General features: G+C 33.3%; 10 protein-coding genes and 1 pseudogene across 18 annotated transcripts; 5 read left to right on the top strand and 6 right to left on the bottom strand.

The window, feature by feature from the left end:
- Positions 1-363: 363 nt before the first annotated feature.
- On the bottom strand, positions 364-3441 carry LOC111291208 (uncharacterized). Its single transcript, XM_022882840.2, has 7 exons — positions 3033-3441; positions 2585-2731; positions 2315-2413; positions 1714-1905; positions 1431-1550; positions 1036-1107; positions 364-826 (listed from the first exon to the last, which is right to left on the bottom strand). The coding sequence occupies exons 1-7, from the start codon at positions 3312-3314 to the stop codon at positions 602-604; spliced, it is 1137 nt and encodes a 378-aa protein (XP_022738575.2). The 5' UTR covers positions 3315-3441; the 3' UTR covers positions 364-601.
- A 1519-nt stretch (positions 3442-4960) lies between these two features.
- Positions 4961-8661, top strand: LOC111291114 (homer protein). Of its 5 annotated transcripts, XM_022882704.2 has the most exons (5): positions 4961-5661; positions 6577-6805; positions 6884-6949; positions 7120-7318; positions 8196-8661. In XM_022882704.2, exons 1-5 carry the CDS (start codon positions 5272-5274, stop codon positions 8332-8334), a joined length of 1023 nt encoding a protein of 340 aa, XP_022738439.1. In that variant the 5' UTR covers positions 4961-5271; the 3' UTR covers positions 8335-8661. The 5 variants fall into 5 exon arrangements, with proteins under 5 accessions (XP_022738439.1, XP_022738437.1, XP_022738438.1 ...); XM_022882702.2 differs by having other exon boundaries at positions 4968-5661; positions 6577-6949; XM_022882703.2 differs by having other exon boundaries at positions 4970-5661; positions 6577-6949; positions 8199-8661.
- On the bottom strand, positions 8561-10937 carry LOC111291115 (uncharacterized). Its single transcript, XM_022882707.2, has 5 exons — positions 10618-10937; positions 10198-10498; positions 9946-10104; positions 9131-9426; positions 8561-8951 (listed from the first exon to the last, which is right to left on the bottom strand). Exons 1-5 carry the CDS (start codon positions 10819-10821, stop codon positions 8835-8837), a joined length of 1077 nt encoding a protein of 358 aa, XP_022738442.2. The 5' UTR covers positions 10822-10937; the 3' UTR covers positions 8561-8834.
- A 1613-nt stretch (positions 10938-12550) lies between these two features.
- LOC111291344 (uncharacterized) lies at positions 12551-15373 on the bottom strand. Its single transcript, XM_022883020.2, has 6 exons — positions 15000-15373; positions 14712-14918; positions 14531-14610; positions 13545-13620; positions 13153-13275; positions 12551-13066 (listed from the first exon to the last, which is right to left on the bottom strand). Exons 1-6 carry the CDS (start codon positions 15123-15125, stop codon positions 12920-12922), a joined length of 759 nt encoding a protein of 252 aa, XP_022738755.2. The 5' UTR covers positions 15126-15373; the 3' UTR covers positions 12551-12919.
- A 3280-nt stretch (positions 15374-18653) lies between these two features.
- On the bottom strand, positions 18654-27229 carry LOC111289345 (uncharacterized). Of its 3 annotated transcripts, none has more exons than XM_022880316.2 (21): positions 26918-27229; positions 25411-25665; positions 25199-25323; positions 25019-25063; positions 24137-24218; positions 23945-24013; positions 23629-23799; positions 23474-23539; positions 23248-23316; positions 23044-23115; positions 22549-22886; positions 21684-21817; positions 21459-21553; positions 21352-21390; positions 21201-21260; positions 20614-20715; positions 19947-19998; positions 19792-19847; positions 19643-19707; positions 19490-19541; positions 18654-19192 (listed from the first exon to the last, which is right to left on the bottom strand). In XM_022880316.2, the coding sequence occupies exons 1-21, from the start codon at positions 27077-27079 to the stop codon at positions 19124-19126; spliced, it is 2178 nt and encodes a 725-aa protein (XP_022736051.1). In that variant the 5' UTR covers positions 27080-27229; the 3' UTR covers positions 18654-19123. The 3 variants fall into 3 exon arrangements, with proteins under 3 accessions (XP_022736051.1, XP_022736052.1, XP_022736053.1); XM_022880317.2 differs by having other exon boundaries at positions 18654-19379; XM_022880318.2 differs by lacking the exon at positions 19947-19998.
- Positions 27230-28138: 909 nt separating this feature from the next.
- LOC111291493 (uncharacterized) lies at positions 28139-29238 on the top strand. The gene is made up of 2 exons (XM_089767848.1): positions 28139-28309; positions 28733-29238. The coding sequence occupies exons 1-2, from the start codon at positions 28289-28291 to the stop codon at positions 29117-29119; spliced, it is 408 nt and encodes a 135-aa protein (XP_089623974.1). The 5' UTR covers positions 28139-28288; the 3' UTR covers positions 29120-29238.
- An 8534-nt stretch (positions 29239-37772) lies between these two features.
- On the top strand, positions 37773-41334 carry YSL1 (YELLOW STRIPE like 1). Its single transcript, XM_022883315.2, has 8 exons — positions 37773-38026; positions 38202-38576; positions 38683-38855; positions 39224-39318; positions 39407-39541; positions 39672-39861; positions 39986-40100; positions 40221-41334. Exons 2-8 carry the CDS (start codon positions 38219-38221, stop codon positions 41147-41149), a joined length of 1995 nt encoding a protein of 664 aa, XP_022739050.2. The 5' UTR covers positions 37773-38026; positions 38202-38218; the 3' UTR covers positions 41150-41334.
- Positions 41335-41838: 504 nt separating this feature from the next.
- LOC111291492 (protein HLB1-like) lies at positions 41839-49592 on the bottom strand. Of its 2 annotated transcripts, none has more exons than XM_022883318.2 (14): positions 49061-49592; positions 48301-48423; positions 48116-48185; positions 47821-47934; positions 47334-47417; positions 46904-46954; positions 46758-46787; positions 46551-46613; positions 46343-46408; positions 46039-46164; positions 45749-45784; positions 43026-43145; positions 42356-42544; positions 41839-42162 (listed from the first exon to the last, which is right to left on the bottom strand). In XM_022883318.2, the coding sequence occupies exons 1-14, from the start codon at positions 49426-49428 to the stop codon at positions 42052-42054; spliced, it is 1551 nt and encodes a 516-aa protein (XP_022739053.2). In that variant the 5' UTR covers positions 49429-49592; the 3' UTR covers positions 41839-42051. The 2 variants fall into 2 exon arrangements, with proteins under 2 accessions (XP_022739053.2, XP_022739052.2); XM_022883317.2 differs by having other exon boundaries at positions 47821-47973; positions 49061-49561.
- A 596-nt stretch (positions 49593-50188) lies between these two features.
- Positions 50189-54474, bottom strand: LOC111290367 (rab GTPase-activating protein 22). The gene is made up of 5 exons (XM_022881649.2): positions 53981-54474; positions 52648-52783; positions 52462-52511; positions 51882-51935; positions 50189-51738 (listed from the first exon to the last, which is right to left on the bottom strand). Exons 1-5 carry the CDS (start codon positions 54319-54321, stop codon positions 50493-50495), a joined length of 1827 nt encoding a protein of 608 aa, XP_022737384.2. The 5' UTR covers positions 54322-54474; the 3' UTR covers positions 50189-50492.
- Positions 54475-62165: 7691 nt separating this feature from the next.
- Positions 62166-63022, top strand: LOC149516015 (DUF538 family protein (Protein of unknown function, DUF538)). The gene has a single exon (XM_089767849.1). The coding sequence runs from the start codon at positions 62297-62299 to the stop codon at positions 62762-62764; it is 468 nt and encodes a 155-aa protein (XP_089623975.1). The 5' UTR covers positions 62166-62296; the 3' UTR covers positions 62765-63022.
- A 906-nt stretch (positions 63023-63928) lies between these two features.
- Positions 63929-68283, top strand: LOC149516016 (embryogenesis-associated protein EMB8-like; annotated as a pseudogene). The gene is made up of 8 exons (XR_016346265.1): positions 63929-64518; positions 64621-64749; positions 64919-65050; positions 65243-65385; positions 65475-65572; positions 65679-65773; positions 66523-66576; positions 67817-68283. The product of XR_016346265.1 is annotated as an embryogenesis-associated protein EMB8-like (transcript).
- Positions 68284-68563: the final 280 nt, after the last annotated feature.

The following is a 68563-nucleotide window of genomic DNA, read 5'->3' on the forward strand; positions in this document are numbered from 1 at the left end:
AAGTTTTAAAATATTCTAATTAAGGAAGTAAGGTTATAAAATGCCTTAGAGATAAAACTCAGCCAAGCTAATCTTAATAAGTGCATGGTCCGAGAATGAAATTAGAAAAAATTGTAACAGTAAATCATTCTTGTTGGCCATCCATTTTAAAATTCCAAGAATCTGCACTCTTTTAATACGTAAAGAAACAGAAGCATGAGCAACCGTTAAAATTTTTTTTTTTTTTTCTTTTGGTGGTAAAGGGTGGGTTTGAATGGTGGTTAAAGGATGTAAAAAAGTACTGCATATACCGCTTATATGATAAACTCCAATCTCATGGCATTCAATCCAATGCAACATAAACCATATTTCTCAAGGTCCATGGACTCAAAAGTCAAAACGTTCTCACTGTGATAAAAGCAAGAAAAGAAAAAGTCTTTACATTTTATGTCCTTAATTTTTAACTTGTTTCTACAGATCAACTAAAAATGACTTGATAACATGAATCAGACAGCACTAAATAAAGCCACACAAATTTGGTAACTAATTCAGATCCTGTTATAGAATGACATAATATAACATGTCGAGTGAAACACACACAAGTAAAATCAATCTCCCAAGATTATATCTTCAGAGCAGTTCTTGCCATGGCTAGAGCACCCTCATAAGTTTGATTTCCACCAATGAACCCGCTCATATGGACAAAGACACAGCCGGGAATTCCTGCCTCCTTTGAGAGTTCATCATCCCTCAGACCTCGCCACTGAGCCGGTAGGGGCTTCCGGCTCTCAAATCTATCAGGAGATACTGCTACTGCCTGAACTCGCCATTGTTGGCCCCTCTCATCCTGCACAATACATTGTCATAACAACAAGGAGAATCTATCTCAAATTCTGGAAAGAGCAACACTGACAGCAACGAGCATGATCAAGAAACGACAGTGAACAACATAAGCTACAGGAGCAGAATACATAACCCTTTATCTGTCACTAGTGTTTAATCTAGACCTACACATTGTAGAACATATTTGATGGGATGATAAGTCTAAATACATACCTCATAAACAACATATTTAATAGAAGGCTCAACCTTCATCTCCTCCTCAAGCTCAAATATATGAAGCTGCCACTGTTGGATGCAAAATGAAATCAGACTTAGTTACAAATAAATAATGTACAGTGGTAAGTCAAGAATAAAAAACAGTCACTTGTCAGCTGTCACTTATAGATTCATCTCACATCCTACAGGAACATGCAGTCCAATTCAAGGACCAAAATAACTAGATTTATGTACAAGCAATTTGCTAATCCAAGATAGGCCACTTTCCTCTCAAGAAGAGATGCATAAATAGACAAAAAAAAAATGAAGTACCTAGAATATACACTTGTGGAGGAATAGTGGATGAAGAAAATTACAAAAAGAAGAAACAAAAACTAGAAACATCTACTTACAGGGCAAAACCTTTTCAAAACCATGATTTCACCACTAGGGTCTATATCATATCTCTCTGCAATGCACTCCATCACAATTGACCTTGCTGGTAACCATGATTTTGCATGAAACCGAACACTCTGAAAATTGAAGGTCATCAAACTATTTAAATATGAAGAACACAACACATATCTTTATCCATTCTGAAGAGAAGCAAAAATCTCATATCCAGGACTTTAGAAGTGTCGACCAATTTGAAAAAATGTAAACTTAGACATGTTTTTAATTTTGACAGAACCTTACATCTAAGAACTCACTGCCAGCTAGAGCCATTGCTTGTTGGAAAGCTTCATTCTCCTTCTCAGGTGATTGATTAGGATCTGTCCAGTCTAAATTTAATCTTCCAACTCTAGAGGATAAGTGTGTATTGTTCACATATCTTGGAGGTTTGTCTGTATCAAACTGGTTGATTCCATTGTCAATCGCATCAATTGCCTGGTAAAAGCAAAAAAAAAAAAAAAAAATCCCAAATGAAAATCTAAACCCATAATCACTTAACTGAAATAATATCCCAAATAAACATCTAAACCCTTAATCACTTAGCTGATGCAGAGGAAAATGAAACTCAAGGAAAGAGCAGAAAGCCTATGGTGTTAAACTTAATCCTATAACCACAAAGCCATACCAGCCAGAACAAAAAAAAAGCTAGAGAATTACATTGCTAATAAAACAAAGAAAGCAGAAAATTTAGTCGGTAAAAACTCATTTGAACCAGTTTCAGAAGGTTAAAGCTCTTGATGGTAATATTTGTTCAACCATAGGATCCTAATCTATTTCCACTCAAGGAAGCCAGAACTTATGGAATTCAAACCCTTTAAAACTTAAGAATCAAAGATGTAACTACCTCCATGAAGCTTTTGTAAATGGCCAGAAATAATCTATGCACATCCGGGTGGTCTTCACCAAGACAAAGCTCTTTAGCTATTATCTCCTTGCCAAAATGCTAAATACAGAGTAAATTAGACTTATAATCAAGAAACAGCATAAACTACCAAAAAACATCATTGTTCAGATTATACTCTACCAAATTGTACGAGAGTCGCAATACATAGAAACCAAAAAGAAGAGACCTACCGGAAGGAATCTTTAATTGTCTCATGTAACTAATGAATACCTTATAAACAAGTCCGGCACTGCTAAGCTTTGTATTAAATCCATGTCCAAAAACCTCCTCAAATCCTTTTTGGTGATGATCATACCGGTCATGACTGGGATCATACACGCCTCCCACATCAAGCACAGCATCAAGCCCCTCCAATACCTGCAAATTCAGATAACCTTATAATGAAACTTCAAAGAGGAAGCATAAAAAACCAACGAGAACAAAATAAACCACAAGAATCCCATAATAAGCCACTCAATTCTACATTGCTATGAAAGTCAAAATTGACTCTGCATTTCAAGTTTTGTAATTTATAGGCGCAACTTGTATAAAATTAGCAAACAAGTAAACGAGAAAACTAACTTTATGGAAAGGCAAAATAAGCACATATTTCAGACCCCAAAAGAAAACCCATTTTACAAGTTCCATTTCTTCTTAATCGAACGGGAAAAAAAATAACCTTGTGGTCTCGTGTACGGACAATCTCGGAGTTGGAAAACTTGTCAGTAAGGCGAATCATGAAGCAACCAAGGGCCTCGTCGCAATGGAAGCTGCCGTTGTGAGTGCCAACGCGCTTAGAAGGAGCGTGGTTGGGAGAACCAGTCGAGTAAGCAGGGGAAGAAACCCTGATGAGGTTGGAGGCAGCCATGAGAGGGCTCGAGAGGGTTTTGGGCAAGTTGAAAAGCTTCTGATTGAACCCTCCTCTTGTAATTGCCCACATGCCTTTAACAATACTATTCATCCCCGCCCCACCCCCAGTCAAAACCCTTTACTTTATACGCTAAACAGAACGGCAGGGTGTTATATTTTCTTTTCTATTAGGGTTAATATTCCATTTCCCCATGACCTATTACATTTTTTTAATGTATTATTTAAATAAAAAAATTTTATTCAAACACTTAAATTACAATTGCATGTGTTAATTTATCCTTATCATTATCAAGATATAAATATTTAATAAAATATTAATATGTATAAAAAATAAATTTTAATAAAATATTAATATATGTAAAAAAAAAATTCAATCATTTATACGTGACGTTAATATTAAAAAAATTTCAAAAAAATTTAAAACAATTTTAAATTTTTTAAATTATAAAAATTCAAAAATATTTTAAAAATTCAAAATATTTGAAGAACACCAAACCAAAAAATGAACAAGCCCAGAAACAACTGAAGATCACTGCCAGAATCTGGTGCTAGTTCACCCACCGTCTGCCTTCTTCTTCCTCCTCCCTTTTGTTCTTCTCTCTATCCGAAGAACAAAACTCTCCCCTTCAATCCTAAATTAAAATCTAGTTATAACCCAGAGAATGAAGAGCCCAGATTGCCACCAGAATCCGGCACCGTTCACCGTTCACTATCTTCATCAGAAACCTAACTTCATATGGTTCCTAATTCTATCTTCAAAACCTGAGAACTCCAAAAAATACCCAAACAGAATTCACAACCTCAATCGAAATATTAAGCTGTCGATTGCTTCTTGTTACTCTAAGCTGTGAATTACTAAACTTATTGCTATAAGTGCTCTTTTGTAAGCTCGATTGTTGTTGTTTGCATTTGGTGCAGGATTCCGGTGATTATTTCTGGGTTGAGTGTGTTAGTTGGGTACAAAGTTGGGCTTTCTGGCTATGGGTTTTTGGGTTTCTCATTAGGTAATAGCTTTTCGGTTTTCTGGGATGGATTCTTGTTTCTGACTTGTTTTTTATTTTCACAATTGTTTGCTGTTTGTGCTGTTTGTTGAGACTGTGGGTTTTGCTGACTACTCTGTTTTTGCTTCTATGGCCGAGAATTCCTTGCTTTGCTTCTTCCTTGATTGCTTGATTTGCTTCTGTGTTTGCCGAATTCCTCTGTTCTGTTTGATTTTCTCTTTTTTGGTCGGTTCTTGTTTGGCTGCTTTTGGAGTTGGTGTAGCTTGAACTCTGGCTTTGATTCGTTGATGTCTTTGCTGCTAATTCCCCTAGTTTGCACTGCTGAAATTGCTGTGAGGAATTGTTCACTGCCTCTGTTGCTTCTTGTTGAATTGTTTGAATGCTTCTTGATTCTGTGTGTTGTGTATGCTTGTTCTCTTCGTGATTGCAGGTTAAAAGTTCTGCCTTTCTTTTTTTTTTTTTTTTGTCTAAAAACTAAAATTAAATCCAAAAGTTAAATTAAATTAAAGTTAAAATTCAAATCAAATTAAATTTTTTTTTGAAATTTTTAATTTTTTATAATTTTTAAAAAACTTTTAGAATTTTTTTAATTTTTAAAAATTTTTACAGTTTCTTAAAATTTTTTTAAAAATTTTTAGAATTTTTTTATATTTAAAAAATTTTTAATACAGATGTAGTATTAATCATGTAAAATTGATTGAATTTTTTTAATACGTATCGATATTTTGTTAAATATTTATATCATGATAATGTTTAAGGTTAATGATATTGATAATTGAAATAAATTAATACATAAAAATATAATTTAAATGTTTGATTAGAATTTTTTTTATTTAAATACCACGTTAAAAATAAATAAATAGTTTAGAGCCGAACGGAACATTATTCTTTTCTATTATATTTTCTAATTTCCATTATAAAATTTGGATAAAAGATAAATATCCCAGCCACCCTGGGCTTGAGGCCTATAGGCCATTTCAATTCTAGCAGGTTAGAGGGAAGGATAACTCGGTTACATAGAACAAAAGTCCTGCAATCTCCGCTTCAATGCTCTCTGCAATCACTTCCACTTTGCTTCTCTCTTCAAAACCTCGATTCCTCTCCAAACAAAGCTTTTGCGTTGCCCCTTCAACATGCCCAAAAAGCTTCCTCAGCCCCACTTCTCCGCCTCTGAAGCCTCTTCTCTTGAAATGCAGCAATAACTCGGAGGAGAAAGAAAGAAGCAACGATTTGAAGGATGCCCTTTCTGGTATTGTTGGCAAGCAGGTTGAGGAGCTCTTGAACAGAGAAGAGAATAAAGATTTGCTTGATGGCTTGGAGAAGGCCTCACAGAGAGTAGAGAGGGCTAAGAGAGAACTTGCGGAAATTGAAAGACAAGAACTTGAAGCTCAATTGTTGAGAAATTACATTAACCAACTAGAATCCAGGGCGTCTGAGGTCAGTTTCTTCTCTGATTCTGCTTTTTTAAAACCTTTTAATTTTGTTAGATTAGTTGAAATGATTTTATTGCATATATTTTGAAACTGAGGCAGTTTTGGTATACCAACTAGAATCCAGGGCGTCTGAGATCAGTTTCTTCTCTGATTCTGCTTTTTTAAAACCTTTTAATTTTGTTAGATTAGTTGAAATGGTTTTATTGCATATATTTTGAAACTGAGGCAGTTTCAAAATATAAATAAATAATATATATATATATATATTAAGATTGGAATTGTTATTGCATAGTATATATTCTATACTGAAAAACGGTAGGACTTAAAATCAGAACCAAAATTTTGTGTTGTTCTCTTAAAATTGTAACTTTGTCAATGTGGGTTTGTTTTGATTATCTATGAAAGTAAATATGCATCTTGGATCATTGATGGGCCTCTTTAATATAAAATGGGAATTTGACTTGAATCTCAAATTATCTGTCAAAATTATTGCATGTGCCTACAAATAACCAATATGATGCTACTGTTCTTAAATGGGTGGTTAGTATCTTTTACTTTCTTTCTGAATTTAGTTGTCATGTTCTGTTTATTTCTAGTTTTTTCAATCTGTAATTGCAAAAGCCTGGTGGAACATATAGTAAAGAAAAATAGATGGATAGAAGAAACGGTATACTCTCAGGCTTAGCCCCTTTGTTTGGGGATGATTGCTATCCAAAGGGTTTATGTTTTCCCAAATTTGATCTTTCATCTTCATGATGAATGGGAGAATGTCCCAGATTATGTATTGAAAATTGTAATTGATCTTTTTTTAAACCAACCATCTTATTCTGGGAACACTGTTCATATGTTATCTGTTAACTCACTGAGGTATTTCCATGAGAATATGACTATTGATGCATAAATTTTGTGAAAATTCAAGATTGCAGAGTGTCAGCAGGAGATCTCACAAGCACGAGCCATGGTTGAAGAAGCAGAACAATCTCTTTCACTTAATGAAGATAATGTTGTAGATGGAGACGCTTTCAGCAGTGAAGATGGTGAAGGAATTGCTATTGATAAAGAGAGATTAGAGTCCATAAAAGCAGCTTTGATATCTGCACTTGTTGGCACCCTTGCTGGGCTCCCCATCTCCTTCACGCAAGTTTCCGGTAGTACTCAGCTTCTGCTCCCTTTGTCAGTCACTTTTATCAGCTGTGCATTGTTTGGGGTAACCTTTCGCTATGCAGTTAGGAGAGACTTGGACAATTTTCAGTTAAAGACGGGCACATCTGCAGCTTTTGGTTTTGTTAAAGGTATAATTACAATCAAGTGCCAGTAGATAAAACTCTCTATTGCATTCCCATATAGTCGGTTGAATAGAATATATGGGACATTAATCATTTCAGAAGCTTAGCAAAAGGGAAATGTTAGCAATAAAACACATCATCCAAATTGATATGCAACATTATGATGACAAATGCAGGTCTTGGTACATTGGGTGGAGGTCCACCTCTGGAACTGGACCCTGAGAGCTTCTTGTCGCATGCTGTTGATGGTGCAGTCTATGTATCCCAGAATCTTATCATTTTTTTATTTGCTGCAATTGGCCTGGATTTTTGCATTAAAATGAGGCTTCTAAGTCCTTTTCCCATTAAAAGATCAGCTCCAAAGACGAATACAAGGTGATCAGAAGCCTTAAAATGGATTTAGAATCTGTATACGTTGTGCATTTTTTCTGCAATCTGTATCATACTTGGATCACATTTTTGTTTCCTTGTAAACATGATTAGCTGGTATCTGTAACATAACATTAGATTTTACTGGTGAAGAACAAGATATTCTATGTAAACAAGAGTCGAGATCCTGTCTTGCATATTAGGGTTTGATGCAATTTTAGTTCATTTATATTGGACAAATTGCAACCAGAATACACATTTAAAGATCATTATCTTTTCTCTTCTTCGTCTTCCCTTTTTTTTTTTTTTGGTGATAGGCTTAAAGATCATTATTAGATAGACTTTTATTAAACTGCTTACCATAGTCCATAGTGGGTGTTGGAGCGTTTAGAAAACCTGATCGATAGTTATGTAATTGGGCTTAAAATTTTGCCACTCAGTTTCCTTTCCTCAGGTGAAAGCACATTGCATCTTGCACATAAACAAGCAGGTAGTAGAGGAATTATTAACATAGAGGAGAAAAAGGGGATGAGCTTAGATATGGATTGGTAGGCTTACATAGAGTGATTGTACCTTGTAGAGACTGAAAATCAACTACCTGAATCAAGTATCAAGAGGCAGAACTTAAGTAAAACTCCTCAGTCCTTATGCCTTTATGTATTAGTTTTAAGATTTTCCAATAAAAATAGGTGATAATTTTTTTTTTTTGAGAAAAAATAGGTGATAAATTTAATTCATTAACTTGGCAAAGTTGTCATATCTTACTCAAAACTTTACCTTATTATTATTATTATAATATATATATATATATATTTTTTTTTGGAGAATACCATAGCAACTCTAATCTTGGTTTAGCTGTGAAAATATTTTCCTCTGAGACCAGCAGATACATGGAAGGAAACAGTTCACAGATTTCGGGATTTCTCACCTTGGATTCTCTTGCACCATCAGGCCATTGGATTGCGTGTGAGAGAGTGCCTTCACTGGTGGAGTTAATTCGGCCGCCGCTTTGTACCATGTGATCCATACACCAAAATCGGAAATTTAAGATTCTCTTTCGATTATAACACTGTGGGCTTTGATGAATGTCCAGGAGGTTTTCAATGGGCGTTTATGCTTTATGCCAACTATTAAAGAATCCGATAGCGGGTTTGTCAACTCGTAGACTACGAACAGAGGCAAATGGTGCTTGAAGCACGATGTTCCTTTGAATGAACTTAAGTCAGAAGTAACGCAACTTGTTGAATATGCAAAGCACTCCAAATGCACTGAATTTCATACATTATAAGCTCCTTTATATTTCTGAATAATGATTCCAAGTCAAGCAAAAAATATTACAAGCCCTTTTATATTTCTGAATTCTCGAATATATTTTTCACTAAATATCATGAGTTCAGATGCACGGACTCAAACAGCAAGGTTTACAGAGGCTTAGTTATCCAACTCAAAGTATGTAATCAAGATCAAAATTTCATGTGCTCCATCGCAAGTTGATCCTATAACCATCTTGATTGTATTCAACTCATGCTGATGAACAAGTGCTATACCCATTGTGCTCGTTAATACCACTAGCTGTTTTACTTGAAGTAGCTAAAGCTTTCTCCAAGTCCAACTGTGACAATGGTCTTGGCGCCTGTAACTACACATCAAAAACACAAGGCAGTTTAGAAAGATGCATTAGTACATTGCCATTGCATTCAGTAATATCTCTCACACATTCCAAGAAACAGAACGTGGAAGAGCATACAGGCAAGCTTCTAAAGGAGAAACATTCTCAATATGTATAAAGAGTAAAACAAGTGAAATATATGCACTCACTTGATGTATCTTCCCAGCCCTCTCTTCGTTTAAGAGATCCCTGAGAGGAATATATGCTGCTTGTTTGCAGAGCTCAAGCAAATCTGAACCAGTGTAATCTTCACAAAGTCTAGCTATGTGGCCAAAATCAATAGTGTCCTCCACTCTCTCGTTCTTCAATATCACCTTCAATATCTTTTTTCTATCATTACAGTCAGGTCTTCCAATTTCAAAAACCTGAGAAAAACGCCTAAGTATTGCTTCATCGAGCTGTGCTGGGCGATTAGTTGCACCAAGTACCATAACTCGAGCATTCTCTGAATGCAAAATTAGAAGAAAAATTAACTTATATACAAAAGTTAACATGCCCAATATTGGCAAAAAGTACCATTTATTTTTAACTATAGCACTACATGCCCATCTTTTGTTAAAACTGAACCACTTTTAACACAACAAACAAAAGAAACATCACTATCCAACAGTTCCAAAACAAATATTCAAACTTCACCAAACAAACCACTCTGTCAGCAGTACATACTTTTCCAACAACTAAGAAATGTTCGTAAGAAATTGACTTAGAAGTCGTAATAAACCCTAAACCTCAGGGCATGTAGCCAAGGATAAAAATTTTGAATTTAAAACCCATTCTGCTAATGTGTATGATTCTAATAGTACAATGTCTATTAGGTGTTCCCCACAAATGATCAAGTAAAATAAAATTTTGAGGGTGCAAATGTGTTTGATGCTGACAATGTAAGTCAGTAAATGGCATTTAACTTGTACACTCACAGATCAACAATTAGTTTACAAACGAGGTAACAACTAAGAACACTCACGATCAGTGGTAAAACCATCCCACAAGGCCATGAACTCGGTTTTCATAATAGCCATCGCCTCATGGTCCGTGGCTCGTCGACGGCCCAGAAAACTGTCCACTTCATCAATGAATATAATAGCCGGCTGCAGCTTATAAGCCAAACTAAAGATAGCAATCACTGCAACAATATAACATAATACTATTAATAATATTAGAAACCTTAAAATGTATAACAAGAAAATGATTTTGAAAGAAATCCCCTTTTGTTTACCTAGTTTTTGGGCGTCACCAAACCATTTACTCATTAAATTAGAAATTCTAACATTGATAAAGACAGCCCCAGATTCTTTTGCAATGGCTTTGGCAAGCATGGTTTTTCCTGTTCCTGGTGGTCCGTACAAAAGCACCCCTTTTTGGGGACCCAAAAGTTTGCCATAAGCAAAGAGATCGGGCCTTTTAAGAGGAAGAATAACCAACTCGTACAATGCTTCTTTGATCCTATCAAACCCGCCAACAGACTCGAATTCAACGTCTATGTGGTCCGGGTTCACAACATCACCCATTATCACATCCTGTATTTTAGAAAAAAAAAAAAAAAAAAAGAACAAAACAAAATTTCATTTTGACAATGCAAATGGGTTTTGCCAAAAAATATAAATATAGAAAAAAAGCAAAAAAAATTTTGAAGTACCTCGTAGGGGTCAGTGTGGATGAGGGGGCGGCCGAGGCGTTTGGAGATGGCTTTTTTTCTTTCAATGGATGTCTTGGAGGATTCACGGTTTGGGTCTAGTTGTTTGAGGCCGGCGAATAGGACCAGGCAACTGAAAGCGGCGCTGGCCGCATAGAAGAGTAGTTCATGAAAGAAGGTTTTCTCGGCGCGAGGGCCCCGGGCCATGGTTGTCTTGTGCCCCCCTCTGCAGCTGGAAACGTTGGAAGTAGGAAAGGAAAGTGCGGGGAGGGAAGGGGCTTTTGATGTTATTGGTTCATGAATAATTAAAAAATTTTACATCACTACAGAATTTGAGTAAAATGTCATATATATATATATATATATATATATATATAAATATATATATATACACACACATACACACACGCACGAAAGACTCAAAAATTTAATAACTTGATTTTTAAGCTTAAGTAATATCTAATATATATGTAAATACTTTTTAGTATATTTTTATTGACTTCAAATATGATGTGTCTCATTAATAACTTATATCAAAATCGAAGTTTAAATTGAATTCAGCTCATAGTCGAAAATTCAATTTGAACATAGTGAGTATGATAATATATGGAAGCGAAACAGACTTAAGAAGCGATGTATTGAGGTAATCCAAGATTAAGGCTGTGATTGATTACAAACTTGAAGGAGTATTAAGAAAACTTAGACCTACAAAGAAGCAAGATTGAATACTGGACCTAAGATGCACTAAGACCATTTAAGACGTGAGGTTGTCTGACTCAAAGGAAATATTAATAAAATTTACTCACACAGAAAAGTCAATGTGAGATTTGAGTTTAGTGCCCTAGGTTCAACTTGATTGCAAGCTTGAGGGAGTGTTGAGATAATCGAAATGACAAGGTTATGTGCTGTGATTAAGTACTCAGAATCAAAAGTTCAACTTGGACACAATACTCAGAGTCAAAGGTTCGACTTGGACACAACGAAAATAATAATATACGAACACAAAACACATCTAAAAAGCAATGTACTAATTTAATGCAAGATTAAGGGTATGATTGATTATAAGCTTGAGGGAGCATTAAGATAACTTAAACCTACATAGAGGCAATGTTGAATATTGGGCTTAAGGTACTCTGAGATCATCCAAAAAGTAAAGTTGTATGGCCATTTGAAAATGTTGATGAGACTTACTCACACGAAGAATTGAGATGAGATTTGATCAAAATTCATAAGTGAACAAAGAAAATTATTGCGATAGGTTCATATATAAATAAAAAATCACACATCATTAAAAAAATGTAAGTGAAATATCTTTTATATATATATATATATATATAATAAAGAATCTAAAATTTTAATAGTTTAAGTTTTTAAATTTAAATAATATCTAATATATATGTGTAAATTTTTTGATATACTCTTATGAATTCCAAATGTGATGGCTTTACCGTCGTGCCTATTGATAGGGCACAAAGGAGTGTGATGTTATGAATATGAACCGTTGGGCGTGCTACAATAAGGCACAGGTACGAATTCCCTCATTGGGCTGAGACCCACGAGTCTGGGGAGTTAACCTACAAAACTGCCTTTAAGGTTTGGTTTCTGATATGTGGTAACACTTCATTAAAATAAATTAACTTTTTTTTTTCTTTTTGGTACATGAGTGGAAGAACCCTTTTTTAATTGTTCATCATTTGAGAGAAATGAAGGTAAAAAGACCTGGAACATTACAAAAATGTTGTGTTTGGGTTTTGGAACTAAAATCTCTAGGTGAGAAGAGAAATAATACAACTAATTGGGTCAAAATGTTTGATGTGGGTTTGGAACTGATAAATGAGCTCCGAAGGTAGAATACTCCAAGGCCCGTATGTTGCCTTCATCTGTCCAAATTCCACAAGGTAATTCATTCATTTGATTAAGAGAAATCAACAACGGATGAAATTAATCAACAGTTTAGCATTCATAATTAAACAGCTTACATTGACCTGTTGTTTCCTTCATATCTTTTGAAGATTAGAATGAGCAATATGGTTCAGGCACTAGTTGCCTGAAAAGACCATAAGTAAATTACATAAAAAGTTGTTAAAAAGAAATATTAAAGACAGTAATGAGCTTCTTTGAGTTTCCACAACTAAAGATATCAACCATGGAAAACCTCCTTCCTCCTTTCTGACTGTACCAATCTGTGCCTCTTTTCTTATACTCATATTTTGTATGTTTTTGATATCATCAACATTAAAAACACTAGCATTCATGCGGATCCAAATATTACAATTAACCAAGCTGAGTTATGATGCCTGTCATTCTAGTGTTCACTTCTTCCATCGTCATCCCAATCTCCATTTGACTGTTCATGATGTTGTGAGGGCTTTCTAGGAATTCTCCAACGCCGGATCTCATTTCCTGATTGTTCTTCAGCATCAGGCAAATTCCTATATTCTCCTTTTCTCACCTGACAATAAGTACAAAACTTCTATTAGATATAATAGCAGATATTCAAACATGACAAAAATTTCTCAAGGGTTTGAAGACCGATACCTCAGGTTCTTTATGCCCTTTGAAAAGTTTATCTTCCTCTCTACTCCTTGATGAAAGATGCTTAGCAGCCTCGCTAAATATTTGAAATCCTTGAAGATCACCATTTTTTATACTTGCTTCCAGCTGCAATGGCAAGCAATGGAAAGTCACAATGCTATACATTTGTGCAAAAATTCTAGTATATATTCACAAGCCACATCTTAAGCCACAACTCAGAACCAATCAACCATAAACTAAAATAACAATGATGTTCAGAGGGTCCATATTACCTAAAGGGAGAATAAACATTGATAAATAAAGCACCATCATCAGAGAAGATTTTAATGCAGAAGCATGGGATACCATGACATATTTACAACATAACTATGTAACAATCTTGATAAATTTTGTACCTGGACATGGACAATGCAAAATATTATGCTAGCAATAGGAAGCCAGCTATCTTCTGGGGAAAGAGACAAATTTGACCTGTGAAATCAGAGGAAAACTGCGTAATTAAATTCACACGCCCCGTTAAGTTACATTTTAACCAAAAGAATCTAAAGTTTATGAAAATATAAATGTGTAGTCCGTCAAATTGAGGAAAGCGCAAAAATACCTATCATTTCAATTTATGCTCTCATCGTTCCCCACAAATACAGCATTAGAAGCACAACCAGTTGAGATAGATTAATGGTGCAAAGGGAGAGATCACATTATAATCAAGAGATGGTTGTATTTACAAATATAATTAAGCCAGAACTTGACAGCGAGAAAGCAAGTACCTAAATATACACATTAGGAGGAGGAATGCACTGATTAACAAAGCAATAAAATTTACCTCATTGAAGCTTGAAAAAGGTTACAAGATATTATGAAAAGACAAAAAGAAATTGATACTTGATAGCCCTATTTGGGTTCAAATGTGTCATAGGCCCTGATTTTTAGTAATTTAGTTCCTATAGTATTATTTAAAGAAATTTAGTTCTTATAATATTACTTTTAAAAATTTTAGTCCCTATAGTATTATTTTTTAAGTAATTTAGTCCCTATGCATTATTAAGGATTAAACTGAAATCCTCTTTAAATAATATTCCTAAAAGTCAAAGAATACAGGGACCTATGACACATTTTGACCTCCTATTTGAGTTTCGAAACTTCAACAAAAATAGACAATACAAAGCTTTAAAACTTGAAACCCCATAGAAAGAGGCATAACAAATCAACCAAATACTAGCATTCTTTGTTCATTGTCCTTTGCGGAGGTAGACAAAAGACTGAGGAACATAATCACCATAAGATCCGAATTATACTTTGTCAAAAACATGATAAAACAGTCATCGTCGCCCAGATAAGTTTTAGAATACACCGGGTAAACTTGATAAAACCGTAGTGATACCTTAGGTAAGGAGCCAAGTATACAATAGAATACACGGCGTAGCGCCGCTTCCCAGTATCAAGCCAAGCAAAAACCCAGCTCTATCAAATCAAGGACAACCAAAAAAAGCGAGTAACAAATTAGATATTTAACAGGAAGCCCCTATCCCCTTCCAAGAAAAGTCAGAATTTCAATGTCTAACCAGCCAATTGAAGTAAGGGATAAGGCTGATAATTCCCATAGCCGCAAACCTCGTATCCCCTGCATCAATAATCGAATTACCACCATCTTCATCATCCGTATCGGTGGCAGGAAGAAGCAGTGAACTAAGCATGCACGCGCCGATTGCGGCAGCGAGGGGCGCGTCCGGCGAAAACTCCGCCCTGCATATCCCTCCCTTAATCTTCTTCTGTAACAATCCACAATCAGCAACCAAATAAAAAAAAAAAAAAAAACAACAACAAAAGAAAAGTTTAAAAAAAATTGTCACCTTTTTGTTGGTTTTGGTAAGGTGATAAAGGGGTGGTTTAAATTTGGATATTGAAGAGAGTGTGAGAGAAGGCTTGAAAGAAAATGGAAAAGAGGAAGAGGGTTGGGTGAGGTAGAGGCAGATCATGGTTCGGTGGTTGCTGCCGCTAACATGAGCAGTGGACCGAGGAGTACGCCCCCCACTCACTGTTTCTTGCTAGCGGGAGTTCAAAAAAAATTAAAACTCTCGAGCGTCTAACAATTTTGGGGAGGGTGACAAATGATGGGGGTTGACAACGATTAAGATTCCGGGCTGGGATGCTGCTTACTTGCTTCTGCCGAACTTGCGCTGGAACCCCTTCCCTTTGGGTTTCTTTGGTGTCTATTGCTTACGTGTAATAATAAATTTTGACTTTATTCAAAACTAGAATTAGACAATGCTTACAATTTTTTTAAAATTATATTTTTATATACGAAAGAAATAAATTTGTGTTAAATTTTAATAGATATGATAACATATAAAAAAAATAAGTATATTGATTTTTTAATATAAATTATAACTTAATTAAATATAAATGTAATTTTTTTTAGTTAAGATATTAAATAATATTTTTATTAATATAATATATATAAATTAAATTAATAATAAAATATATTTTTTATATATTTTGAAAAGCATCGAGATAGAGCATTTCAAATCTAATTCAAATTTGATCCAAATTATTTAAAAAAATAAAACTTAACTCAATCTTTATTTAAAAAAAATCCAATGGATCGTATCGAATTGAAATCCATCAAAAATATGTTGTTTTGTTATTTTTACATTCATCAACTTCTTGTTTACAAAATTTATCAGTAAATAAACTTTTAAAGAATAAAAATTTTTTACATAAAAACCAAATAAGATGATAAGTGAATTTATTAAATTAAGATATTAAATAATATTTTTTAATAAAATATATATTTAAATAAATAATAAAATATATATTTTTTATATATATCAAGATTAAGGTGTAACATCTAAAATCTTGTTTCTAATTAGTGTTTGATTTAAAAAATTAAAAAAAAAAAAACTCAACTCAAATTATCTCAAATTAAAAAAAAAGTACATTAATTGGATCGAAATGGATCGAAACTCATTAAATACAAATTACTTTATCATTTTTATCTCAATTAACTTTTTTATTACAAAATTTAATTAAAAAATAAAATTAAAAAAACACAAAAAAGTAAATAAAAAAATAAAAAAAAAACAAAACAAAACAAAAGAACGGAGGTGTCATATAAACACTCGAGATAAGACAAAGTACTTTAAATCTATCTCTCACTCAACCCCATTTAAAAAAAAAAAATCTTAATCCAATGTTGATTTTTTAAAAAATGCACCTATTTTTTTTTTTATGAAATATATTGGATCGATGTAAATCAAAATCAAGTATCAATTGTTTTATCATCCCTATCTTCATTAATTTTTTTAATTTTTTTTAATAAATAAAAAATAAAAAATTTTAAAATAAAAAAAAATATTTCATAAAAAATAAGATAAAAAAAAAAAAGAAAATGAAGGAAAGAGAAAAAAAGAAAGAGGAAGGAAGGAAGAAAGATAGGGTGCCACCAAAACATCCTTATCTTTCATTCTCTACAAAATTAAGTATATACATTAGAATTTGACCTACCCTTTGTTGTGGGATTATTTTTATTTTTTAAAAATTATGTTTTAAATATGAGAGAAGTAAAATTTTATGTTAAGTTTTATTCAATAACAACATATAAACAAATATAAGTGTATTTCTTTAGAAATAAATAATAAAAATATTTAAAAAATGTAAGCACAAATTAAAGGTAAAATATAAGTACATCTTTTCTTTAAACATCTATTTCTTAAACCTCGACCTCAATTGAACACCTCCTGTTTCATCATCATAATTATTCTCTTGTATTGTATTTTGAGAGAAGTGCAAGAAAATGAGGGAATTTAAAAAGAGAGACGAGGAAAATAAAGTTAGAAAAAAATGAAAGTTGCATTTAGAGAAAAAATGATAATAAAAGAATGATAGAGAAAAAAGAAAAAAAAAAGTAAAAAAATAAAAAAAACATTTGGTAAGATGAAAAAATTGAAAAATGAAAGAAGAAAGTATATTGGAAATCTACCACAATCACATCATTCCATTCAAAATAAAAGAAATTAAAAAAATTTTAAAAGAAAATTTGAAAAGGAATAAAAAAAATGGACAAAATTAAAATATATATATATATTAAAAGAAATGAAAGAAAAAGAAAAAATAAAATAAAAAACAATGAAGAATGTGTATGGGACACCTACCATCATCAAATCATTTTATGAAAATATAAAAGAGATTAAATTTAAAAAAAATTGAAAAGAAATTAAAAAAAGGTTTTTTTTTTTTAAAGAGTTGAGTTACAAAATTTAGAATATTAATTGAATTGATGAAGATTTATTTTTTAAATATAAATTATAATTTAATTATATATAAATATTTTTTTATTAAATTAAAATATTAAATAATATTGTTATTAGTATAATATTTATATGAATATAAATAATAAAATATATTTTTTATATATCTCAAAAAAGGTCGGAATATATCACCCCAAATATGATTTTGATTTAACATAAATTGTTCATAATAGGCAAACTTGGACCAAATTCTTATTTGAAAAAATACCGCACCAATTAAATCACGACAAATCAAAACTATTCAATATAAATTGTTTCGTCTCTATATTTATCGATTTCTTTATAAAATTTATTTAAAAAATTTAAAAAACGAAAAAAAACAAGTAAGATGACATGTAAATTTATTAAATTAAACTATTAAATAATAATTTTTTAAATAAATATATATTAATATAAACTTAAATAATATATATATATATATATATGAGTTAAGACATAACATTTAAAACATTGCTCTTGCTTAAACTCAATTTAAAAGAAAAAAAAAAAAAAAACTCTCAATTCAGTTATCCTGAATTTAAAAAATTACATCAATTGAATTAATATGAATCAAAACTTATAAATGGATTATTTTATAATCTCTATCATAATTGATTTGTTTATTATAAAATTTATCTAATAAAAAATAAAAGAAAATAATGAATAAAAAAATCCAAAATACCAAAAGCTTTAAAAAATAAAATGAAAAATAAAACAAAAGGGGACAGGTGCCAAATAAAATGCTTTAAATCCATCTACTACACGAAGCAATTTTCAAAAAAGATTTTTTTTTGACCCAATCTCAAGGTTTTTTTAAAGCAACACCAATTATGAAACACTAGGAATCAAAATTAATTAAATACAAATTGTTTTATCATTCATATATCAATTAATTTTTTAACAAAATTTAATAAATAATAGTTTTAAAACAAATTTAAAAAATAAAAAGTAAAAAAAAGAGAAATAAATTTAATAAATAATAAAGCAAAAAAAAAAAAAAAGAAACCCATTTTTGAAGGAAGAGGATGCTACGTGAACAGCCCGTCCTTACTCTAAAATATACAAAATTAATATATTAAATGTAAAACAAATAAAATTAATATAGAAAACATAGAAACTATCCCATTTTTTAAATTTTTTAAAAAATTTTATAAAGAAATTGTTTAAAGAAAAAAGAGAGAGAAAAGAAAAAAACATTAGCATCCATGAGTCTAACAATGTCTAAAAAATAACTATAGTGATTGTTCTACCCAACAGCATTCAGGTCCTATAAGAACCTCCAACAAATACATACATTGTTTGTTTGAATAACTTCTATGATACAAAGATTTTCTGGACAGAAGCCAAGACTCATAAATCTAACCTTCTACTTGACTACTTTCCATGATAAAAATAACCCGGCACGGCTCTGGAACCTCAATTTTCTTTACATGAAACATAGAAGTAAAAACATCCTTGTGTACCCATAATATTTGCTTATTCATCGTTGAAGTGGCTGATATCTGCAAATCACACGTACTATTATATGCAACTAAGAACGCTGCCTTCTACTGTTCTAACGTTGTCGATGACCATGTATGGTAGGCATTAGCCATAGAAAGGTGGAACACTATTCATCTGCCTGATTTTGTATCTTTTGCCCGATTATGCATGGGGAGTTGACTTTACAGTAGTTGAGTTTACAGCTCTCATGGAACCCCTTCTCTTCTAATCCCATTCTCTTCCGCACCAGACATGAATCTTAGTTGTTGTTGTAACTGCATAATGATAATTAAATCATCAGAGCCAACGGAGGATAACTTTTTCCTCTCCAAATGATGGGGTTCTTTTCTTTTTTCCTTTTTATTTCATGAGTAATGCGGTTCTTTTTATATTAGTAAGGAAGGTTTTGTGATAGAAAGAATGAATCAAGCATCATGCGTGGCCTTGGGGGGATGTTTAAACCTAGGTCAAGAACCAACATCAGATTTTAATTGAAAGCATCTTATTATACCAAGCACAAAATAAAGTGGAGGCTGCAAATTTAATTATGTAAACCTCTGTAGGAAACTCACTTGATCATGTTTCAACTTTTCAGCAGTCAATTCATCGGTCAAATTTATCATTCTGCAAAAAAGGTGTTCAAGGGAGAGAATATCAGAAGAAACTTCCATATATAGGTGGGAAAGAAGGGTACAACTACTTGGTATAGATTCACGACAACCAACCTAGATTGTAGTTCTGAGATCTTGCCAACCAGTAAACGCTCCCTCTCAGAAGCTGCTGTTTCAACCTATTGAAGAAGAAGATTAGATAAGGGAAGAAAGAATAACCCTGTAGAAATTAGTGATCATAAAACATAGCTAAAGGTTCTTACGTTTCCATTGCTCTCAGGACAAGGAGAGAGAGGTGGCAACTTTCCATTTTGTGTGACTGGAACAACAAAAAATGAAATGGATTTTTATACTGATAAGCAGTGTATTTCCTAATTTAATCATGTAAGTGTGATTTAAAGCCCAATCTTTCACTGACCATCTACAACCTCAGCTGACTGCAAGCTATTCAACAAATTCACTATAAGTTCCTAGCATTCCAAAAAAATTTCCAGTGAGAACATCATTACTTTTGAGGCAAACAAGCATTCTATCAGCAAAATGAAACACTTACTGTCCCAACCCTAAGGGTGTACTTGGTAGAATGGAAAAGTGAAAAGATGAATGAGGGTCGAAAAGTGGAAAGAAAATAAAATTTGAGTGCTTGGTAGGAAAGAAAAATGAGAGGAAAGAAAATAGAGATAACCATTTTCCATATTCACAAATACAATTCATTCCAAATTCAAAAGGAAATGGGAGAGAAAATGGGAGACGTGTGAGTATATGTTACATATTTACAAGATTGTCCATCATATTTAGATTTTTCTTTTTATCTCAATTTACAAAAGGTTATTATTTATAAAAAAACAAAAGGTTATAATGGTAAAACAATACAATTTTCATTTTCTTTCTTTTCATTTTTTGACTCTACCAAACAATGAATTGAAAAAAATTACATTTTCTTTCAATTTTTTTTATCTTTCCAACCAAGCACACCAATGGAAAGAAAACATATGTTTTCCATCTTTCCACTTTTCTTCTCTTCCAATAATATTCCATCTTTCCATTTTTCTATTCATCCTACCAAGCAAATCCTAAGTCTTTACCTGTTGAAGTGAGGTTTGCTGGAACAGATTCTGAAGGTGAGTAACAAGTATTGATGTGGGTGCACCACCATTAGGCAAATCCTTAGGGGAATGATTGGTAGGCTGAAAAACAGGGGGAAAAGATCAAATTATAAGCAACAAAACTTGTTCCACTATCAGATAGATGGAGCCACATATAAGATGAGATGAATTGATACATGATTGTGTGAAGAAGTGTGGTTATGAAGTTATTAAACATGGATATTATTACTCTTCTTTAATTCCTGTAAAATAACATGTGTTATCGTTTTTGCTATGATACATCTCATTATAATATAAACAATCGTAGAAAACAAAATCAGTTGAGTGAGGCAAGTCTTTTGTGTGCCTTTCAAAAAGCATGCACTCAATAAAGGTGCCTCCCCTGCAAGGCAGTGAGGCACTTTCTCTGATTTGTGCCTCACCTTAATACCATGGCACACACCTTAACACCAGTTCCTCCATTTATAACAGATCATTAAGCTTCTATATGCAAGATATTGCAATAAAATGAAACACTACATAAATTCACAATCAACCACAATGAGGAGAAAATGTAGTGAACGAACCACTTGTTTGGATTCAAATATCCAATCACCTACGCTAGCAGATTTTCTGAGAGGCGAAGTCTGAAACTCAAGAAGAAACAAAGCAACTGATAAGAAGTGGACAATTACTATTGTTAAAAGACGGATATTTAAGCAAAGACCAATAACCCACCTGTGAAGATCGGCGTGAAACTGAACTTAAAGGAATATCCTAAAGAACATTATTTGGTTAGTGAGGTTGCAAAGGAGAACAAATATAGCATTAAAATTGAGCCTTACCTTTACAAGATCTAAATTTTCTGATGTTACTGAAAATCGACCTTTTATTTGCACCAGATTAGCCTTCGACTTGTCATCCAGAGAATCCCTAAATCCTGTTGAAGCAGAAAAAGAATGCTACAATATATTTATTAAAATCCTACCAGCCACAGTAGTAGCACTGGCGGTGACGCTGGTGACAAAAAAAAAAAACAACGATGATTCTAAATGCCATAAGTTTGTTACCTCCTGATGATTTAATTGGAGCTGATAAACTGTTTGCAGATGCTCGATTAGGAAGCTTCAGTGGACCACTAAAGCTTGGTGCTTTACGAACTTGGCAAACTTTCTCATTTGCTAGTAAAATTTCATTCTCAAACCTAATCATTAGCAAGCCATTAACTCAACGTCTACAATTTTCTATTCCATTTCTGATGATTCATAAATTATTTTCTTAAATTAAAATAGATAAAGAGATTAATCACACAGCACATGTAAACACGAGCTGTAAATCATTTTCTTACTCATCCTTCAATTTCCCAACTATAACAAGCGCAAAGCAACAACACAAGAAACAATATAAATAAGTAACCAATCAGTCATAATCAAACATCTGTTGAATCACTCAAAGAACATTGAATCAAGACTTGTGAGATTGTCACTTCTGTTTTATTGATGAGGGAGAGAGAGCTAAAATAGCCCAAAAAAGCAATATAATTTTATGACCTCAAATGGCTTTTCGCTACCCCAACAACTAAACCATTTTATATTAAAATAAATTCAACAGCACATCCAAAACACATGAGAATAAATTAACTGGTGATTACAATTAATCTAATCTCACAACCACAGGAAGCAAGACCTACTTTATTTTTGGTAATTCAAGTGATAACCATGGTCTATGGCCATCATATAGCAGATTGAGTCCTTCTCCTTGTTATATAGGCTCCGTTATACTACAATTAGAACCAAATGTGCTACATAATCATGCATAAGCATCATCAGGTAACAACTAATTGGAGAAAAGAAAAAGGTTGGCATAACTTTGAAAACCCATAAAAAGAAGACAAATTAAATGGCCAAGCAAACCTAACTATGAACTATGACCAACCTTTCTGAGTTTCGAACCCGTTCCGAAGATGAATGATTAAGAACAGCACCAGGTGCAAGTGGCCCACTTTGGGTTTGCCTAGGTTTCACAGTTTTAGCCCTGGTCAAGACAGAATCCTTTTCTGAAGTCGATGCCAAAACATCAATGCTTGATCCATTTTTCCTCAAACCCTTCTCCTGAAAGTCAGCTTCAACTATATCACATTCCTGATTCTTTCCCTTTCCATTCAAGAAATCAGACTGTAGTAAGTCAACACTCCTTGGTCCTCCACATTCAACCGGAGATACTTCCCTATTTAAATTCAACTTTCCCAAACTAGATTTGCAGTAAGCTGCAGCCTGTCAGCCAACACCAAGAACAAATTAACATAGTTTGCCACAAAGGAAAAATCAGAAAGAAATACAATTTCAAGTTTTATAAGTAAAAAACTAGTATTTTAACCATGTCCAGATACATATCACAAAGAGCTGAGGGAAAAAATATATAACTTCTGACCTTATGACCAAGGCTTGATTTCATGCTTTCATCATCGTCTTTGCACTCATAAGTATCATCATCATCACGCACCTTAGCATGTTAAAGTGAAAAAATTAGCATAAACTGAGAAATTGATATAACCAACAAATGAATTACATCTCATAATATATTTCTACATTAAAATCTTTATTGTTAAAGGTTAAAACTAAAAATGTGGCCTACCAGAGATGCTTGCGCTTTCAAATCCTCAACATCAAAATTCCAGGCACTAACTCCTCTTTGGTACTCACTCTGACAAGCACAAGAAAAGATAACACCCCCAGCAGCGGGAAAACACAAATGTCCCCAAGTGGACAACCCAACAGTTAAAGATTTCACAGATATGTTATTTGAAGAAAAGGCAAATCTGATTTAAGATAAAAATGACTTCTGATTGATGATTCCTAACCTGTGATATAGCTTCTTGTTCTGCTGAAGGCATTTTCTTTAGAGCTAGTTGTTCAGCATCTTTAAGCTGTAAAGTTTTGGACAAAAAAACACATTAGACAAATACTATGGACAAATGAAGCAAAACACCTGCATTGTGGCACTGTGATCACTAACCTGAATTTCTTTCACACGATTCCAAAGTGGTGGCAGATTAGCAAATAATTTCTTCACAGAAAGCTCCGGAGGCTTTGCATGCTTGAAAAAGGAGTGCTTTAATAACTTCTCTGCAGTTGGCCTCTTCGTTTGATCTTTCACCAGGCACATTGCAACCATTTCTTTAAAAGACTGATCACAACTGGAAGTCCTTTAATTAGATATTTGCTATGACAAGTAAACAATTGCAAAAAATGCACTGATTGACATTTTATGTACATAAAGACAAATAATATGTTGGTCATTTTGATGATGTAGCCAGAATGAATAGCAGTACCTTAGAGAACTTCTTATCACGGTCATAATCAAGTCCTGGAGGAGCATTTTGTATGGTCATTAGGAGAACCTGTTATTGTTAAAAGAAAAGTTGTGAAACATAAATAAGTGCTTATTAAAAATTCATGTTATGGAACCCTCGTACTGTGGCATTTATATAAATTCTTGTTATATTTTCAATAGGATTTGATACCTTCATTGGTGGATATTTTGAAAACGGTGCATGACCATGAGCCAACTCCAATGCTGTTATACCAAATGACCATATATCAGCCCTGTGCAAAAATGCAATCAATTAATGAAATTACAAAATTAATGTGGAAGACAAAATGTACCATTTCTTTGAATGTACCAAGAGATACATAAACTGTGTATGCACCCAAGCCAAACTCAACGCAATCCAAGCATAATAGCCATTAGGGTAAAATAGCAAAAAACCCCTGAACTTTACCATTTTCCTTAGATAAGCCCTTATACTTTTATTACATCCAAATAAGCCCCTGAACTTTAATTTGCACCCAAATAAGTCCTTAAACTTTAACTTGTATCCAAATAAACCCTTAACCTTTAATTTGTACTTAAATAAGTCCTTAATGCAAATCCGTCTTTTGTTTGAAATAAAGTCTTATTTGGATACAACTCAAAGAATAAGGACTTATTTGGTACATTAAAAGTATAGGGGCTTATTTAAGAAAAGTGAAAAGTTCAGGGGCTTTTTTAGTATTTTAACCTAGCCATTAATTATATAAACTATAACCAGACTCCCATAGTCCCATAGAATGATTTGAATATTCAGAATATACATTGCACTGTACATGCAAAAGTGCAACTTAGAGGAGTGTAGATACTTTAACAGAAAGGCGTGATGTGTGGATAAAGTGAAATTTTGGGTTTCAGAACAAATATACTGCTCAGACCAAAATCATTAGACTTGTAGGTTCAAACCCATGACTAGCCATTGCTACCCAAAAGCAGAAAATACTTGCGTACACTAAGATGTCATGCCTACTGAACTTTGTATGGTGGCAATGTGTATTTAAAATTTTAAAATCTTAAACACAGATTGAAAACTCACTTGGAGTTATATCCACTTCCAGGTTGCAAAACCTCTGGTGCCATCCTGCAAAGAAAATAAGTTGGACTCTCAAATCATGAAAATTCAAAAATAAATAAATAAATTCTATCAATGGCATCAGAGTGGGAAGGAGCTGAAGCGAAAGATAATCGTTTGACAGATTTGACAAAGATAGCTCACCAGCAAGGAGTCCCAACAAAGGTATTTCTAGAACGTTGTCTATCTCCTGCATCAAACATGCAAGCTGAAACACCAAAGTCAGCAAGCTTTACCGTGCCTTTGTTATCAACCAGTATGTTTCCAGCCTGTATTGTCAATTAAAAAAAACCTCAAATCAAAGGAATGATAAATTGATTTGGATAAAATAATGTCAACTTCAATGGTGCACAGACCTTAACATCCCGATGAATATGTCCTTGTCGATGAAGATAATCCAAAGCCTTAAGAGTTTCTTTCAGAATGGAACCAATAGCAGGCTCTTCAAAACCATCAGAATAAGCTACCTTCATAAGGTGCAAACAGGAACCCTCTGACATGAAAGGCATGACCACCCAAAGGTTACGGTCAACTACAAATGAACAATATGCCCGAATAACATTGGGGTGATCAATCAAACTCATTGTTTGAGCTTCCCGACGTATATCATCCTGTAAAAGAGCATTAGCCATCAAGAAAGCCACCCAAGAGTCGAGAAAGCACAAAAAGAGGAGGTATCCACTAAGATGAAGAGTAGAAAAAATAGACCTAAACTATACCACTCATGATACTACCAGTTATAAAACCTGTAAACAACCTCTCTTATAAAAGATTCCAATAGCCAAAAGAAATCGTGGTATGCGCATAATGAGTGATTCCATTACTATCAAACATATAACTTGTTCAGTAGAAGGATCTATATGTAATGAAACAACCAAGAATATCAGAAGTTTAGTACACATGAACTGGAACTAAGGCCTTGCTGGGATTGAGAGGAAGCTAGGGAAAGGAAAAGGAAGGAATGGAGAGTAGTACTATGTCCATTGTTTAGAAAAACATTGAACAGGACAGGATTTTAATCCCACCACTAGCAAGTAAAAACCTTTAAACTCTCTTACCATTCTAGGAATAGAATCCCCCTAATCTCTCATTCCTTTCTCATGTTGAGTAGCAAAAATTCTATGAGAACAAAATCATCTCCTTGGCATATTAAGTGGACAATAATTTAAATTTTCTATGCACATACTCCTAACAGAAAATTTTTCAAGAAAAAAAAAAAGACAAAAAAAATCCATGGATCCAATGGTAGCATCATTACAAAGTATTCCTCGATGGCAGATATCCAGCTTTAAGTAAGCATGGAACGTTGATAGACTATCTTATGTACGCATAGTAGCAACAGCAATTCAGCACTAAAATGCCTCAGCTAAATCAATGGTATGGATGCTAAAAAAAAAAAAGGAAAAAAGAAAATTCCTATATATAATAGCATAGTTCAAATAACACTATTAAATAGGCTTTTTCTTGCTTCCCCATATAAACAATTAAAGATAGAAGTTAAAAAGAACAACTTTCAACTTTAAACAAATTCAAAAGGAACAAATACCAAGCACTATCTGGAACTATAGAAACAAACACATACCCACAAGAAATACAGTCATCTTTCAAGACCTAACAAGCTCCGAATTCAAAGAAACGAATTTCAAATTTCAATAATAAAAAGTAAGAATCTCAGAATTCCATTCAACTCCACGAGAAACGATCAGTGAAACCCACAATCAAATCAATTTTAATCAAACGAGATCTCTAATCAAAACTAACTAAAATCAAATCAAGTTACAATCATTTATTTGACTAAAAACAGTAAAAGTAGAAAAAGAAAATCAAAAACCAAAAATCAAATAAAGAGGAAAAACAACGAACCAGGTTACTATTGCAGCGATCCAGATCCAAACACTTCACAGCTACGACGTCGTTCAAAGGAAGATAGATCGCTCTATAAACAGTAGCACTGGCACCATAACCAACCTCTTCTAAAAGTTTATAATCACTAGGATTAGCCGAATAACTCCGACTCCCTCCCATTCTCCGGCTGCCCTAAAGCCTTAAACCGCCCTTGGAAAACTAAACCAATAACCGTCGAGAAATCGTCGCTCAAAGCCGCCGGCAGAGTAATTAAAGCAAAAGAGCCGTGTGGAAATTAAAAAGCAGCTTTTTCTTTTTGTTTGGTGAAGTGTTTATTTGATCTGTTGACCGGCATGAATATCGATGTAGCGAGAGGACGGGGTTTGACTTTGAGAGAAAGAGGGAGAACCGAGGTGCTTGCTGACGTTTCTGTTTGCGCTAGATCATTGATATTTTGACGCGTGGATTCGATGCTTTCATGAATTGTTTTGATCACTTTATTTTCCTATCCTTTTTAGATTATGATATATGGTTGGGTTTTTCTTAATTTAATTTAAGTTGGCTAATTTTCGGTGGGTTGGAACTCTTGGGTTTTCTGATTTTTTTCTTCAAAATTTTCGGAAATCATCAAATCGACCATATTAATTTTTCCTACTAAAATTTTCCAAAGTATAAGAAGTCTAATAGTAAAATTTTTTTTAAAGAGCATTTCTACACAAAAAAATATATACTAAAGACAAATAGCTTCAATAATTTTAATATTGAATATAAGTCGATTTCAATTAATTTCATTCTTAAATTAAATTTGATTAAATTGATTCAATTAATTTAAGTTTAATAATTATCAATTAAATAAATAAATTAGTTGAGTCAATTTTTTATTTGAATAAATTTCATAAGAGGTTACTTAATTATATAATAAATTTCAATTAGATCATTAAATTTTAATTTATCTCAATAATATCACTCATATTTGTTAGATGTATCAAGCCGGATATCTGAGATTTCATCTAAAAAGTATCGAAATGATTGCCACATAACCAGCCATGTAATCCACCACGTAAGATTTTTCAAATAACGTGCCACGTCAGTTTTTTTTTTACCCAAATCTTAAAATTTTCTTTTCTTTTTCTTCCTCAAGTTGTTGATGCTTCCTTTCTCTTCACTCCCCTTCAAGTCTTCAACAGTCATTGGGTCGTGGTGATATTTTTGTGCTTCAAAATGAAGCTGAAGAAAAAGAAACGAATGGTGGGTTTTGGATGGATCAGGGGATCCAGAACTTGAATCTCATGGAGTTCGTGGAATATGCTATGACTATGGCGCTGAAGGACCTGAGAAAAAATGCATGGTTAGATCGGGGAAGTTGAGCATCCAAAATTCTACCTGTTTATGGCCATGGGCATCCAAAACGTAAGTATAAATTCACAAGCATTTTTGTTTTTTCCATTTTTCTTTTTTATTAATTTCATTTTTATGTTAAATTTTGGTTTTTGAGAATCTGAAGTTGAAATTTTGAAATGGGTTATGTTTGGTTGTCGACAAAATGGCGGAAAATTTAATAAAAATTGGAAGTTATAAACTTGAAAATTTGAATCCATTCAACCCTATCTTGGTTACCCTATCTTGGTTAAGTTAACTTTTACCTAAATGAAATTTTTGTTTAATTTGGCTTTGGACCCTGAAGCTGAATTATAGTGAGTTTGGTTCTAATTGGTTGCTGAGAAAATGGAGGAAAAAGGAGTAAATTATGTAGAAGGAAACTTGATTTAATCAACTTGGGCCATGATAAATCCTGAAAGTTAGTAGCTTTGTTAACAAGTTATGCTTATCTAGGTAGCTGCATTCTGGTTCATTGGGTCTTGGATGATTCCTTTTGCTACTCACATGGCAAGGTTCGGCAAGGAATCTCTTACTTTCAGAGGACAAGCTTTGTTTGGCTTTGTAACTGATGTAACTGAAGGACTTGTTGGGATTGCAATACTCCACCGCTGTCTGTCTCAGTTTCATCCTCTTCTATCAGATTGGTTTAAATTTAGCTTAAGAGGAAAGTGGCTTTTTAATGTTGTTCTAGGATGCCTCATGTTTCCTGTTGTCAACCGATTATCACAGTTCAACCTCAACTTGTTGCCCCTTATGCCTTCTACACTTGTAACCCTTACAGAGCACGCAGTACATCAATGCTTTACGACTCTTATAGTAGTGCATATGGGAGTGGTTTGATGACAAAAACAAACATGTTATCTTTTGCAGCATCCTTAGTCTCCCGACATTGATCCATCTCTTATGTACATGATCGTCGAGTACCGTATAAAAATCAAAGGGTGCAGCTGATATTTTCACGCCTTTGTCTTAATTCTTTCATCGAAGACCCTTGTTTCTAACTAACTGCAAATAAATACATGAGATCAATCCAACAATTTTGGTTTCAGAGCTCAAATTTTTAAGTTTTGAAAATTAGGCTGTGTTCTTCGTTGAGGGACCTGACCAATGATGCAGAGCTTAAATCTTTATCTTGTCATATATAGAATGCTTACCTTTGCAAGTCTTCTGTTTTGAAGAGATGAAACAAAGTACTTTGAAAATCTAAGGCTCAAATTTGCAGAACACATCTAATGATATTTCTCAATTAAAACATTATCATCAATCCAAAAATTTAAGCACATGTAGACTATATATTGACATCCGCAACTCATTTATGCAAATAATTTTTTTGGTACACAAAACAAACCCTCCATTCCAAAAAAAAAAAAAAAAAAAATTATCTTAACATTCCCACTATCATCAAACTTCAATTCAAAATGGAGTATTTTTAACCATAAATGCAAGAGAATAATTTATCCTAAAAAAATGTAAAAGCTTATGTTCAAGCATGCTCTCTCCCCCTTGAGGTTGAGGTAGATCCTCTACTATTTTGAGATGCTCGAGTCATGAATTTAGATGTTATCACTAGAGCTTCTAATAGGTAAGAAAGATGCAATTTGTGTTTGGCTTGTACCCTGAGTATAACATTTTAATATGCATGTTAATTTCACCATAATACTACAAGGTCATAAAATAAAATATAATGGGCACTTACATCCGGCATCCATTGCACTGTAAATAGAGGTTGGGGATATTGGGTGGCAGTAACTATAGGCTGTTATTGCTAAGAAGATGAGGAAGCTTGATTTTGTGAATTCTTTCTCTTGACCTATACATAATGAAATAAATGAGATATATAATACAAGTCAAATACATGCAATGAATATAAAATAAAGTAAAATGTAAGGAATATAACACACTGGTAATTTTTTCCTTATATTTTCAGAGGTGGTGTTGGCTTGATGAAACCTCTTGTTATGGCCTTTTTTTCCACATTTGCTGCATGTCATTTTCACTCCATCTTTGGTTATTTTCTGAGACTGTCCAGAGAAATTTTCTTTCTCTTCAAGTTCTTTTCTCCTCCTTTTTTTTTTCCTTCCTTTATTTTATTCAGGTAATGGTGGTGGGATGACAGGACCTCTTCCACTTTTAGGCCACAATTGTTTTTCATTAATTTGATGAATAGTATAACCATAAGTCTACATATAACAAAAATGATTGAAAGATGGATTATTCCATTAAGTTATAAAAAAATCAAATAAATATTCGATAACACACACCTTCAAGTAATTCTTTATTGAGTAACATTCATCCCCACACGACTCTGGCTCCAATTTCTCATGATAGATGCAACCAACAACATGTGGACATGGGAACCCTGTTAGTTGCCATTTTCTAAAAGAGCATTCGTGGGCTTCCAAGTCAACCACAAATTGTGTATTTGGAGGGTCCACTCCACCTCATCCATTAGAAATGAAGGAATTGAGCAAAGCACTTGAAAGCTTTTAGCACCAGACCATCTAGGAATACAGTAGAATGATTGTTCTTTGGCCATATTTAACTTCTTTTGGATCTTAGGACATATTAGGCTAGTGTATTTTTTCATGGCCTCTTTTTTGCACCCCTAGCCTTTTCCTTAACTTGCACCTAATCATCTCCATCATCGTGAGTATTGGTTTATCCCTAGCATCTAGTATGCATTTATTGAAACACTCACATATATTGTTAAGTAACATGTCAGATTTAACTCTAATCGAGAAGTGAGACCTAGAGCAATGGCGAAATGGTCTTTCACACAAACAATCGTGTGCATGAGATGAAAGCCTATTGATCTTTCTCATCCATCTATCAAAGTCAGCTACGAAAGTTGCCCTAGCAGCATTCCAAAACAAGTCTTTTAGGATTTTACCTTTATGCCCCCCATTATCACTAAAGATGTTGTACATGTGCTTAACACAACATCTTTGCTCAGACCCAAGAAACATCTCTTCCAACGTTACTCTTAGTCCCTATAAGATACAATGATAAAAATATCAAAATAATAAAAATTCACATGAGAAGAGGAGTATACCTTTTGTTTTTCACATGAGAAGAGGAGTATACCTTTTGTTTATTAGACATAAATGACCAATCATAATTGTTTTCAATTCCAATATCCTTTGATAATATTTTCAAAAGCCAACCCCAACTTTCTCTATCATCTCCTTCCAACCACAGCATAAGCAATTGAAAATATGCAATCATTTGGATCAATACCAACAGCAACTAGCATCTGTCCACTGTATCTCCCTTTTAACCAAAGCCCATCTACCCCTATTAAGTGCCTACAACCAGCTAAAAACCCATCTTCTGGAATAGTCTATTGTCTAAACCCAAAATGGTTCGGTTCTACTCCCTGAATTTGTCCTCAAAATCTCCTCTCAGTAATCTTGAAGGCTTGTATATTGTTCCTCATCAGAACCCTGAATCTTTTTTAGTGCGTATTGCTTAGCTCTCCATGCAGTCATCCTAGAGATATCTAACTGCAACTCGTCTTACTCTGTTTTGCAAACCACTTGCAGACCAATTTGGATCAGCCATAAAATCATTCAAATACTTCATTCCAAGAAACTTGTAATTAGCAAATCTATTCTCATGCTCTTTGTTGCATGTATGAATATCAATATAAGTTTTTATCTGGACAGTGACGGCTAACCCAAATCCTTCAAGGACAACCACTTTTGCATTTTGCTTGCACCCGATACTTGTCATTGGGATCAAATTTTATTTTACAATTATTGATAACTGAATATTGAGCACAGGCTACTTTAAACTCTTCAAATGATTTAAACAACATTCCCTTTTTAAACTTAGGATCGCTCATATCTACATAACCATTAAACTCAGGCCACTTCACCCTCTTTTGATAAACATCATCATCACTGAAACTACCACTATGCAACTCATCAGAAGACGAATACTGTGAAAATATTTCTCCTACTTCATTTTAGACACTAACATGAGATTTTTTTGAATTTGTTAATTGGCTCATGTCTTTCTCAATTCCACTATCTAAAAAAACCTAAAACAAATCATCGTCATTCTCTAATATGTCATTGTCACTCTCATAAAAGTCACTATCATCATTGTCACCATCTTCGGCCTCACCATTTTCACCATCTTTCTCCTTATAATTTTCTCTATTTTCATCTTCATTTAATTGTTCGATCACAACACTAGAATTACAAGTCTTATTTCCTCCAACAATTTCTGACCCATGTTTTACATGTATCTCAATCACATTCTCTCAAGGAACATGAGCACCAATTTCAAGCGCATCATTATCAAACTTTATTTCTTTCAATCCCTCACTCTAACTTTTTTCATGGAATCCTCCAAAAATAAGTCTTTAAATTAGAGTATCCTAACTCCTCCACTACATCATCAAAGTCTAAACTAGACACAATTCATCAATCTTACAATTGTCCACAAATTTCAGGTCCCCACCATAGTAAACCAACCCTTTTTGTATGAAAAATAATTCACCCCCGTGATGGATTTCTAGTGTAATAACATTATCATTTTCTTGTTTCCTTATATGTTTAGAAAAAATAAATAATATTAAACAAATACTCATCCAATTTTAATGAAAAAAAAAATCAATGTTAGAGCATTAAAATTTGTAAAAAATACGAATGATCCCTCTTTTAGTTCTGTATAATAATTGGGGGATTATATAGAAAGTACACTTAACAAACTTTAGAAAATTTATTGGGATAAGTTAAAGTTCAATGACAAATTTGAGAATGTAGTGATAGTTCAGTGACTATCCTTGAAATTTACTCCTTTTTATTTTGATTAAGTTTTTGTTTTTAAAATTAATAATTGATAGATTTTTAAATGTATAGTATATAATATATATAATTTTTTATTTGTGTTTTTAAAAATAACAAATATAATATTAGCGACAAAATTATAACGTGAATTTTATGAAGTAAAAATTATTACAAAATCATTATTCAAAATTGATGGCGAAAGAATGATGAAAAAATCATTTTTTTATCAAACTCATCAAATCGAGCTTATGTCGATTTAGTTATTTCCAATTATTAAAATTTATTGACAAATTCAAATAATTTTTTTAAAAAATATCAATTAAATAGATTTTAAATTTTTTAAAATCGAACTGACAAAGGCAATTACCCATGGCTAGCCCTGTAGTCACTCATCTGCTTGAGTATTGATACAAACAACTGTTAAACATTTGAGTATAACTTAAAAATGATGAATTTTTGAGAAATAAGATTAGAGAAATCGTGCATCAACATATTGGGAATGGGGTTTAACTTTGTCATCTAGAACGGGATAAGAAGAGAATTGTTCAACATATTTGCACATATCGCTTTCATTTTAGTTCAATCATATCAAGTTGTTTTAGCATTTTCTATGTAGTACAAGTTAAAAGAAAATTTTACATCTTAAAGTTGTCTATTTGCAGCATTCAAAGTGCTTTAAGTCACCATATTCTCCAAATTAATAGTACTTTTTATTTATTTATTAATTTATGTTGGGAGATGATGATTTTATTCGCTTGATTCAAAGTTCAGTCATTGTGAAGAAAAAACCATGATAATGACAAATCTGTGGGACAGATAAAAGAAAAAAGTTGCCTTCCAAATTGTCTTTCATAATTTCAGCCGAAAACTGCATAAACAATCATAAATGTCAAGATGACTTTATATATATAATACTAATAATTTATTGATAATTGTTAAATGTATTTTACACATCATTAATGTATGAAGGAAATGTATGGTATCATTGATTAAAAGTTTGATAGCATGTTAAAAGTTTTTGGTCGGAGTGTCGTTTTGATAATAAATAAAGTATTGCTTTTTACGTTGAATTGAGAAACAACTCCAACCGAGCTATTAAATGAATTTTAAATTTAAATTTTGCACCTTTGAGGCTTTGACCAGGAAGATTGAGTTCGCATGTATGGCTAAATAAATACTAAAGATGCTTCTTGAGGCAATCCAAATACTTGGGACGGCAGGAGGATTATTAGATATAAAATAAGAAGTTGGCTTGTGCGATTTAAAGCTGTCATGGGCTTATGTTCAAATATTGTTTGTAGCTGAAATGCATACAGTAAGGTTTGATTTATATGTGGCTCGGCAGAAAGGCTTTAAAAGAGATATGTTAGTTAGGTGTTAAGGCAGTTATTGACCTAGTTCAAGAAGCCAATATCAATGTCCATCCCCTTCGATGAATTATTAGAGATTCAGGAGCTTGCATGTGAGTAAACTAATGATATTGTATATTTCAACGTGTGATAAAGAGAAGTAATTTTTGTGCTGATGCTTTGACAAAATCAACTTGTGAGATGGGATGTGGACTATAAAATCTTGCGATTTGCTCCAAATCTTATTAGTGCGCTTCTTTCAGTCCATGTATGGAGAGTGACTGTCAGAGGTTTTATATTGTTTGAGCTTTCCTTTTTTCCCTTAGCAAAAAAAAAAAAAAAAAAAAAAAAGAGGCTCAGAAATATACAAGATTGAGAAAACCATACATTCTTAAATATTAGTGACACTTTTGCAGATAATTGATGAGAAACGACAATGAATTCACATTCTTGACTATTCTGCTGATAATTGCATGCCCAATTCAAGCATTTTGATAGGACGTTTAGACATTGATCATTATCTTCGGATATATATTATATGACCACTGAATAATTTTTCCAAAGTATTGATAAGGAAGTGCAGAACAACTGATATCATTAGCCAAAACCTTTAAAGATGAGGAGCCTGAAATTCGGATATGTATTGGGAAATTTTTGCTTCATTTTATTGTTTTCTTTCCACCAGAATCTTTCTTGAACTGACAGGATTTTAACTTTTAAGGCATTCAAAATCAATTATGGGTGTTAATAATTCGTATTTTCCTGCAGTGCACGTTCTGAGACCACAATTTGGAAGATGCATGTGGTGAGCTCGAGGCCATTACTTTTCAAATAAAGACCCTACTTCCATTCCATGACAGCATTTACATCCCTAACTTGTTGTTTTTCTCTTTTTTTTTCCCCATCTCTGGAATTTCAACAGAGCATATATGGTTACCAAGAAATTAAGGGAACCTTTTCTTATTACTCTTGAGTTGATGACAAGACTGTTTTTTGTCGGCATAGGTGGCGAGAAGCTTTTGTGTTCACTTAACATTTGAGTGATTAATGATTGAAAGTGGGAAAGAGGATAACCAAAAAGTCCAAAAAGGTGGTGTAGTTCAAAGAGTTAAAACCTCCCTGAGGTATATATAATATAATAATAGTAAACTGTATCATTGGTCTTTCATGAATGATAATTGACTACAAGGCAATAAGAAGGTAAAACACTTTTCAATATACTTAAATTAATCCTAACCTCAGTGTTACAATAATATTTAGAAGGTAGAATTATATGTGATCAAAAATGGGGTTCAAATGGTTTGTCCAGTTCTCTAGTTGGATTTATTAGTTCATGTCTTGTGTGTTTGTTTTTTGTTATCTAACTCGGCCGGTTAATATATGAATTTGTCAGCTTTTTCCTACCTTCAGAACCCATCCTTTCTGATGGAATTTCCTATTCTTCTCTTTGGCAAATAAACACATAAATACTTACTGTGAATCCTGTGACAGTGAGGTATATATGTTCATTTGCTCAAAATATAAGCAGAGAATCCATAAGGCATAAACACTTTTCTCAAGCCAAACTTTAAGTAACAGATGAAATGAGCTAGCCAGCAAACTGTAATATCAAACAGACTGTTGACTTAATGATTTAACTACTTCAGTTGTGACATCAAAGGGGATATTCATATAAAAGAAGAGAGTGGGAGGGAGGAGAGTAAAATTTGAGGGTGAAAATGTCCCTTTCTACAAACTGTAGAAATGAAGAATTTTGAACAAAAAGAAGCTTAGTTCCTTAATGATTTTATCAACTGGAATTTTCCTTTCATTTGAAAAAGCTTTCATATGATTCGACAAGACATTACTATAAATTTATGCACACAAAATACATACTGTCAATGGGTACTTTTATACATAGATGGTTGATTGTGATTATTTGCTGAGAGATTTATCAATCTGTACACATTATCATAAATGATTTTGAGAGGACATCTAAGAAAAAAAAAAGGAACTTATAAATAAGAAAAGTATTAAAGACATAATAGCTAATATTAGGGTGTTCAGAAGTCGTAGAAGTAAACAGCGCAGTAAAACATAGTCAACATCATTAAGACAGGTAGCATTGCAAGGCACAAGAAATACGAGTACATTACGTGCACCAAGAAGAAGAAAGCCTACCCAAATTACATATTATGACAATATGGCTTGTTACACTAACAAAATTCAATGAGGGGTGATATTACAAGTCAGAAAGAGGGAACTCCATTGTCTTTTATGGCATCGACATGAACATAATTTTTGTCATTTTCTGTTCCAATGGATGACTGACCCACATAGCCATAACCATCTTCCAGAAATCGAGTTTACACCACACTCGTGAAGAAAAAGGATCTCCCCTATTGAGAGCACTATCATAACCAACTTAATGGCCTAGAAATAAAGAGGAGAGGTCAATGATAAGGTCATCGAATCAGGCCAATGCTCATTAACTAAAATGTCAAAGTTATGAGCTTTATAAATATTATAATCTAGTGCTTATGTCACGGGTCGATACTCAAGTTTCAAATTCGTGCGGTTCTGGGATCCGGATATTCACCCTTCCGGCGTCATCGATCAGTCTTCCTGCCACGGTTCACATCCTTATGAGGTATTGTCCGCTCTGATCTCCTGGTCTCACGATTTGTCCTACAAAAAGCGCCTCACAAGACAGAGGTGGTATGAATCCTTTTATACCCTAGTGACCATCCTATTATGTTCGATGTGGGATTCAGGACTCCTCTTTAGGTTCGTGACATTCTCCCCTACCCAATCTCGTGACGCCCTCGTCACGGAGACTGGCCACCTTACCTATCTCTCTCGAGGCGCTTGACGTAGATCGAACGGTTTAAGGCTGACTCTGATACCACTTGTCACGGGTCGAGATTCAAGCTCCGAACCCGCACGATTCCGGGACTCGGGCATTCACCCTTCCGGCATACCCGATCAGCCTTCCTGTCATGGTTCACACTCTTGTGAGGTATTGTTCACTCTGGCCCCCTTGGCCTCACGGTTTTGTCCTACAAAAAACGTCTCATAAGACAGAGGTGGTGTGAACCTTTTTATACCCCAGTGACCCTCATATTATGTTCGATGTGAGATTCAGGACTCCTCTTTAGATCCGTGACACTTACACCTTCATAGTTCATACCAACCATTTTATTTTATGTTCTTTTCTTCCTATTGTTTGAGAAATCATTTATATTTTGTCACTTTGACAATTGAATGAAAATAAGTAGATTTTAAACAATATATTTTCACTGTTAGGTGGGATTCTTCCATGTTGCAATGATTTATATATGAATGCTAGGTATATGCTGCGAGAAGATTGAGGGAAACAACATTTTATCATCCTACAATTTGACGATCTTTGCTTGGCTGCTTGCTATTATCTGAAGAAGGCAACAAAGATCCGCACAGGTGTCTTGGTGTCTGGTTCATTGAAAAGTATTTTAAGTAGTTTTAAAAGAAGCAGACTAAGAACCATTTGACAACTTGTATTACACTGTGTAATAAGTCTCTAAACCGTCCGTCAAAGCTAGAAGAAATAAAAGAAGAAAAGGAGAAGCACAAGAAAGACCAAGGTGAGATATATATCATGCATTGGATTTGTATTCCCACATAGATAACCAAGTTTTCTTGTCTAACATTTCACACCCTTTGTCGAAGGTGGTCAGTCATCACTTCCATTTTTTTATTCTGTTGACGCTAAGTCTTCATTGAGTAGAAGTTATTTGGCTAACAAAGCGAGCTTTGCAGAATTTCGCGGAGCAACAATGAGCATGGAAGAAGTGAATGATAAGAAAGAGAATCAGAGAGAGAACTTGGAAGAACTACACGAAGAAACTGAGGGTTCAAGGACAATACAACCATGGACAAAGCAAATCACGATCAGGGGAGTCATTGTAAGCATTCTGATTGGGACCATTTACAGTGTGATAGCCATGAAGCTCAACCTCACAACTGGTTTGGTTCCCAATCTTAATGTCTCTGCTGCTCTTCTTGCCTTCATCGTTATCCGGACATGGACAAAAGTTGTTCAGAAGGCTGGATTTATGTCCAAACCTTTTACAAGACAAGAGAACACCATGATACAAACATGTGCAGTTGCATGTTACAGCATAGCTGTTGGAGGTTAGAGGTTTCCAGCATAAGCAACGTTAAAGGTTTATTTATTTAATTTTCAGGTTCGTTTCAGTTCTCCCCTAACATTACATATTATTTATGATATGGACTGCAGGTGGATTTGCATCTTATCTTTTGGGATTAAACAGGAAAACGTATGAATTGTCCGGAGTAGACACTGAAGGGAACTCTGCATACGCTGTAAAAGAACCAGGATTTGGTTGGATGACTGGCTTCCTTTTTGTAGTTTGCTTTGTGGGTCTTTTTGTCTTAATTCCTCTCAGAAAGGTAACCTTTTCTTTGTAAATGATCAAAAGCTCTAACTTTTTTCTCCATCACCCTCTCCCTGTAACTGTTACAAACAGTGGAAGATCACTTGCACCAAATTTTGTCATGAAGGGGGAAAGAAAATTATATATTTTCATTTTGGGTGTGTCTGATGTTTTTGTTAATATTTTCCCCTGCTAAAGAAAAATAACAAAACATGTTTTCTCTGTGGCGCTTGCAACAGTGGGGCTTGGAACCGTGTAGGGTAGAAGCTCACTGCTTGCTAAAAAGAGGGAAAGAATCACTGTAGTATTGTTAAAGACAGGATCATTATCTTTTATTTTTGGAAAAAGTTCAAAAAAATTTCATGGAGTTCATCTTCTCTACAGGTCTTGATAGTGGACCTCAAGTTGACTTATCCAAGTGGCTTGGCAACTGCAGTTCTCATCAATGGTTTCCATAGCCAAGGAGATAAGTCGGCCAAGTAAGCATTATATACCTATTCAGAAAGCGTACAAGAATCAAACCAGAAGAAGAAGTTATGATATATGATATGAACATCATTATTGCAGGAAACAGGTGAACGGATTCCTGAAGTATTTTTCAGCCAGTTTCATGTGGGGGTTTTTCCAATGGTTTTTCTCTGGGAAAGAAGGATGTGGCTTCAAAGAGTTTCCTACTTTCGGACTGAAAGCCTGGAAGCAGACGTACATCTTTTTTCCTGAAATCGTTCCTTGTTTCTATTGCTTGTTGTTTATAATGTGACTAATCATTTCTTGGTATCTTGTTGAATAAGTGGTTTTCTTTTCTTTTCTCTTTTTTTTTTTTTTTTTGCAGATTCTTCTTTGATTTTAGCCTGACCTACGTCGGGGCAGGAATGATCTGTTCTCACCTCGTTAACTTGTCTTTGCTTTTTGGAGCCGTGCTTTCATATGGACTAATGTGGCCACTCATTAATAGGCTTAAAGGAGAATGGTTTTCTGAAGATTTACAAGAAAGCAGCATGAAGAGTTTATATGGCTACAAGGTCTTTCATTTTCTTTCTGTCTTCCCAAACAGAGTAGTCCTGGATCCGCTTCCTTAATAATTCCAAAATTATATGAAAATGTTTACAGAACCATGTCTATAACCTATAATCTCTTGGATGTCAGGTTTTTGTATCTGTTGCTCTCATACTTGGTGATGGTCTCTACAATTTCCTCAAGATTTTGTGCTTCACGCTTATTAATATATATGGCAGATTGAAGAACAAAAACCAAAATACAGGTAACTGAGCAGCATTCTCATCTTCAGCTTTCAGGCCGGAAAAGTTAAAGAGTTTAATAAAGCTCTATGTCATCTAATGAAACTTTGACATTGACTAACCAACATATACTATCCTTGCAGCTGATGAGAATAACCAGAAGAAGACAGCTAAGGATCTAAAACAAAACGAAGTTTTCCTCAGAGAAACCATCCCCATGTGGATAGGCATTGTCGGATATGTAGTATTATCTATCCTGTCTATTATTGTTGTCCCCATCATGTTCCCTCAGCTCAAGTGGTACTATGTGGTTGTAGCTTACATTCTTGCTCCATCTCTGGCATTCTGCAATGCATATGGGGCTGGTCTCACTGATATGAACATGGCCTATAACTATGGGAAAGTAGCCCTTTTTGTGTTAGCGGCATTGACGGGCAAGCAAAACGGTGTGGTCGCAGGGCTAGCTGGATGTGGTCTCATCAAATCTGTTGTTTCTGTTGCTTGCATTCTAATGCAAGATTTCAAGACAGCGCATTATACTCTCACCTCTCCGAGAGCAATGTTCTTGAGCCAGGCAATTGGGACAGTTATTGGCTGCGTTACAGCGCCTCTCAGCTTCTTCCTTTTCTACAAGGCATTTGATGTTGGAAATCCGTACGGAGAATTCAAAGCTCCTTATGCCTTGATATACAGAAACATGGCAATTCTGGGTGCACAAGGCTTTTCGGCCCTGCCTCAGCACTGCTTGCAACTCTGTTATGGTTTCTTTGCTTTTGCAGTGGCAGTGAATTTGGTGAGAGATTTCTCACCGCACAAGATAGGGAAATGGATGCCACTTCCAATGGCCATAGCAGTGCCATTTCTAGTTGGGGCCTATTTTGCAATTGACATGTGCTTGGGGACTTTGATCGTGTTTGTTTGGCAAAAGCTCAATACAAATAAGGCTGACTTGATGGTTCCAGCCGTTGCTTCTGGACTAATATGCGGAGAAGGGCTATGGATTCTCCCTGCTTCAATTCTTGCATTGGCTAAAATTAATCCTCCCATTTGCATGAAATTCCTGCCTTCTTAGAAAAATGTTCAGGGAAGAAGAATAAAAAAGGTTTGAAGGAATGTCCGAGGAGAAGATGCTCGCAGCAATTGTGACAGAGTTGTAGATGCCTAGGTGTATTTACTAGTATTTTTAGAAAAATAAACCAACCTTAGTGAAGATAGAATAGTAACGAGCACACTCAAGATGTTGCCTTCAAGTTTCCATTGCTTTGGCTCTTTTATTAAAGGATAGAAAGCAGAGTTTTTTAAAGAAATAGAAAATTTTTTATTAAAAAAAACAAAAAAAACAAAAAATCTTTTATAATGTGAATGATCAATAATGTTTGAAATCAGTTGAGAAAATAGGCACAGGTCCAACTTGAGAGATAACTAATAGTCTAAAACCACCTTTCCGAAAACATTCGCAAAGATATGCAACATCCAATGGAAATATAATTTTTTTAACCAAGACAAACGACGATATTTGCCCACTCATTACTTATTAGTGCTCGTCAACCTCAGGTAAGTCAGACGGGAATCGCCCTATTGAGAGTCCTATCACTGGCCTCCACTAATTAGAACACCAATTCGTTTCTATAGGAGAGACAAAGGAAACTAAGAAATCGCCATCCATCCACTTTCACTTGTCACATTACACGCTTTTATCTAACATTCTAAACCATGAATTTAGGACTGGCCATCAAATGGGGATGTGAAGAGTGGTTCAACTTCAATCAACAAACTTTACATTTAGCATTTTCCAATGAGATGATTCGCAAGAAAAAATACATGATATCAGCTGAGATACCAAATGACTAATTTGAAAGAATAATTAGTATTCCAAAAATTTTGACGATATACAGAGTCAAATTAGATCCGACCAAATTTGAAGGCATGCAAATAAACACAACAAAAAATGCAAGCTCAATGCATAAGAAATAATTAGGCCGTGATGATACCCGCTAGAACATCAGTCTTACCTCGTGCATAAATTGTGTAAACTAAGCGGATAGCATCAAGCCACCCATCTAGGGATTCCCATGAGTCAGCAACCTGAAGGGAAGAGCATACAATACTCAGTAAAGCTGAATTGCCGTACATATATTGATAAAATAGCATCCAAATGACAAACATGGGCATATCTAGCTAATAATTGTCAAGTCTGCCATCAGTATGAAAGTCACCATTCCTTCATTAAGATTTAAGAGGAAACTTTTAGAACAAAAATGCAAAGCATGATACTTACCAAGAAAACTGGACCGTGGGTAGTATCAATGCAGAGGCCTGCACCTGGTGGTAAAGTCAGATCAGCGCATGCTGATACAGAAATGATATCTGGAATATCAACTCTGATAGCCCTTTTATCAATATTTGCTACATCTGCAGTTCTGCCAGAGAGGCTTCGGGAAACTTGTTTCTGCTCAATTCTGATGACCTGCTCAATTGGAAAATAGAAGAGAGAAGGACATGGAGAAAGAAAATGAAAATCTGAATAGATGTGGCCTTTAACTAGGCTCAGATTAGAGTGACTACCAAAGAAATTAAAGAGAAAAGCAATACATAGAAGGATAAATTGACATAGACCAGCAGCAAAAACTATAGGTAAACCCCATCCCAGCTCTCTCTGTCTCACACATACACACACAGCCTTAAATCTTTGTATAGCAATTTACATTAGTTTTGCCTTTTGTAGATAAAATCCAGGAATTTAAAATAAAAGTGACTTACAACAAACATATATTTGCTCATACTCCTATCATTCATTCCACTTTTGAAAGGAACTTACAACACCATAATGTCAGACATTAAATATCAAAAATTGTTTGAAGAAATGAATCCCCATTCTCAGGCAAAAAGCAAAACGAAACTTGATATTTATTTACCATGGACAATGAAAAAACCAATCAGTTTTTTACCTGTTGAAGCGCTTCATGATTCAAAAAGAACTCTGTTCTCTTCCAATCACTGTGAGGTGCAATTGTGTTTCCTACTGGTGGTGCAGTCAGACAACCATCTTTAAGATGGGGTAAAGGTAGCTGTCAAAATTTTATTTGTCAGACATATATAAATAATTTGCCCAGCTAATTCAATTGAGTATAAACAGAGTGATGACTATCACAATCATTTGCACTGTAACCATTCAATAGTTGTCTTCACCAGGTGTGTGCCCAGTTTAAACATGAAATGAACAAATGAGAAAAACATTCTTCCCTAACACACAAGACACAATCAGAAAAGAAGAGGGTGAAAAAACAGAATGCAGTTACTTGCCATTACATGTTTTAATAAAATTATGTTTCTTATGATTGGGGCATAAGATCACTTCTCTGAGGAGGTATTGATTGGCCATATTAACTAAGGCTTTCACAGTTATATATCATTGCTTATGTTTTGAAGAAAAAGAAATGAACATTATTAGGGAGTAAGGATTGCCCAATAATTGAATAGGTTCACATCCTAGCCAGGGGAATACTATTCGAGAAGACATTGGATTAGGCATGTAGTTCTCTATATTGAAAGGGCATTTTGCATCAAAACAATTTCTGATGGAGCTCAAAGACTCAGTTATAGTACAGTGATAATTGACAGTTAAAAACAGCACTGATGCACTGATATGAAAGATATGTGGAATTCATGATACTAAAAAAATCCATGAAAAATGATAATTAAGCAGGAAAAGGAGCAAGAGATCATTATCATAGCTAATAGATTCAACATTGCTTACGGAAGATTCAATCAATTTAGAAAGTGATAATGTCCCATTTGACCCATACACTATTGCATTTTTTTTAATGTGGTACCTAAACAAAAAAATTTTCTAATTAGGTACTTAAACTACATTTCCATGTGTTAATTTGCCCAACCGTTAACACCATTAACCTTAAATGCTGACATGGCATAAACATCTAATAAAATACTAACACGTGTCAATATAGTCCAATCAACGCCACATTAACAATGTCATGTTAGCATTAAAAGAAAATTTCAAAAAAATCTAAAAAACTTCTAAAAAATTTTTTAAAAATTCTAAAAAATTCTTCTCTCCTTTCTCTCTCTAGCTTCAATCCTTTGTGCCTTCTCTCTACGGATAAACCCAGATTCAAGAAAAGCCGCCCCCTGATCCACTGTTGATCGTCAGCCTTGGCCTCCTTCCTTTCTACTCTCTTCTTCACTGAATTAGATTTATGAGAAAACTTAACCAAAAATACAAATCTAGAAAAACAATCTCACAATACCCACTACCCAAAACACCTTCAATCATCACCCAGCAACCCAAAACTACCTAAAATTCTTCTTCTTCTTAGAAGGCTAAAACCCAGAAAGAATCCCAAGGCAAACAGCACCCGAAACCCAAACTATGAATTTTCTTGATTTTTGCTGATGAATGTTTCTTGTTTTATTGCACTTGATTTTGGATTTCTTCTAATGTGTATTGTGGTAGCTCTTGATTCCACTGTTTCTATTGAGTTTCGTCTATATTGAGTTGTGTATCTGGGTTTTAATGAATTCCAGCTTCCTCTATGGTTACTGAGACTTTCGACTTTGTTGAAGTTATGGATTTGGAAATTGTGGATTGATTGGGACTAATCGAGGCTATGGATTTTTGATTGAATGTTTTCGGTTCTTCCTAAATTGTATGGATTCTTCTCTCTTTTGGCCTATGAAACCTCAAAAGAAAACCGCCAAATTTTACTCAAGATTTTGAAACTCTATAATGCCAAAACCCTTTTCCTTGCTTTTCTTTTTCTGATTGTGATCTCCCCTCGAAATTCTCTTCAAATTGAACTTTCACCGCAAAATTCTCCTTACCACTTTCCTTTTTTTCTTTTTTTTGCTTTGTTTTTCTTGCTGCCTATCTATATTATCTTGATTGTTCCCTCTATGTGTTGGGTAGGTTATTTTATAGGGATTTATCCTAATCCAAAGAGAACTCTAAATCTCCAAAACAGTTCCGGTTCAAAAATGTTTCTTGTTTCACTGAAATTTTTATCATCAATTCAAACCGAAAAATTTATTCTCCATAAGAATTATAATGCAAAATAACTTCTTCTTTTTTTTTGGCAGAATTTCAATCCTGTTGCATTCGGGTTCTTCTCCACAATTTGGCTTTTCAATTTTTTTATTTTTTATTTTCAAAAAACACACTACAAACTAATAAAATAGATAGATGAAAAAAAAATCAACACCTATTTGGGTTTAAGACCCAATCGTAACATCAAGTTCAATTACACAAGCTCAATATCTTGATTAATGGATAAAGAAACTTTGGGACTTGATAATCTAAAAAGGTTTCAAAACCCCAAATGAAATGGGGTGTTTACAAGATAGAAAGGATTTTTTTTTTTTGTGGAGCGGGAGGAAGAAATGAAATTAAAAAATATGTTTTAAAGTTTTGAATTTTTTTTAGAATTTTTATAAAAATTATTAAAAAATTTTTGAATTTTTTTATTTTTTTTGAAAATTTTTTTAGAATTTTTAAATTTTTTTTATAATCTTTCAAAATATAATTCTTTTAATTATATTTTTTTTGTTTAGGTACCACAATAGAAAAAATATAATAATTTAGAGACCAAATGGATATTATCCCATTTAGAAAACAATAAACCTCAAAAATATTGTTGAAAGATTAAATACTGACCATTGAACGAACAAGCCTCAAGGCACTGCTGTAAACCTGCATGTTTTAAAACGTCAAATAAGAACGTATCCACAAAACTAAGATGGTAAGTCAAATTGCACAACTCTGAGACTTTAAATTAAGGAGAAAATGAAGAAGTACAACATTAGCTTTCTTGTAAAATTTATTACAGTCAAATGTATGCCTCAAAATTTCCATTAGCCAATAATTATGCTACCTATATTGCCTGAAATTGAGACTGTATCTAGTCAGTAAACCTCAGTAGTCCAAAAAACAAAGAGATTTCTTACCGAATAATTTGGTTTCAATGCCTGAGCAGCTGCAATATAGATAGCAGACTGGCTATACAGCTCATTCGGGGAAACTTCTTTTGGATTTGTTGTACCTGTTCGCAAGGTATCCTCAGCTAGTCCATACTGCAATTAAAAATACGGATATTTCAAGTTTTGAATTTATGCTTCACTTAACTTGAATGAAATATTTATGCAATAAAGTCATTATCTAATCTCCTTAATATCACAAATAAATGAATCATAGGTGAGATTTAGGATCATGGCATCCAGTATATGAACTAGTGATAACCAACAAACTTACCAAAACAGTTCCAAGGTTGTATATTGCTCGATGGAAATCAAATTGCAACTGTATTGCTGCACGAAACTGCATTAGAAGTAAAGGATATTGTAAGAATAGAAAATGCAACTAGAAGTTATTCTTTTAGGACATATCAGATGTCAAATTCCTTTGCTGCTTGTTCCTATAGTCATCCAAGCACTCTAATTTCTCCAAATGATTTTTGTACCTTACTAATTGCAGTCCTCACAATTTTTTGCTTCTCTCGTGCTGGAACAATTGCACTGAGTTCCTAAAGAATACATGATAAGACATGAAAGTAAGCAACACATTCTCGCACTCCATAGAAGTAGACTCAGAATTTAATCTGAAAGATATGAGAATAAATGAAGCTGAGTACAATATCAACATCACACATTACTAAAGCATAGTTTACCTGAAGAGCAAGTCCCCAATTGTTTAGTGCCTGAAAGAGATTTAAAAATCTTTAAAATCACTAACAGGTAGAATAGAAATAAAAAAATGGACTCATTCTAGTTAGCAGAATTACAAGACTAAAACAAACAATTACTTTAAATATACCTGGGGGCTATTCCAGTTGAGTTGGACAGCTTCTTCATAGTTTTTTGTTGCCTGCAAAGACATAACAAACAGATTAGGCTCTATCAAACTCAAGGTCAAGGTTTTTATTTGTTACAACAAGGCATTCCTCAGAAAAGGCCAAGGATTTCTACACAGCATTACCACAAGGACAATATGTTTCTGTATTAAATTCTAGAATGACTATATACCAAAATTCCATAGTCAAACACCAACTTCATGGTTCTTGGGCCTTATCAAAACAGATAATATAACAGCATGCGGTTAACATGAAACACAAACAGGAAATAAGATCTTATCCACACAAGGAAAAGCTTTTCCATGACAAGACACCTAGATTTTCCAACAAAGGGCTGGTGTTATTCATACAAATATCTAGCATGACTGAAATACCAAATTATATGGTCAGAACCTGCTCCCATAATTCTTCAGCCTCCTTGGTGCGACCACGCATTTTTGCTCGATCAGATATTGCTATTGCCCAATTGTAGAAAGCCTGCCAAGCAATGACATTGCATCAAAGTCATGTGAATGAATATCACAAAAAAACATATAGTATAAAGACTCGTTTCTGTTTGTGTGTGTATAATATATATATATATATGTATGCATATATGTATATATGTATTATATATGTTATGTATATATGTATTATATATGTGTGTGTGTGTGTATAATATATATATATGTGTGTGTGTGTGTGTGTGTGTGTGTGTGTGTGTGTGTGTGTGTGTGTATATATACAGCTCTACAATCATTTCTGTTGTGTAGTCATTTTCTTATCTGGCTTCTGCATTCTGAGCAGTCATCATGCCTTTTGCAATTGAAACAGAACTTAAAAGATCACAAATTCATAGTAATACAACAGGATCACGAGGGACATGGACAAGCATACATACATCATGAAGTGTCGGGCAAAGACGAGTAGCCTCATCATACTTTTTACAAGCCTCCTCTAGCAAGGCATCTTTAGAAGGTGAAGTAGAATCTGGACTAACATTATCTGCACTTTCCTGCAAGACAAATAACGGTGTGGACATGATAGGAGCAATCTGCAACATTTTACAACGATTACAATATGCTTAAATTGACAAATGTTATGTAGGCTGTCCTAGCAAAATAAGAATAGAAGGACATGATATATAATTCTGAACGATGTTAAAATAACAATCAAAATGAACCAGTATCTCAAACCTGAAGAACCAATGCCCAGTTGTAAAGAGCATCATAATCTTCTGGGTTTCTCTCTAGAGCAGTAGCATACCTACAAAAATTGACTGAAAATCACTACTATAGAAATCAGGACTCAGAAACAGTAACTTATTGAGCTCAATACAATAGTCAAGTGTGAAAAGTGTATAAAAACAAGATGACAGTACCTCCTGGCAGCATATGTAAGAATCCGCTGGCGAGACCTGCCCTCCTCATCAGCACCTGTTACACTATTGATCAACTCCATCGCAGCATTGTTTTGGTAGGATTGTTGTTGCACGCTTTCTTGACTGGAACATACAAATCACGGAAAAGAAAATGATATTCTTACAAGCAGAAGAAGAACCAGAAATACAAGCAGAAACAAGATGATACCATACTTATTCCATCCAGACGAAGAAAGGTTTACATGAATGGTCGCACATGAAAAAGAATATAGACTTAATTCTATAAAAAGCGCAAGATCCCGAAACTACGGATTCCTTCATCAAGTTAGACATAGAATAAGACTATAATTAATGCCAAACTCGAAATCCACAATTAAGTGAAGGATTCAAATAAAGAAAAACAGATCTGATTGCATCTAAAGTTCAAAGATAACTAATTTCTAACAAACTCCAAGTTAAAGATGGAAGACCCTGATCGGAGAACAGTTTCCTATCCATGCAACTAATAAAAATGAACTCGTGGTCTAATAGGAAAGTACACCGTAATTGCAAAAAGTAAAATTCTCTGGCTTCTCTATTCAGGATACAAAGAACCTAAATTTACGATCTTCCATATGGAATTAAGGAGATGAATAAACAGAGAATTCCAAAGATCCATAGATTTCTACATTAAAATCTAGCTAAATCCAATTATAGAATTAAAGAGCGTCATTTTTTTATCAATTCAAAATCCAAAAGGAAAACGAAAAAAAAAAGGTACCTGTAAGGAGAGCCTGCATCATCTTCGTCGCTTTTCAATTCCCTTAACAATTCTCTCATCGTGAAAGTCCGGTTCCCTTCATCTTTTCGCAGCTCCGGACGAGCAATTTGGTCGGTGGTTGCTGGTTTGGCCGTCTCATTCGGTTGGATCGAGCTCCATTTGTCCTCCTCCGGATTCGGATCCGCATCGGTTACAACCGATTCCGGTTTCAATTCCTCCGGTTCTGGTTCCAGCTGCGCTTTAGGTTCAGTTTGTTGTTCGGGTTGAGATTCTACTTTCGATTGCGATTCCCATTCCGATTCCGATTTCGGTTGTGCTTGTGGTTGGAATTCATTTTGAAGTTCGGATTCCTGAGCCGTTTCGAACATTGCGTACAACAAGGTCTTTCCGTACAACAACAAAACAGAATCAAAGAAGATCTAAAAAGAAAGATCTATGGAAGGTGAAGAGACAAAACAAATATACAGTACTGTGAGGTGAAGGTCAAAAAACCTGATGGAAAAAAAAAAAAAAAAAAAACCAAGTTGAAAATAAGTTACTTCAGCCGGAGACTTAAATTTATGCAAAGAATTTTACTTTCACCCAAACTGCGCGGGCCAAGTCCTTTTACCAATATATAATTTAATTAATAAAAAATAAAATAATTTTTGAATTTATCCCAAAAAATTACTACAAAGAAAAAAATAATCAATTAAATTATATATAATATTATATTAATTACAATATATATATAAACTTTAATAAAATTTATTTACATTAACGCTTAAATGAATAATTTATACTATTGACACATAAAATAATTTTAAATAATTCTATCCAATCAATTATTTCATTGTTAAAATTTTCTAAATTTATATTTATCTAAATCTTTTAAAATATATAAATTTTATGTTAATTTAAATCTGAAAGTTAATTTAAAATTTTAAATTATGAAAAATATAATAAAAAATTCTGTGCAAGTCACTGGTAAAAAAAAAAAAAAAAACTAGTTTGAAATATATTCTCATATAGCGATGCTATATAACCTAATGTTTGCCAAATTAAATTTATTTTATTAAAAAAACCACACTTCAATAGGGACCGCTTAACTGAGCTGCAACAAACTAAAACAGCAATGACAAAGAATGGAAAGAAAAGGAGAAAACTAACATGCATGATTCTGTCATTTCAATAATTGCAAGCAAGGTAAAACATTTTAAATTGCTGATTTTTCAGCGTTGCCAGTATCACTCAGATGAAGCCCAAGTGCGGGCAAGGGCAATCCATCATACTAAATCCCATAATTTAGTTGGTACAGGGAATTTGGCTATCAAACGCTTGTTTCAAGCAGAAATGTTTAGTAACTTGGATCCTTAAATGGTGCAAGGAGTTGAGGGAAATTAAAAAAAAACCAGTGAAAGAAATTTAACCAAAAAAAAATAAGAGAGCAGTCCTAAATCTTGTCGTGCAGGTTGACCACCAAGTCATGGGCATCATCCAGAAGCTTCCAGACATCCAGATGTCCGGCCATACTATTGCATTCTCTCATTATCTCATCCATGCTGCTATACTTCTCTATGATTAGCTTCCTTCTTTGCAAAACACAAGCTGCTATTGCATAAAGCAAAAGATCATCAGTAGGGGGAGCTCTAAGTCTCACCCTGCCCCAAGCAGACTTCGCAATACCTGCTCGAATTGCTGCCTGGTCTGCCCACATCACTTCCCAAAGGCAAAGTGTCTGCTCAAAGTTTAACTCCCTCCTGAAAAGAACTACAACCATTCTGTACACAAAGAAGCAATCTTCTGCTTGAAGCTTCTCCAGGTGTCTATATAGGGGAATATCCTTGCACTTGATAATCTTGGACACAATGTTTAACTGTCTTCTAATGCCAACCTCATCAAGTCGGAAATTATGACGAGCTTTTTTCATGAAACCTGCAAAGCACCAGAAGGCCTCAGAATCATCCTCTACCACTGAGATAACTGGAGAGAGCAGATCACTCATTCCTTGGCAGTAACCTATCTCAGGATCATAAAGGGCATAGGCCTCAAGGATAGTAACAAGCCGAGCAGCATGAAAAATCCTGCATGGCTCTAAGTGATCATAATCCTTCAAGCCAACACTTTCAGCTAACCGTCGTGCTTTCATTGTGGATACTGCAGCCTGAGTTGGAGAATAAGCGATCCATTCATCATTTGCCCTCACAGCATCAAGGTTGATGATTCTCCGCCATGTGGCAAAATCTTCATCAGTGTGGGATTTGGACCGGCCTTCTATCTGGGAGGGAGAGGAACTACCACTATCATCTTCATAAATACTATTTCCATCGGTTATTTTTGAGGTAAGGAGAGGTGTGTTTTCATGTTCTTCAGAGGAGTCAGAATCAGATGATTCTGTTTCACCAGTGACTAGACTCTTATCAACATCTCCCTTCAGAAATGAGTCAGAGGATAGAAGGGTTTGATGATTTTGATCACACAGAGGGCAATCAGAATCATCAACCACAGGGCTTCCTCCCTTACTGGAGTGGTACCTCCTACCACTAACCACATCCTCCAAGCCTGGAGAATCAAGAACTTGACTGAAATCCCTACTGTCTTCATCGCAGCTGTTTCCAGCAGTTTCCTCCAACTTACCACTCTTCTCAGTGCGTTTAAGAATTTGGCAGCATTGTTTCCGCAAGCCTTCATACTCTTTTCTGTATCAGAAATAAGTAAACAAATAAAACACCAAACAAAAAAGAGATAGAAAGAGAAGGGGAAAAGGAAGATGGTAAAGTAACAAAGCATTGGCTATTGAATCTACGTATTTAAGAAACACAAGAAAGAAAATAAATGATACCTTTTCTGACTTCTAATGGAATCTCTTTCTTCCCTCGAACTGTTGAAGTCATATCTTTTAAGCATGCAGACATCACAGTTAGGTGGTGTAACTGGTCATTTATGACCCACTTCTAAAATGCATAAGAAAACATCTCAAAAATTTTGTTTTCAGGATGTGATTAATATGACAAATAATTACCAATGAAAAAAAAAAAAAAAACCTCAAGCTGCAAGAAAAAGAAGAGCTTAAAATGGATACTTGGAGGATACGATGCAAATTAATAAATTAAATACTCAATTTTCCCTCTTCTTATTTCCAAAGTGACCAACAACTAACAAGCTACAATTTTTTAACCAGGCTTTCTATAGAGTGAAAAATCATTGAGAATGATAAACAATCCGAAAAGCACCAAGATGTGATGAAAAGATGATGTAATGATTCATTAGAAAAAGGAATCAGGCCACTAGCCAGTGATTTGAAAGGAATAAGCTATGCTAGAGGTGATAGAATCAAGAATTAAAGAGTTCAAAGAAGGAGAAAGGTCTATTTGAATCAAACTATAAGGTGGTACATAAGAGTAAAATTATAAGAATCTTACACTCCAAGGAGGAATGGCCACACCTCTGCTCTAATACTTGGATCAACACCCTGCATTTAAGATGCAAAGAATGAATTCTCAAGCAGGAACAATATGTCCTCTAAAACATAGTAAACCGGATGCAATCTGTAACAAAATGAGATGAAAGTGAAGGCAAATAAGTCCGAAACATGTTTAATAACATACTCCACTTCGAATTTTCTTAAGAAACTTGACGCCACCATCTATGAGTTTCCCATCTGCTGTGAATAAATTCTTCCATTGTTTAGGTAGAAGTGCATGTTTTCTTCTCCTACGGGACCAAGGTGATTTTAGGCTACCCCTGGAGAGAAAGAAACAAAATTAATAAATCTTCTATCAAGATATAAGTTTACAACAATCGTAAAAGGAAAAAAAATGTAAAAGAAATTAATGGGCATAATTTTTTTCTCAGTCATGCATGATTTATGAAAGATACACAATATGAGTCCACATACTTCCAAAAATGCATCACATGAGGAAACAAAACTTGTGAAACACTCAACTGAGTAACGCTAAAAGCTGAGTAGATAAGCGGATGAGTAAAGTAAGTGAAAATTTCAACTAATTCTGTATATAGAAACTATTGCAACGGAAATTGCAATCGCTAAGAGGGTCCATAACTGTTGCCAACGAAGATGGGAACAAAAAAAAAAAATCACAACACCACAGCAACTAAAGAGCCCAAATCCTAATGACCGGCTATCACGAAGTAGTATTAAAATGAGAACCATGGCTGCAATATCACACTCTAAATCATAAACTTGATGGCTTTTATTCAAATTTTGCTTCATGAATTTGATTCTGAAAGTGACTGCTAGTCCTCCCCAAAAGTCAGTAGAATCACAACAGTAGACTAGTGATTAACATCAGTACCGAAACAGTTAAGGCTTTCAAAAATACTTTGAAATAAAGTTTAAACAAACGAACCGAAGAATAATCAGATTCAGAACCTCTGGAGAGAGGAAGAGACCGTGAGAATGGAATCAAAATCTTGTTAACAATATAAGGACATGACGCTGATGAAACTGATTCGGCTACTTTCAGATCGAAGATCTAAGAACCGAAACAATAAAAGAAGGAAATTTTTTTACAAAAAAGGAAAGTCCGAATCTATAAAATCCTGGCAAAGATAAGTAGAAATTTTTACTTGAAATTAAAAAAAAAATGAAAATGGAAAGGAGTTGTTTAAGTTTAACAGGAAAAGGAAACGCACCAATCAGTTGGAAGTGGTGAGGATGAAGATAAGGAAGAAGCAACAACTAATGAAAACGATTGCAAATGAATCCACGACGAAGATTGCGATGATGAAGAAGAACTATTTTATGGCGACAATGAAGATGTGTGATTTTGCCGTAGGGCTCTCATTAACGGTTTCTGTTCCGTAAGCATAATGATTTCTATCTATCTAATCCACCTAATTAATAATCAATCTAAGCTTCCTACGCTGCATGATAATGGAAGTGATTTTGTATGAGAATGAAGCTTTTTTTTTTTTTACCTACGAGAGTAGACGACAGTGGCAGCGAGGGCGATGCCAGCCATGGCAGTGACGACGATGGCTATAGCAGAAGGCGAAACCGCAGAGTAAGAAGACCAGAAACCGCCGCCACCGCCACCACCGCTACCGCCGGTGCCAGAGCTCGCTTCGGCGAAGAGGATCCATTTCCCAAAACCAGTACCAACGCCGTCGCCTGATGAGGGAAATAACATAAAAAAGGCAAGAAAGGGCGAAATGACAGTTAAGCCCAAGCTGAAATCCCGATTTGACTTCTGCTTTTGGTTTTGCTTCTGCTTCCGCTTCTTCTTCTGGTTGGTAACACGGAAGAAATCACTAACCATCACCAAACGTAGGAACCAAATGCTTTTGTTTTGTAGTTTTGGTTTTTTATTTTTTATTTTTTATTTTTTATTTTTAAATTCAAAGCTTTTGCTTTCTTTTCATGGCAGTAATAATATTACCGCAATATTTTATTCCTGATAACAATAAACAATATCTCTATTACTTTTCCTTTCACTATTATTATGCAAGAGAGAGGGAGAGGGAGAGTGAGTGTTTGGAAAAGAAAAAGCAGAAGGCTTACGAGATTTCATGGTGGGCAACAGTTGGGTCTTTTAGCTCGGCCCAGTTTTCCCTAATTTTGCCGAAATTCACTTTCTCTGGACCATAATTACATCAAACCTCGGTTTTCTTTATTCTTTAGTACCAAAAAATATTACAATAACGAACAAATTAGGGTTTTATTCGCATTAAAATTCTCATGATTTTAACAAATACTAGTGTATAACAAATCTATTTAGAACGAGTTAGCGTATGTTATTAGTGATTTTTTCAAACTTTAAATGTGAGATTAAAATATTATCACATATTAATGTATTTGTTATATTAATTTATTAATATTTATTTTAATAAAACATGTGATAATTTTTTATTTCTATTAATAAAATTTAAATCTACCACCGATAATATATTAGATATTGAAAAAAAAATTATTTTTTCTTGCATTTGTTAAAATTATATAAGTTCTTAAAATGTAAGTGAAATGTTTTAGGTTAAGATGAAATTGTTTGTGGAAAGTAATAAAGAGGTTTTTTTTGCCAAACCGATAAATCAAATTTATTTTAACCCATTGGCATGTTGCAAATGAAGCTCTCTCTTTATATCTTATTGCAAAATGCATTTTGCCACCTCACCTGCTCAAAAGACTCCACGTAATGATCAGCAAATGGTCATTTCGTTTTCTGTTTTTTACTCGATTGCTTCGTCAAACATTCAAACTCATCCCATCTACACTTTAAGTTTCAATCCACAACGAAATTGCAACAAAAGAAGGTGAGAACTTAAAAAAAAAAAAAAAGCAAAAGTCAAAAAAGGATGGAGATTGTGGACAGATTATTAGTACAAAATTTTGTAGGGGAGGATTTTATCACATGGGTCAGGAATATGTGGAGTAAGACTTTGCCAATAGGATGGGGAGATAAAGCCCACATTAATGCCGGACCACATGCCATTTGCTTTGCAACCCACTACAGTCTAACAGAAGTCACATCTATATTTACATCTAAACAATAGAAAAGAATCCCTAAAAAATTATTAAATTATCCTTCCCCGACACTTGATTTTTCTTTTTTTTAAAGAAAAATGCTATTCACTGATTTGTAAGAAGATTACAATCGCTTTCAACAACCGAAACAATCAAATCTAGACATTTATCCACCAAAAGCTTAGTTTCACCACTATCAGCAGCAATTCTTGCCAATGTATGTGCTGCTTCATCGCTTCTCTCCTTACATGGGCACATCTTGAATCCATCATAGTTCTCAGCCTCAATTTTGCATCTGCAATAATATTACCTATGGTAAAAACGTCGTTTCCATCAGCTTATATCCGATTGATTATGCTTAGATCATCTCCCTCCAAAATAAGAGTGATGCTTGGTTAAATGAATTATCATGTCTCCTACGATAACTATAAAAATATATCTTATCTTATAATTATTTATTAAATAATCTCTTAAAATTTTATTAAAATATTTTTTTCATTATATAATAAAAAATTGATATGTGTTCAAACAAATTATTATACTTTCATACTATAATTACAAAAATATTTTTTTTATATTTATTTACTAAATAATCTCTTTTAAAATTATTAAAATACTCTTTTCATTGTACGATAAAAAATTAACATATGACCAAATTAACTATTATACTCTCATATCATAGTTGTGAAAATATTTTTTCTCTTATAATTATTTACTATAATACCTCCTTTAAAAATTTACCAAAATATCATTTTCATCTTTTGATAAGAAATTGACCCGTAACCAATTTGACCATTATGTCCTTATACTACAATTATAAAATATCTCTTCTCTTATAATTATTTATTATTATAATACATCTCCTCTCAATTACCAAAATACATTTTTCATTATTTGATAAGAAATTAATACATGGTCAAATTGATTATTATACCCTTATATCATAATTACATAAATACTTAGTCTCTTATAATTATTTACTATAATATTTTTATACCATAATTACGAAAATACTCATAAAAATTTATCAAAAATATTTATATTGTTTGATAAGAAATTGACACGTATTCAAATTGACTATTATACCTTTATATCATAAATATGAAAATACTTTCTCTTATAATTATTTACTACAATATCCTCATAACATAATTACGAATATATTACTTCTCTTATAATTTATCAAAATTACTATAATGCAATCTTACCATAATTACAAAAATAACTTCCTCTCATAATTGATCAAAATTATTATTATATTATTTTTACTATAATCATATAAACATCCTTACAAATGCTTAATAGGAAGTTGAAGATGTGACATTTTATTTCAAAATCAATAATATATATTAAAACAATTCCTTTGCTAATTACTATAATAACATTTTGTTTATTTGATATGATGTTGATACTTTTCCAGATTTACTATAATACCTTTATATCATAATTACTAAAATACTTATCTACTTATAATTGTTAAAATTACTATAATACTCTCTTACAATAATTACATAAATATTTCTCCTATTATAATTAGCTAAAATTATTACATTACCTCTCTTACTAAAATTACAAAAGTACCCCTCACATAATTAATAAAAAATTACTATACTACCTCTCATATAATAATTATATAAATGCTTTTATGAGTAATACATAGAAAGTTGATATGTAGCATTTTTTTTTCAAAATTACTATAATACCTCTATAAAATTATATATTAAAATTTAGCATAATATAAAATTAATTATGTATTAAATTATTAATATATCCTTACCATTGCTTTTATAACAAATTTATATGTGACATTATATTTGAAAATTACTATAACACCCCTATTAAATTACATATGAAATCTTAATATAGTATAAATTTAACTGCATATTAAATTATTAAAATACCCTTGCATTGCTTCATAAATACTTGACATGTGAAATTTTATTTGAAATTTACTATAATATCCCTACTATATTACTTATTAAATGTTAAACAATATATATTAAAAATTTCCCATGGAAATGACTATAATGCTTATTTGTTTATTTAATATGATATTAACACATATCCAATTTTACTATAATTATGTTATAATTATAAAAATATCTTTTTTTTTCATAATTAGTCAAAATTATGGTAACGTTATCTTATCATAATTATAAAAATAACCTTTCTACTATAATTGATTAAAATTGTTATAAAACTTTATGATCATAATTATAAAAATACCCCTTCTATCATAATTGATCAAAATTACTATAATACCTCTTAGACTATACTTGCAAAAATGCTACTCCACCATAATTGATCAAAATTATTATAATGCCTCTTATATCATAATTACATAAATGCCCTTATGAATGCTTTATAGAAATTTAACATATGATATTTTTGTTTCAAAATTATTATAATGCTTTCTTATGATAATTATAAACTTACATATTCTATCATAATTTACTAAAATTATTATAATATACCTCATATCATATTTTAAAAAATGTCTTTTTACCATAATTATCCAAAATTACTATAACGCTTTTTATATCATAATTACGTAAATATCTTTATGAGTATTTCATAAGAAGTTAACATGTGATATTTTGTTTTAAAATTATTATAATACTCTTATTAAATTATATAAAAATTTTAACATAATATAAAATTAATCACATATTAAATTATTAAAATACCATTACCATTGGTTTATAAAATTAGACATATGATATTTCATTAAAAATAATTAAAACTAAACGATTGAATTAGATAATTATAATTTCTATTAAAAATAAATAATTTATATTTTAAAATAAAAATATTTAATCCCCAACGTGACGACAGCACACTAATGATATATGAGAGTATACTCTTTCTTCATGTTATTTTATTATTATTGCGTTCATTTTTTAAAAGAGAAAAACAATCATCTAAATCTAATAAACAGATTATCATATGTACGTAACTATAAATTTTATCTAATCTCAACCTTGATATTTAAAAATTTTATAATTTGTGTTAAGATAATTTTTCAAAATGAAATATATATTATTAGAAAATTATATAAAAACAAATGATTTCGATACTAACTATTGTTTTTTTTGTAATATGATCAGTGATGTTTTTAAATTTTGCTTGAAATATTTTCAAATAATTTCAAAGATATACTTTTCCACAATAATTTTTAACAAATTGCTCATCACTCATTAATGAATTAAAAAATACATCAACTATTATAATTACTTACAAAAATTCAGAAAAATTCCTCAACCCAAGACATTTCTTCGTCATTCTGTAATCCATGTTTTACAAACTTAAGAGCAGCTTCATTTCCTATTTTCCTTATGAACCTTGTATTGCGAGACTTGAATTGTGCAGCTTGCCTTCCTCGTGCCAATGAGAAGAAAGATCTTCCAAAACGACTGGATGCCATGATGACCCAGAGGGTCCATCATTCTGTCGTGGCCGGGACCAACGGGGGAATCCCGATGCTGTCGATAGCGACATCACATCCTATGACGAGAATCCAATGCAAATCATTGTACTTTGTCATTTATTGAGCGGATACAATTAGAAGGATAAATAATATATTAATATTAGTAAGTTATTCGAATTTGATTTGAATGAAATTCGAATTCAATTTTATTATTATCGAGTGGAGTTTGAATTCGAATAGTTTAATTTATTGATCGAGTCGAGTTTGAGTATTTTTATATTTGATTTAAATAATTTATGAGCTTAATTGAATTTTTATATTTAAATTTTTTTTATTATTTTAATTAATAAAATATCTCGAATTCGAGTTTGAGTATAAATAATCAAACTATTATCGAATATAAGAAATCGAGTTTATTTTAACATATTAATCGAGCTTAATCGAGTAAGTTCAAGTAGCTTGATTTCGATAACAAATCGAGCTCGAGCTATGAAAATGAAATTCGATTGAGTTCGAATCGAGTATCGAACTTCGAGTTGAGAATTGAACTCAAGTTCGAACTTTTCACTGTATCAATTCGACTCGATTACACCCTTAGATACAATAAAAATTGGACCAAAAAAAAAAAGGCAATACCTAAAATATTCCAACTTTTTTCCTTCAGGATTAAGGCCTTGCTTAGAACAGCCACTGTACAAATTTTCTTTTGTGTCTCATGCTCCTATTATAACGTTTACAAGTGTCAATAATTATTCAAAATTTGTTTATAAGTTAAAATGTTACATTATTGATTTTTCAATTCTACGTATGAGATTAGAATATTGTCACACTTTTATTTAATTATTATAAAAATTTATTAATTTTCATAAATATATCTTAAATAGAATAAAAATCGATCTTTAATTTTATATGTAAAAATTAAAAAAAAATCACCGTCGATGTATAATAAAGATAAATTTTCAAATAACAAAATTTCCATGAAGTTTTGACTCGTTGTCTCTTATTCCTGTGCAAGTGACATTAAATCATTATACGGTAAAAATAAATGGAATAAGAAATGATATACATTATAGTAGATCTTTGTAGGACAAGAAAGCACAAAATGTGATACCTTTGGTGGTTGAGAAATATGAAAAGAGAAATTCCCTAATTTTTTCTTTTTCATGTCCTCTTTTAAATCTGATGTAAGATTTTTTGAATTCTTTTTTTTTTTTCTTAACATATATGGTTTTTAATTAGTTTGCTTCATGTACAATCTTTTTCTTCTTTCTCTGAATTTTTATTTCCATCTTCGTTGTGATAACACAAAGCAACTAATCTGAAAGTTGATCAACATCAACGCCGAAATCTATTTCCTTTTGAGAACCCCATATGTGAAAAGTGTTATACCTGAACAACCTCAAATGAGTTCATGAATTATGAAAAAATGAAAAAGACCTCTTTGGACTACTAATTTTAAATCTCTCATGTATTGGGTCTTTCAGTTGTTTTAAAGTTTTAATTTCCATTTCAATGGAAATATGAAGTATAATTTTTTTTTTTTTGAATGGTTAAGGTTAATTTTTCAAAAGCAATAGTTGAAAGATATTGCTTATAATTAATTTGGTTAGAAGAATTTTTTTCTAGAGCCAATTGGGATGGCTGATGCCTTCACTGTGGTAAAATGTAAAATATGATTCTAATCTACATTTAGGTCCCCTTTGGAAGCAATGAAGCACCAGTAAGGTGTAATTGCCTTGAAAAATTGTGTCCAGTGGAGCTTTTCTTTTCAAACGATGGAGCAGTGTAATTGATAAAAGCCCAAATCGGTTATCTTTAGTTCAGTTGAGGCCTGTTGATGATCGGCCGCCGACTTTTTTTTTTTTTTTTTTAATCTTTTAAATTATATTATTATATAAAAAATATCCTTATAATTTATTTTTTATTTTAATTTTTTATTTAAAAATTTTGAAATAATTTTTTTGTTAATTTAATATTATAAATAAAATTTATTATTTTATTAGCAATTTTTATATAATAAATGAATTTTATAAATATTAAATAATTTAAATTTGTAATTATATACATTTTGTAGTTTAATATCTTTAATAATCATTTTATTTTTTTATTATAATTCATCTTATCAATCCTATTTTTTTGTATTTATTTTATCACTAATTTTAATTTTACTTTCATTATTATTTTTAATTTTATCGAAATCAGTTTCGCTGATCATTTAAATTGACACTAATCCTCTCAAAAATTGTTTTGGCAGGGGCAGGGTAATCCAGAAAGTTGAAGGCAAATTCTCAATTGGAGAATATGACATTAGAAACAAAATAAAAAAAGAAAGAGCAGGAAAAAAGGTTATAGATTTGTGGGAGGAAGTGAGAATCTTCAGAAAGAGAGAGAAGGCTCTTCTAGAATTCTCTCCTTAAACCAAAATCTGCATCTATTTATAGACTTTTAGCTTTGGTTAAGTTAACTACTATTACAATCATTTAATTCTACAGTAAAAGTTCTTATACAGTGACTGATACAGTAATTATTATTTGTTAAAATGATTATTGTTTGCTACAATAATTACTACAGTAACCATTGTCGGTGGCTTGCTTGACTTTTGCAGCTGGCTTCTAGCTTCTTCTTTTATTTTGGTTATCTTTATCCTTGTCCTTGTTGAATTTTATCAAAGTTAATCAATTTTTCATCTTTTGAATTAAAAATTTGAGGTGAATTTATCCTTGATTTGTTTTAGATTTGTTATCCTTCTTAGTATTGATATAACATATGCTAAAGATGATCTAGATTTTCCATAACAGATGTCTTTTGCAATAGTTCCAGAGCTTCTGGTTCTATTAACCCTGTCTTGATGCCAATTTTTCTGAACAGTATTTTTCATCCATACGTTCGCAGGTCAATACAGGGATATCTGGAGGAAATGATATCAGTATGCAATGTTTTTGCAAGCTGCATCAAAGAGATTCTGATTTGCAATTGATATTTAAAAAGATTGAAAAATTTTTTGATGACAAGATCCAGTTGTTCTAAATTTTCAATTGAATCGATTTGAGATAGAAAAGATAATCAACCAAACACACCAAACCATACCGGAATTGTTTGAAATTTGCCTCTATGTTTTAAGAGTTGACACAAAAATCATCAAACAGACTTTAAGATTAGTACGACCATAAATAGCAATCGTTTAGTAGTTGATCTATAATAACTTCCAGCCAACTGCCTAATTATTTCCTCTTCCATATTTTATATAAACCTCAAGTCCCACACCACCATCGCCAATCCATTCCTCAGATTAATCCTTCAAACATCACATATTCACATCAGAATTTCTGTCAATTCACCTCCAAAAATGGCTAGCAACAACTCCCGGGAAGATGAGCGTGCTGGGGCAGAGATTGTGTATGGGGCTGAAGAGTGCTATCGCCACTCCGTAGAGCTCCTGGAGGAGCTGGGGTTCCCTAAAGGTGTGCTTCCTTTGCAAGACCTGGAAGAATGTGGGAGAGTTAGGAAAACGGGGTTTGTCTGGATGAAACAGAAGGCCTCATATGAGCATTTCTTTGTTGGGACAAATACTCGAGTGAGCTACGCCACGGAGGTTACTGCATATGTAGAGAAGTTCAAGATGAAAAAGATGACTGGGGTTAAGAGCAAACAGGTTTTCATATGGGTGCCAATAACTGAGATGAGCATCGAGGACCCTGCCAGCAATAAAATATACTTCAAGACTCCGATGGGTATCGGAAAATCTTTCCCAATCACGGCTTTCATGACGGATGAGGAGAAGCAGAAGTATTTGGAGGAGAATGCCAAAAAATGAAATGTTGATGCTTTGGACTGCTCACTTAATTTGATTTAGTGAGGACACAATAAACATTTTTATTAATGCTGTTAAACTCGTTAAGTATTGATTACTGCAATTTCTATCTTGGTTTTCTTACAATTCTAAGACTCCTATGAATCAGATCATAAGTCTAGTTTTTTCGTGTCAGCACTGACATTATCGTTTTTCACTTTTGATTAATGTCCCTGGATGAGAATCTAATAAAAAGTAAAAATGCATGTTACTTGGGTCAAACTTCAAGAGCTGATCAAATAGTGAAATCACCAGCCAAGACACCTAGCACACACAAATCTGTTTGACAAAAGGCAAATTAAGCATGGTATAGCCTACTTGGGAAGCGTCATGGATCCCATTAGGGCCCAATCCTTCCTATTAGTGTTGTCTTTGGATAATTGCGTTTCTCCTGCTATTTATTTATTGATAAAAATTGATTATGCTTCTTAATTATCTACTTGGCAAGCTGTATTAGTTTTGCTATGTTTTTCATTATAAAAATTTATATTCCAATTAATTCTATTTATGGGTTAGATTATCCATTCGATGGCATGCCTTAATTAGATTGCATCTCGAACATAATATTTTCATACCCAACTCAATTCAAGATGTTATTTTATTAATAAAAAATATTTTAATTTAATTTTAATTTTAAAATATATTTAAAATATTAATATTTTAATATTTTTAAATTGGGCCTTTTAGCCCAATAGATTGAGTTATGGACAAGACTTTTGAAAGATCAAAGCATCGACAGGATTTTTGAAGTGAATGATAGGATCCAATTTATGTCGAGCTTTTAACATAATTTTTTGAGTTGGATCTAATTTAGTCTTCACCTCAAATATTATTTTATTAATAAAAATTATTTTTTATTTAATTTTAATGTTAATATATTTAAAAATATTAATATATTAATATTTTCGACATATTTTAAAGTAGGATCTAAAAGGTCTACTGACATTATCATAGAAAAACTTTTTGAAAAGCCAATCCAGAATGTTCTGATCCCACGACTGGCTCTAAATGCCATCATCTAATTTGAATTTTTGACTAGCATGCTAGAAATAGATTGTTCTAGTAGAGCACACATGAAGAAAACGTTTATAACAAACAAAAAGTTAAAATCCAACAATTCATTATTAGTAGTGCCCTAAATCTTTCGTTGTAAATTCATGAAATTAAAATAATAATAGGTCTATGTTTGATGAATAAAAAAAAATAATACGTCTATGTTTAGACACGACAAAGAAATGCACCGGCACTGGTTCTTGTCTTTGCTTGGAGCTTGGGTGGAAAGTTCTTATCTTTCCTATGTCAACAATAACATCCACTCCTTGTCTTTGAAACCAATGGCCAAACTCACTTTGGGCTCCACATTCTCGATCCCCGTTTCCCGCCAAACATGTCGTCCAGTCGTCGCCTACCACGTCTCCACCACCAAAATAACAACGCCCGATCACTACCCATCCTTGGAGGTCATAGGTGGCGCACGTGACCGTTTCCTCCAAGACCAAGCTTTCCACACCAAACTCCGCCTACCCTACGACCCTTTCCCCCTGATAGCCTGGAACCCCCACGTCGAGACTATCTTCGCCGCAAATTTCCGCTCCGTTCCCCACGTCAGACTATGCCGGGAGTGCCTCCGGGTCAATGACGGCGGATCCGTTGCCCTCGACTGGGTCTGCGGCGATGACCGCCGCCTTCCCCCTGATTCTCCCATCCTCATTTTACTGGTAAAATAAAATGCAATCGTATCTTAAAATCTACTACTAGTATTAATAAATTATGTTATCCAAGAAGCTTTAATTTTTACTTTGACTTTTTATTTTTTGCAGCCGGGTTTGACTGGAGGAAGCCAGAATTCATATGTAAGACATACGTTAACTAAAGCAAAAAGTAAAGGGTGGCGCGTTGTGGTTTTCAATAGCCGAGGTTGTGGCGGTAGTCCAGTTACCACTCCCCAAGTAATATTTCTAATCCCTTTCTCTTTTTTTGCTGCTTGATTTTTAACTTCTTTTTTAATAAGACAAGTTTTGAGAGATTGGGTTTTTTTTTTTTTTTTTTTTTTTATAATTGTTTTAAGAAATTGTATGTTGATTTGATCATTTGAACGACACTGATATATATCTGCAGTTCTATTCAGCTTCGTTTGCAGGAGACACGTGTGAAGTAGTGGAACATGTTGGCGCTAGATATCCGAAAGCTAATTTGTATGCTGCTGGTTGGTCTCTTGGTGCAAATATTCTTGTTCGATATCTTGGTGAGGTTAGACAGCAACATAACTATCCATGTGTTTCTTTATTTTTTTTAGTTTTTTGTGATGAAACTTTTTTGCTTGAGTTGGTTACTTTTAATGTCATTGGTAGAAATGTTAGTTTATTTGTTGTGAGATACTTTTTTATGTTTGATCTTTTTACGTTTCCCTTCATCTGTCCATTTATGGCATTACAAATGCAGGAATCTCATGCTTGCCCTCTTTCCGGTGCTGTGTCATTGTGTAATCCTTTCAATTTGGTCATTGCTGATGAGGAATTACACAAGGGCTTTAACCATGTTTATGACAAAGCTCTTGCCACAGCCATCTGTAAAATATTCAAGCAGTAATTCTCTATAAATGCTGCTGTTTGACTACCACTTATCAACTTCATATCCCAGTTTCCAGAGTTTCACTAAAATCTCGTGTCTACAGGCACCTTCTCCTATTTGAAGAAATGGAGGGTGAATTTAATATTCCCTTAGCTGCCAGTGGAAAATCTGTCAGGGACTTTGATGAGGGATTAACGCGGGGTATGCTCTTAAATGTGATTTTCATTTTGAAAAGAGAAGGGAGGGGGAGCATAGAGTCTATAAAGAAACATTATTTGCTTATAAATCCTTCTATATTGCCTTGCAGTTTCGTTTGGTTTCAAGTCATTGGATGAATACTACTATAAGTCAGGCAGTTGTCATGCCATAAAACATGTTCAAATACCATTGCTCTGCATCCAGGTGATATATTTGTACAATTTTGATAACGTTACCCGAATTCCTTACATACTACCATATTATTCGATATCATCTCTATGATGTTGCTATTTTATATAGCATACATTACACTTTGATTCTTGGTATCAGCAAATGGTTTCATTAAAAGAAAAAGAAAATTGCCAAAATGTCTTAGTGTTATTTGTTTCATGTTATTGTTAGTCCATCTCACTTTCTTGCTAATATAGCTAGCAGCCATATTGTAAGAAATCTTTTATAGCAATCAATTGAAGTCCACTAAAGGACTAATCTTTCATGCAAAAATTGGGGATTGGGTGGTGTCTTTCAATTTCTTCCTAATACCTTTCCTGGCATTGATTTCTTCTTACAATTTGTAATCTCAAATTTTTTTCATAATCTTGAAGATTGGATGCCTTTAGTCATCCGCCATGTTCTCATGTCCAGAGCTTGCTTTTTGAAGAAGGTATGAGAATGTAAGCAGCTCAACTGAATCACTAGAGCTGAATTTCACGGCTCTAGTTCATGTTATTTTGATTCTTCACTTCTCTCAGTACTCTTTGGTGCTTGTTACATGAGTTTTGTGTCTCTAACAGTTGTTTTAAGTATTGGATTTGCATGGCTAGCTGCAATGTTCCAATGTTGTAGATTATCTTTTAGTTAGGAGTTGCATTTTTGTTTGGTTTCGATGGTATGTTTGAAAGGGAAATTTCCATAGCTACATTTAACTTATGTTTAAATCTGTGCTATTGTAGGCTGCAAATGATCCGATTGCAGCATCTAGGGCAATTCCTCGGGAAGATATCAAGGTATGTCAATAGCTCTCTAATTTATTGAGCTATTTTTTATTGTATTTTAAATCATTGTAAATACTCAAAGACAGCATGCAATATGTTCTGTAGCATTCTAACTTGATAATAAGCCTGTTTCCAAAATGCTTCTGTGTTATTTAAGCATTGTCATTCACTGGACTACACATGTAGACACAAACCTTCCTTTCTATAGGATGTGTGACTCTCACCATATGTGGCTGACAGAAAGTCCCCTAAATCCATTCCAAATCTTTTCTTCCATCTCTCATCTACATTCTTTTATCAAACTGGCCTTCCCAAACTAATTAAGCTGGAGGTTTTTTTCCTTTGAACAAAACACCATAATTCACCACATCCTTTTTTAACACATGCTTTTCATCGAGGCCTGATCTAGTTATTCCCTCTCTTCTCTAATATTCATTACTGTTGGACATTATATAAATAGGTTCTGAAGTATCATGACAGTTTTTCTCTAACTTTGGGAAATAAGGGCCTCTCATTGTTCCTGAAACTTTTAGCAGAACATCCCAAATATTTCTTGGCAATGGAACATCCATGACTACAAGCATTTCAAGTTTCTACTGCTATTAAATTTGTTTCTATGACCTTTCACTTGAGCTGTGTGTCTGTTTCGGTGGAGAATTTCTGGAAATCAGTGTGTTTGTTCATAACTAATAATTTGGCAAATGTGAACTTCCAAAAACTCCTATGGTTTATATGGTCAAAGTATTATTGTAAGGCACTAAGAGAGGCTTTGCATGGTGGGACTGCATTCTTTTTTCAGTTACCCATCAGTGGTGGCTCTGCCTTAAAGTAGCCACTTAGGGATATAGAAAAATATTAAATGTACAGCCCCTTCCAAAAGATTGCCATCTGGTTGTTGCTATATATTGTCATTCTTTTCTACAGTCCAATTTTTGTGAAGATCAATTTTGTAATATATGTGTTGATCATATGATCTCAATCGGGGAACTATTTATCAGTAAATAAGAGTGAAATTCTTTCAATTCAGAATATTATTGTGAACAGCTGTCATCTGCTCTTGGATCAGTGGAAATATGTTTTACATTCGATCTTGTGACATCTGATGGTTGCAAACTAATTTTAAGTTACTATAGTCTTCTATCGTTCTGGCTGCATGGAAAGAATGTAATCCTGTGGAAAAAATATTTAAGTTGACAAATCCTCTTTGTTTTAAAGTACTGTTTCTAATGAAAGGTTATGCTTGCTGTCTCAGGAAAATCCAAACTGCCTGTTGATAGTGACACCTAAAGGTGGGCATTTAGGGTGGGTTGCAGGTGCCGAGGCTCCATTAGGAGCTCCTTGGACTGATGCTGTGGTGATGGATTTTCTTGAGCATTTGGAAAGAGGTGCATCCAAAAGTGCTGGATTTCGTGTCACTCAGAAGCTTTTCAGCGTAGTTCAGAGGAGTTGCATCACATAGAAGTATAGTCAGGCAGTTCATCTGTCATTGGATTGCTGGATTCACGAATTCATCTGTAATTGACTTGCCATATTATTTGGTATTACCAATTGGATTGTAACAACAAGCACAATGTGGTGTAGCCGGCTCTTTATTTTCATGCAACAAAGCTGTATCATGGCTGAAATTGTATCCAAAGGACTTGTACTATGCCCTGATGAAGGCTGATAGGTGCAATGAATTTTTATGATGATCAATTAATAATAAATTTAATTTCGTTATTCGCCCAGATCATCTTTTTCCTGCGTTTGCTATTAATTTGTTGCATTTTGTCCTAAATTGCTTTTATGTGCAGTGTTGACCAACCCTGTACCTTCTAGTGGAGCAACAAAATGATCTTGCTGGTTGCTATAAACGCCTTGCATCCAGGAATAGAAAGTAGACGAAAAAGTCCGATTGAATGATAAGCTTAATTACCCCATCTATAACCTTTTAGAATTTGGTTTTGTGGTAGAAGTATTTGGTTCTTTCTTAATGGGATATTTGACCTACTAATATGCC

Source organism: Durio zibethinus, chromosome 11 (genome assembly GCF_047325235.1).
Source record: "Durio zibethinus cultivar Kanyao isolate XHJ-2024 chromosome 11, ASM4732523v1, whole genome shotgun sequence".
In the NCBI taxonomy this organism is placed as follows: Eukaryota; Viridiplantae; Streptophyta; class Magnoliopsida; order Malvales; family Malvaceae; genus Durio; species Durio zibethinus.

What these genes read in the sequence shown, in the direction of transcription:
- LOC111291208 (XM_022882840.2), bottom strand. Translation starts at nt 3,314, where the DNA reads ATGAATAGTATTGTTAAAGGCATGTGGGCAATTACAAGAGGAGGGTTC. An exon ending in TTTACAAAAGCTTCATGGAG is followed by an intron (nt 1,906 to 2,314) that starts GTAGTTACATCT and finishes TGCTTTTACCAG; the next exon opens with GCAATTGATGCGATTGACAA. An exon ending in CTGGCAGTGAGTTCTTAGAT is followed by an intron (nt 1,551 to 1,713) that starts GTAAGGTTCTGT and finishes TTCAATTTTCAG; the next exon opens with AGTGTTCGGTTTCATGCAAA.
- LOC111291114 (XM_022882702.2), top strand. Translation starts at nt 5,272, where the DNA reads ATGCTCTCTGCAATCACTTCCACTTTGCTTCTCTCTTCAAAACCTCGA. An exon ending in TAGAATCCAGGGCGTCTGAG is followed by an intron (nt 5,662 to 6,576) that starts GTCAGTTTCTTC and finishes TGAAAATTCAAG; the next exon opens with ATTGCAGAGTGTCAGCAGGA. An exon ending in AGCTTTTGGTTTTGTTAAAG is followed by an intron (nt 6,950 to 7,119) that starts GTATAATTACAA and finishes TGACAAATGCAG; the next exon opens with GTCTTGGTACATTGGGTGGA.
- LOC111291115 (XM_022882707.2), bottom strand. Translation starts at nt 10,821, where the DNA reads ATGGCCCGGGGCCCTCGCGCCGAGAAAACCTTCTTTCATGAACTACTC. An exon ending in GGATGGTTTTACCACTGATC is followed by an intron (nt 9,427 to 9,945) that starts GTGAGTGTTCTT and finishes TTTTGCATTCAG; the next exon opens with AGAATGCTCGAGTTATGGTA. An exon ending in GGGCTGGGAAGATACATCAA is followed by an intron (nt 8,952 to 9,130) that starts GTGAGTGCATAT and finishes TTTGATGTGTAG; the next exon opens with TTACAGGCGCCAAGACCATT.
- LOC111291344 (XM_022883020.2), bottom strand. Translation starts at nt 15,125, where the DNA reads ATGATCTGCCTCTACCTCACCCAACCCTCTTCCTCTTTTCCATTTTCT. An exon ending in TTTGCATTGTCCATGTCCAG is followed by an intron (nt 13,276 to 13,544) that starts GTACAAAATTTA and finishes TTGCCATTGCAG; the next exon opens with CTGGAAGCAAGTATAAAAAA. An exon ending in AAGGGCATAAAGAACCTGAG is followed by an intron (nt 13,067 to 13,152) that starts GTATCGGTCTTC and finishes ACTTATTGTCAG; the next exon opens with GTGAGAAAAGGAGAATATAG.
- LOC111289345 (XM_022880316.2), bottom strand. Translation starts at nt 27,079, where the DNA reads ATGGGAGGGAGTCGGAGTTATTCGGCTAATCCTAGTGATTATAAACTT. An exon ending in GTGATAAGAAGTTCTCTAAG is followed by an intron (nt 23,800 to 23,944) that starts GTACTGCTATTC and finishes AGTTGTGATCAG; the next exon opens with TCTTTTAAAGAAATGGTTGC. An exon ending in ATCTCAGAACTACAATCTAG is followed by an intron (nt 19,542 to 19,642) that starts GTTGGTTGTCGT and finishes CCTTTTTTGCAG; the next exon opens with AATGATAAATTTGACCGATG.
- LOC111291493 (XM_089767848.1), top strand. Translation starts at nt 28,289, where the DNA reads ATGGCCATGGGCATCCAAAAC. An exon ending in TGGCCATGGGCATCCAAAAC is followed by an intron (nt 28,310 to 28,732) that starts GTAAGTATAAAT and finishes ATGCTTATCTAG; the next exon opens with GTAGCTGCATTCTGGTTCAT.
- YSL1 (XM_022883315.2), top strand. Translation starts at nt 38,219, where the DNA reads ATGAGCATGGAAGAAGTGAATGATAAGAAAGAGAATCAGAGAGAGAAC. An exon ending in TCTTAATTCCTCTCAGAAAG is followed by an intron (nt 38,856 to 39,223) that starts GTAACCTTTTCT and finishes TCTTCTCTACAG; the next exon opens with GTCTTGATAGTGGACCTCAA. An exon ending in CAAGGAGATAAGTCGGCCAA is followed by an intron (nt 39,319 to 39,406) that starts GTAAGCATTATA and finishes TCATTATTGCAG; the next exon opens with GAAACAGGTGAACGGATTCC.
- LOC111291492 (XM_022883317.2), bottom strand. Translation starts at nt 49,428, where the DNA reads ATGTTCGAAACGGCTCAGGAATCCGAACTTCAAAATGAATTCCAACCA. An exon ending in CTTACATATGCTGCCAGGAG is followed by an intron (nt 48,186 to 48,300) that starts GTACTGTCATCT and finishes CAATTTTTGTAG; the next exon opens with GTATGCTACTGCTCTAGAGA. An exon ending in TGAGGCTTGTTCGTTCAATG is followed by an intron (nt 43,146 to 45,748) that starts GTCAGTATTTAA and finishes AAATTTTGACAG; the next exon opens with CTACCTTTACCCCATCTTAA.
- LOC111290367 (XM_022881649.2), bottom strand. Translation starts at nt 54,321, where the DNA reads ATGGTTAGTGATTTCTTCCGTGTTACCAACCAGAAGAAGAAGCGGAAG. An exon ending in ACTGTCGTCTACTCTCGTAG is followed by an intron (nt 52,784 to 53,980) that starts GTAAAAAAAAAA and finishes CTTTCTCTCCAG; the next exon opens with GGGTAGCCTAAAATCACCTT. An exon ending in TCCATTAGAAGTCAGAAAAG is followed by an intron (nt 51,739 to 51,881) that starts GTATCATTTATT and finishes TTTCTGATACAG; the next exon opens with AAAAGAGTATGAAGGCTTGC.
- LOC149516015 (XM_089767849.1), top strand. Translation starts at nt 62,297, where the DNA reads ATGGCTAGCAACAACTCCCGGGAAGATGAGCGTGCTGGGGCAGAGATT.